Genomic DNA, 72,089 nt, shown 5'->3' on the forward strand with positions numbered 1-72,089 from the left:
TTGAATCAATTAAACAACATGATTAATATCTCCTCTTTCCTGGGTAAAACAGTGATTTTAAAATTTCAATGACTTGAGATGATTTTATAAATAATTTTGTTTATAAAATTAAAGACAAGAGTTACATGCATCACAGCAGAACATCAGAAAAAAGTTTTGCAGCAAGTATTAGACTCAATTTCTCCTAAATTAAATTACCTAAATATGAATCCCTTACTATTTATCTACAGTCTCTGCATTTTCTCTAGTAATCAAACAGTAAGAGATAGTTGATTATTAGCTGAAGTGTAGAACAGAGGAGTAGAGCAGAAGACATTATTCAGTTTGATACCATACATATATACCAACAAAAACCAAAGGACTTTCATGTTGATACTGAGAAAATAATTTTTTAAAAGATAAATTATATAATATTTTAAAATTCTCTGCTAACATAGAATGAATCTAAAATTCTACAAAATGGTCTATAACTATTAATACAACACATCTTATCCTCTATTCTACATTAAACATCAGTAAGGGCTTCCCTGGTGGCTCAGAAGGTAAAGAATCTGCCTGCAATACAGGAGCCCCAGGTTCAGTCACTGGGTTGGGAAGGTACCTTGGAGAATGGAATGACTACCCACTCCCTTATTCTTGGCTAGAGTGAGCCTTCCATGGATAGAGGAGCCTGTGGGTTATAGTTCATGGGGTCGCAAAGAGTTGGATAGGACTGAGCAATTAACATTTTCACTTAATAAAGTTACAATAGCAGCTGTTTAAAATAAAGCAGAAATTAGATTAAATTCTCTATAGTTCAGAATGCATAACTGGGCTTAATGTCAGCTTCCATCTTTATGTGGCATAGGTGGGATGGTTATAAATTTCACTCTTGGGTTCACCTCAGATATGTGAACAACATCCATTGATATATATGATGAATAGCAGCTGGGGGCTGTGACCTGCTACAACAGGCTAATGACATCTTAGTTGTGGTGACTTGGCTAGCTGGCCCCCTACTACATTTGCAGATTTGTGATCATCTTCTGGTAAGTGTAACATTTCAAACCTTTTTATAGAAAATAAATCCTCAGATGAATCTTTCAGGGATACTCAGATTAGCTTTGTAATCAGCTGAAAAGAGGCATACATAAGGGGTTGAGGGAAGAGAAGTCTACAGAGTTGCTTCTCATTTTATCTGTAGGAAAAGAAATGATTATTAATTTCCATGTGAAATATATAATATACTCTAAAGACTTCATTTTAAACCATCATTAATGTGCTGAATTTCCTCATTTTGAAATGTGAGGATCATTATAAAAAATATAGTAAATTTCAAAAAAAATGTCTTAAATGTAGAGGATTCATTACCTTAAATTATCTACAGGCTGGATACTGATGTCTCAGTGAATGAAGAGATGGAGCCAAAGCGAAAACAGTGCCTAGTTGTGGATGTGACTGGTGATGGATGTAAAGTCCGGTGCTGTAAAGATCAATACTGCAGAGGAACCTGGCTCAGTTCAGTTCAGTTCAGATCAGTCACTCAGTTGTGTCTGACTCTTTGCAACCCCATGAACCACAGCAGGCCTCCCTGTCCATCACCAACTCCCAGAGTCTACCCAAACCCGTGTCCATTGAGTCGGTGATGCCATCCAACCATTTCATCCTCTATCGTCCCCTTCTCCTCCTGACCTCAATCTTTCCCAGCATCAGGGTCTTTTCAAATGAGTCAACTCTTCTCATCAGGTGGCCAAAGTATTGGAGTTTCAGCTTCAACATCAGTCCTTCCACTGAACAGCCAGGACTGATCTCCTTTAGGATGGACTGGTTGGATCTCCTTGCAGTCCAAGGGACTCTCAAGAGTCTTCTCCAACACCACAGTTCAAAGGCATCAATTCTTAGGCACTCAGCTTTCTTTATAGTCCAACTCTCACATCCATACATGACCACTGGAAAAACCATAGCCTTGACTAGATGGACCTTTGTTGACAAGTAATGTCTCTGCTGTTCAATATGCTGTCTAGGTTGGTCATAACTTTCCTTCCAAGGAGTAAGCATCTTTTAATTTCATGGCTGCAATCACCATCTGCAGTGATTTTGGAGCCCAGAAAAATAAAGTCATTCATCGTTTTCCCATCTATTTGCCATGAAGTGATGGGACCGGATGCCATGATCTTCGTTTTCTGAATGTGGAGTTTAAGCCAAGTTTTTCACTCTCCTCTTTGACATTCAAGAGGCTCTTTAGTTCTTCTTCACTTTCTGCCACAAAAGTGGTGTCATCTGCATATCTGAGGTTGTTGATATTTCTCCCGGCAATCTTGATTCTAGCTTGTGATTCCTCCAGCACAAGGTTTCTCATGATGTGCTCTGCATATAAATTAAATAAACAGGGTGACAATATACAGCGTTGACATACTCCTTTCCCTATTTGGAACCACTCTGTTGTTCCATGTCCAGTTCTAACTGTTGCTTCCTGGCCTGCATACAGGTTTCTCAAGAGGCGGGTCAGATGGTCTGATATTTCCATCTTTTCAGAATTTTCCACAGTTTATTGTGATCCACACAGTCAAAGGCTTTGGCATAGTCAATAAAGCAGAAATAGATGTTTTTCTGGAACTCTCTTGCTTTTTCAATGATACAGTGCATGTTGGCAATTTGATCTCTGGTTTCTTCCTTTTCTAAAACCAGCTTGGATATCTGGAAGTTCATGGTTCACGTATTGCTAAAGCCTGGCTTGGAGAATTTTACGCATTACTTTACTAGCATGTGAAATGAGTGCAATTGTGTTGTAGTTTGAGCATTCTTTAGCATTGCCTTTCTTTGGGATTGGAATGAAAACTGACCTTTTCCAGTCCTGTGGCCACTGCTGAGTTTTCCAGATTTGCTGGCATATTGAGTGCAGCGCTTTCACAGCATCATCTTTTAGGATTTGAAATAGCTCAACTGGAATTCCATTACCTCCCCTAGCTTTGTTCGTAGTGATGCTTCCTAAGACTCACTTGACTTCACATTCCAGGATGTCTGGCTCTAGGTGAGTGATCACACCATCGTGATTATCTGGGTTGTGAAGATCTTTTTTTGTACAGGGATTAGATCTGATAGATAGAGTGCCTGAAGAACTATGCGTGGAGGTTCGTGACATTGTACAGTAGACAGGAATCAAGACCATCCCCAAGAAAAATAAAAACAAAAAGGCAAAATGGCTATCTGAGCAGGCCTTACAAATAGGTGAGAAAAGAAGAGAAGCTAAAGGCAAAGGAGAAAAGGAAAGATATATCCATTTGAATGTAAAGTTCCAAAGAATAGCAAGGAGAGATAAGAAAGCCTTCCTCACTGATAAATGAGAAGACATAGAGGAAAACAATAGAATGGGAAAGATTAAAGATCTCTTCAAGAAAATTAGAGATCCCAAGGGAACATTTCATGCAAACATGGGCACAATAAAGGACAGAAGTGGTATGGACCTAACACAGCAGGATTAAGGATTGAGTGTTATTTAAGGAGGGCTTCCCAGGTGGCTCAGCTGGTAAAGAATCTGCCTGCAATGTGGGAGACCTTGGTTCAATCCCTAAATTGGGAAGATCTCCTGGAGAAAGGAAAGGCTACCCACTCCAGTATTCTAGCCTGGAGAATTCCATGGACCGTATAGTCTATGTCTATGGGGTCACAGTGAGTCCAGCATGACTGAGGGACTTTCACTTTCACTTTCTCAGGTGCCACTATCAGTAAAGAACTGTCCTAACCATCAGTACAGTAGACATAAGAGAATCGGGTTCGATCATTGGGTCAGGAAGATCCGGTGGAGGAGGGCATGGCAACCTACTCCAGTATCCTTGCTTGGAGAATCCCATGGACAGAGGAGCCCGATTGGCTACAGTCCTTAGGATCGCACAGAGTTGGACCTCCCTGAAGAGATTTAGCATACGCATTGTTTGAGAAATATGCAAAGTTGATTTTGTTATTCTGTTTTTGTCGCCCCACGCACAACACCTTCTCTCTTCCTTTCCCACTCATGCACACTTCCTTGTACTATGATATTACAGATCATTCTTCATTGTTAATTTCAATGAACCTGCACAATATTTAACCCAATTTAAATAAAGTTAATTGAGTTAAAAGTTAGCTATTAAATGTGACTTTTTTTAAGGTATTTTTTGACTGCGGTAAAAAGTCAATGCTACAATACATGTATAATTCCAGGCTATATTACAAAATCTCAAACTTCAGGTTATCACTTCTTTTAATACCTGGATAACACAGGTAGGTCCTCACACAAAGCCTTCTTTCTACTTTTTTGTAGGAAATCCATTCTTCCCTCCTTTCCTTCTTCCTTCCTTCAGTGTATCTTATTTACTATTGCTGCTGCTGCTGCTAAGTCACGTCAGTCATGTCCGACTCTGTGCAACCCCATAGATGGCAGCCCACCAGGCTCCCCCATCCCTGGGATTTTCCAGGCAAGAACACTGGAGTGGGTTGCCATTTCCTTCTCCAATGCGTGAAAGTGAAGTCACTCAGTCGTTTCTGACTCTCAGTGACCCCATGGACTGCAGCCTACCAGGCTCCTCCATCTATGGGATTTTCCAGGCAAGAGTACTGGAGTGGGGTGCCATTGCCTTCTCCATTTACTATTGCTAAACACCCTCAAAGAATTCTTATCAACTTAGATGGATTGCTATGACCTTTTGGGAATTGCTGCCCCAGGCATTTATTTTGTCAGCTATTACAGTTTCACATCTACTTTCCCTTGCCACTACAGGTCTCACTGGTTTACTTTTCTCCAAACATAACAAAGTAAACCTAATACACCTTCCCAAAATCCTAATGGAAGTGAAAATTTTACAATATAGGAAAGGAATAGGAATAAAAGATATTACAACTTGAAGGTTAGCAGTATGGCCCATATTTGCCATGTCTCTCTTTGACTCCTTGGTCTGTCATGATTGTCAAGGATCTTGCTACTACTCACAGTGCCCTGTACTCAGGGCCTTATTCTCAGGCCCCCTTTATTCTTACCCAAGGCCTACTGTTACAGCCAGAGGAATACTAAAAAATTACTTGCACTAACCTTTATAAATATTGAATTGTATCCCCAGCACCAATAGAGATTTAATTTTTAGATTAAAGTTGCTTCAATTTATTAACTCACAGGTAAAGCTTCTAAGAGTTGCGTACCTCCATTAAGTTTGCATGACCCTACCTATCCCAACTCCTACCTGTCAGTCCAGAACTAGGACAAAGGTCAAATTTCCCAGCACAAATTTTAAGTCTGCAAAGACTTATGACCTGCACATGGCAATTCTTTTGTCAACTAATTTAGATATGACTCTCATAATAGAAATATTATAGCTCTTTCTCTGCAATAAACCTTCATCCTATACACAGGAAACAATTTTTGTGTACATAAAATGAAAAACAATGCATTACCAATGTATACTCAAATTTTAAAGTCATATTTTATTGTAATATTGTTGCTTATTGCCTACATGGTTTTAAGGCATAAAAATACACGCTCACACGCACACATATATATGATGTAAACGGAATGCTGTGATTCCATTAACTTTTCCCATAATTTGTAATTAAAATGATCAATGTATTTAGACAAAAGGGAAGATGTTCACATTTCTTTCTTTGGTAGATGGAAATTATTTTGTTTTAATTTGTGCTTGAGCATCTAATTATGTTGTTTTGGGAACTCTGGGGACTTTATAATTACCTCTTCAAATGAAAATTGATCAAGGTTGAATATCAAAGGAACTAGAGAAAACGTTTTAAATACATTTGATTTCAGAAATTTCAAAAGTATACTCTAAAAGGTACTATTTCTAGTTAAATCTTAGTGTCTATTTCTTAGTCTTTGGTATTAGACTATGTAATCAACCTAAAATTTGTTGGCTTCTATTAGGAATATCAGCTGATAAATATTTTGTATAAAATGTAAGTAGAACCCTGAACCTGAATATAATTTATTTATTAATTCTACAAATTCAGTGTTTACTTATGTTTTCATTTTTTATTGAATTTTATGTACAGTTTGTTTCCCTCTGTGTTTTTTTGTTTGTTTGTTTGTTTGTTTAAGAGCTAAGGGATATTTTTATTATAGACTGCTACTTGTGTGGATTGGTATTTAGAGCAATAACACATAAATATTTATGTACAATTGCTGATTAAAGTTTTTTAAAGTAAAATTGAATCTTTAATCAGATAACTTTGCACTACAACTTGTTTGCATTCTGTAGTTGCTGAGCATTAATTTTTTTTTTTTCTTCCTCTGTGTTAACCTATAAGACATGACTATATCACAATGCCTCCATGGCTTGGAGAACGTTCCTTTCTCACTGTGTCTAAAGATTAAGCTATGAATGCTATTTATTAAAATCAAATGTTTTTTCATGTATATGTAAAACTATCATCATTAGTAATTATACATTCATGCCCCAGACCAAACAGAAAAAGAACTCATAGAATTATATTCAAACTGTAGAAAGAAGAGATAATAATTGAATTAAGTTAGTCAAATGTGCCATCATAGGCATAGAATAACTGATGATTCTGCAGTAGACCCACAAATTGATTTCTTTCCTACATTTCTACAATAGAATGCCAGATTTGGGTAAAAACTATTATACATAATATTTTTAGGCATACATATTTGTGAAAAAGCCATGTAGTCATGAATGAGCATTTCTCTTCTTATTTCTATAAATGTGATTTGTAAATTTTGTCGAGACAGTGTTATTTTGGAAACATGAATAGCAGGGCTTTTACTTTCATTTGCAAACAGTATCTAACCTGAACTGCTTTAAAATCTTTTTTAGTTTGTGGGTAAAATACATTTAGACTACCAATAATATTTGCTCTGTTAGAAATAGTCACAGAATGTTTGCTTACTAATTTGTTCAAATAGGTCAGCTGTGACCTGCTACATGACAGCTAGAACCCTACACATAAGTGCTATGTCTGACCAAGTTACTCAAGAAATGATATTGTAATCACCTCTAATACCACATGTATAAAAACAGACTTAGGCTGTTCTCCTAACACATCCTGTTAGATTTGTATATCGGCACTATAGGAGATATTGGCACTCTTTTGAAAGAAAAAAGAAAAGAAATCCACAGGGCTTTACCCATTAAATCCCATTTTGGTAATTACACAAGTTATTTGTATCCCAGGCGAAAAATATTGAAGTTGGTGCATGTTCTGAGTCTTGTGCAAAGTTATGCTCTTAATGTCTGTAGAACTAATTACATCAGATCAGATCAGATCAGTCGCTCAGTCGTGTCCGACTCTTTGCGACCCCATGAATCGCAGCACGCCAGGCCTCCCTGTCCATCACCAACTCCCGGAGTTCACTCAGACTCACGTCCATCGAGTCCATGATGCCATCCAGCCATCTCATCCTCTGTCATCCCCTTCTCCTCCTGCCCCCAATCCCTCCCAGCATCAGAGTCTTTTCCAATGAGTCAACTCTTCACATGAGGTGGCCAAAGTACTGGAGTTTCAGCTTTAGCATCATTCCTTCCAAAGAAATCCCAGGGCTGATCTCCTTCAGAATGGACTGGTTGGATCTCCTTGCAGTCCAAGGGACTCTCAAGAGTCTTCTCCAACACCACAGTTCAAAAGCATCAATTCTTCGGCGCTCAGCCTTCTTCACAGTCCAACTCTCACATCCATACATGACCACAGGAAAAACCATAGCCTTGACTAGATGAGCCTTTGTTGGCAAAGTAATATCTCTGCTTTTGAATATGCTATCTAGGTTGGTCATAACTTTCCTTCCAAGGAGTAAGCATCTTTTAATTTCATGGCTGCAGTCACCATCTGTAGTGATTTTGGAGCCCAGAAAAATAAAGTCTGACAGTGTTTCCACTGTTTCCCCATCTATTTCCCATGAAGTGGTGGGACTGGATGCCATGATCTTCGTTTTCTGAATGTTGAGCTTTAAGCTAACTTTTTCACTAATTACATCAGTTCAGGTCACTTCAGTCACTCATACCTGTCCAACTCTTCAGGACGCCATAGACCACAGAAAGCCAGGCCTCCCTGTCCATCACCAACTCCTGGAGTCTGCTCAAACTCATCTTCATTGAGTCAGTGATGCTATCTAACCATATCCTTCTCTCTTGTCCCCTTCTCCTCTTGCCTTCAATCTTTTCTGGTATCAGGGTCTTTTCCAATGAGTCAGCTCTTCCCATCAGGTGGTGAAAGTATTGGAATTTCAGCTTCAGCATCAGTCCTTCCAATGAACACTCAGGACTGATCTCCTTTAGGATGGACTGGTTGGATCTCCTTGCTGTCCAAGGGACTCTCAAGAGTCTTCTCCAATACCACAGTTCAAAAGCAACAAATCTTCAATGCTCAGTTTTCTTTATAGTTCAACTCTCACATCCATACATGACTACTGGAATAACCATAGCCTTTACTAGACGGACATTTGTTGGCAAAGTAATGTCTCTGCTTTTTAATACGCTGTCTATGTTGGTCATAACTTTCTTTCCAAGGAGTAAGCATTTTTTTAATTTCATGGCTGCAGTCATCATCACAGTGATTTTGGAGCCCCCAAAAATGAATTCAGCAATTGTTTCCACTGTTTTCCCATCTATTTGACATGAAGTGATGGGACCAGATGCCATGATCTTAATTTTCTGAATGTTGAGCTTTAAGCCAACTTTTTCACTCTCCTCTTTCACTTTCATCAAGACGCTCTTTAGTTCTTCTTCACTTTCTGCCATAATGGTGGTGTCATCTGCATATCTGAGGTTATTGATATTTCTCCCGGCAATCTTAATTCCAGCTTGTGCTTCATCCAGCCTGGCGTTTCTCATAATGTACTCTGCATATAATTTAAATAAGCAGGGTGACAATATACAACCTTGACATATTCCTTTTCCTATTTGGGACCAGTCTGTTGTTCCATGTCCAGTTCTAACTCTTGCTTCCTGGCCTGCATAAAGATTTCTCAGGAGGCAGGTCAGGTGGTCTGGTATTCCCATCTCTTTCAGAATTTTCCACAGTTTATTGTGATCCACACAGTCAAAGGCTTTGGCATAGTCAATAAAGCAGAAATAGATGTTTTTCTGGAACTCTCTTGCTTTTTTGATGACCCATTGGATGTTGGCAATTTGATCTCTGGTTCCTCTGCCTTTTCTAAATCCAGCTTGAACATCTGAAAGTTCTCGGTTCACATATTGCTGAAGCCTGGCTTGGAGAATTTTTAGCATTTCTTTTTTAACGTGTGAAATGAGTGCAATTTTGCTGTAATTTGAGCATTCTTTGGCATTGCCTTTCTTTGGAGTTTGGAATGAAAACCGACCTTTTCCAGTCCTGTGGCCACTGCTGAGTTTTTTATTTTTTTAATTTGCTGGCATATTGAGTGCAGCATTTTCACAGCATCATCTTTTATTGAAATTGCTCAACTGGAATTCCATCACCTCCACTAGCTTTGTTTGTAGTGATGCTTCCTAAGGCCCACTTGACTTCATATTCCAAGATGTCTGGCTCTAGGTGAATGATCACATGTGAATGTGATTATCTGGGTCATGAGGATTTTTTTTTGTACAGTTCTTCAGTGTGTTCTTGCCACCTCTTCTTAATATCTTCTGCTTCTGTTAAGACTATACCATTTCTGTCCCTTGTTGAGCCCATCTTTGCATGAAATGTTCCCTTGGTATCTCTGATTTTCTTGAAGAGATCTCTAGTCTTTCCCATTTTATTTTTTTCCTCTATGTCTTTGCATTGATCACTGAGGAAGGCTTTTTTACCTCTCCTTGCTCTTTTTTGGAACTCTGCATTCAAATGGGTATATCTCTCCTTTTCTCCTTTGCCTTTGGCATCTCTTCTTTTCACAGCTACATGTAAGGCCTCCTCAGAGAGCCATTTTGCTTTTTTGCATTTCTTTTTTGGGGGATGGTCTTGATCCCTGTCTCCTGTACAATGTCACAAACCTCCATCCATAGTGATCTATCAGGCATTCTGTCTATCAGATCTAGTCCCTTAAATTTATTTGTTACTTCCACTGTATAATCATAAGGAATTTGATTTAGGTCATACCTGAATGGTTTAGTGGTTTTCCCTACTTTCTTCCATTTAAGTCTGAATTTTGCAATAAGGAGCTCATGATCAGAGCCACAATCAGCTCCCAGTCTTGTTTTTGCTGACTGGTTAGAGCTTCTCTATCTTTGGTTGCAAATAATAGAATCAATGATTTTGGTGTTGGCCATCTGGTGATGGCCATGTGTAGAATCTTCTCTTGTGTTGTTAGAAGAGGCTGTTTGCTATGACAGTGTGTTCTTTTGGCAATACTCTATTAGCCTTTGCCCTGCTTTAATCTGTACTCCAAGGCCAAATTTGGAGTAGTTTGGAGTGACTATTTACATGCAATTTACAAAATGATAAGTCTTAAGGTATTACCTCTCCTAATATTCCCAGTATTTAAAAAAATTTTTTTATTGGTGTATTGACAATTAACAATGTTGTGATTGTTTCAGGTGAACAATAAAGGGATTAAACCATAAATATACATGTATCTATTCTCCCCCAAATGCCCCTCTTGTCCAGGCTGCCACATAACATCAAACAGTGTTCCCTGTGCTATAAATATACAATAGGACCTTGTTGGTTATCCATTTCAAATATGGCAGTGTGTACATATCCATCCCAAACTCTGTAACTATCCCTTTACCCCATTCTTCCCCCTGGCAACCATAAGTTCATTCTTATAAAAGACTAAAAAAACTAAAATCATTATGAGTTTTTGTGTATCTTAGTAAATGGTGTCACTACCTACTCAGTTGCCTGAGACAACAGATGAACATCAAGTCCTGTTGGTTCTCTATCCTGATGATGCCTTAAATTCCTCCTTCTCTTCTTTACACTTACTGCCAGTATTTCAGTTCCAGTATTATAGTATCCTATGGGACTATTGTAATATCAACCTCTGCCCTATCTTTACATTTAGTAATTTTCTTATTTTAATCTATCACATACCATTCCTCAAGAGCTGCCTCTCTAAAACACAAATATGAGTTTGTTTTTCCATTTTATTTCAGTAAATAGCTTCTTACACTTACACAAAATTTATTTGATTATCAGGTCTAAGTTTTCCTCTATTTAGCCCATTCAGCTCAATAATTAAACTAGGATTACCCAGATAAAATGTGCTTTTTAATATTTCACTGCCTTTTGTTTGTTTGCTTGCTTGTTTGTTTCTTATGTTATTTTCTCTGCCTAAACTTCCCCCTGCTCCTCTCCTATCTCCTTTCCTAATTGAAACAAATCAAATATAAAATCCTCTGTAGACTCTACATGATGGATCACCAGCAATTGTGTTTCACACATTGAATGAATGAAAGATGGATAAGTTGAAACAAATCAGAAAAGTATTTGAATGGTGCATAAGTAGCGGGAACCTTTCTAAACCCCATCTTGACATTGTCCAAGCACCACAACATTATAGTGAGTGGTGTTGTGATTCATGGTGGTACATTAAAAAAAAATTGTTGTAAGCCATAAGTAAACATGCTTCTAGATGGTTGAAAATGTGCTTTTGTGCCTCTATTGCATATACTTGTGTTTGTGTCCCACACTATAAGTCATTAAAAACTGAGATGAAATATACTGAATGTGGATAAGTGAGCCAGAGAATGTGACTAGTTTATCCTCTGCATATTTCAATGTTAGTGGACAGAGGAGTCTGTATCCTAATTTTAAAATGGGGACATTTGAATAGACATTTTTCCAAGGACACATATTGATGGCCAACAAAGACATAAAAGATGCTGAACATCACTGATCATTAGGGGAATGCAAATCAAACCCACAGTGAGGGTATCACCTCACATCTATTCTATTGGTTGTCAGAAAGACATAAAACAGGAAATATTGGTGAGGATGTGGAGAAAACAAAATCCTTTATGCACTGTTGGTGGGTATATAAATGGATATAAACTCTATCGAAAAACGTATGGAGTTTCCTGAAAAAAATTTAAAAATAGAACTACTATAACATCTAACAGTTCTACTTCTTGTTATTTATATGAAGAAATTGAAAACACTAATTTGAAAAGGTGTATGTATCTCTATGTTCATTGCAACACTATTTACACGACCCAAGGTATGGAAGCAAACTAAGTATCCAAGAACAGATAAGTAGATAGAGATGTGATATGTATATATATATATATATAATATATATAATAGAATATTAGCCATAAAAAAGGATGAAATATTGTCATTTGCTGCAGCATGGGTGGACATAGAGGCTACTATGCTAAGAAATGTCAGACAAGGAAAAACAAACATCATATTTTTCCATTTATATGTGGAATATAAAACTCAATATAAATGAACAAACAAAACAGAGACAGACTCAAAGATAAAGAGAGCAAACTAGTGGTTGTCAGAAGATAGATGGGTATAAGGATGAATGGCATAGATGAAATTGTGTATATTCATCGGGTATTCTTGTATACTTTTCAAGTTTTCTTTTTGGTCACTTTATTCATCAAGTTCTTAACTTTTTCTTAATAATTTGAATTATATCTGCAAATGTAGGTATGTGACAATTTGTTATATTCTACTATTTTCAAATTTTAATTTGCATTTAGTTAAATATGCTGGAATACAGGTAATTTTACATTTAAGACACAATCTTTTAAAATTTATTACTTCTAAAGTTACTGCTAAGTTTTAAAAGTACTCACACATTAAAAATTTTGATTAAATTAATTTCTATTCTAGCTTTTAATATTTAAGTTCTTTATATTAAATTATCAGCCAACTATAATTTCAAGTAAGCTACTTAAACATTAAGAATTCAACATTTCAAACATATGATTATCATTCCTTGACCCTTCAGAATTTTAGGGGATTTATTAGCTTATCAAAAGTGATTTTCTAATTCAAACTTGGCTCAGCTTGTAAAATCTAAAGATGATAACCAAATAAAAGGTATTTTTCACAGACACTGAAAAGATATAGAAAACATTTTTGATCAAGGGCCACCTTAAATAAGGGCCTTCCGGGTGCCTCAGTAGATAAAGAATCTTTCTGCAATGCAGGAGACCTGGGTGTGATCCCTGGTTGGGGAAGATCCCCTGGAGAAGGAAATGACAACCTACTCCAGTATCCTTGTCTGGGAAATCCCATGGTCAGTGGAGCCTAGTAGGCTACAGTCCATGGAGTCGCAAAGAGTCAGACACAATTTGGCAACTAAACCACCAGCCACCACCACAGATGGCTCAGTGGTAAAGAATCTGCCTGCCAATGCAGAAGACACAAGAGGCACAGGTTTGATCCCTGGATTGGGATGGTCTCCTGAAGTAGAAAATGGCAGCTCACTCCAGTATTTTTGCCGGAAAATTCCATGGACAGAAGAGCCTGAGTGGCTACAGTCCATGGAATCAGAAGGAGTTGGACAGGACGGAGCTGCTGAGCATGCATGCACCACCTTATATAGTCTAGCTCAGCATAAGAATCCTACCCTTAGATCTGCTTCCATTATTCTCCATAATTTTAGTTTTATTCTCTCCTTTTAATTTTGAATTCACGGATTTTCTCAAAACTCTGAGCCAGTAGTTGCAAGATCATGTTTAGCTTAATGGAAGAAAAGTGAGCAGAGGACAACCTCTGGGTTTTTATAGTCAAGTAGTTTACATATTGTTCAGATTTATTTACGTCTGTGTGTAGTCGCTCAGTCGTGTCTGACTCTTTGTGACCACATGGACTGTAGCACACCAGATTCTTCCATCCATGGAATTCTTTAGGCAAGAATACTGGAGTAGATTGCCATTTCCTTCTCCAAGAGTTATCTGTAGTTGATTTATGATCACCTTTTAATGGCAGTTCATATGATTATTTAATAAGGAATCTACTCTTTTGGTGACAAAGAAAGTAAGCTTTAAAACAATTTGGAATTAGCACACTATCAGTCATTAAAAACTGAGATGCAATATAGTGAATGTGGATAAGTGAGCCGGAGAATGTGACTAGTTTACCCCCTACATATTTCAGTGTTAGTGGACAGAGGAATCTATATTTTCTTTTCTGTAATAAGAGAGTCTTACATTTCCTATCGTTGCCAGGAAGTGAATTCTAGCAATAGAATCTTTGTCTTAGTAGGCCAATCATGTCTGATTTTGCCATTGCCCTCATTGCATACACCTGCTAATGGAAATTTAATATACTAAGCAACATGCCTCCTTTTTCCTGTTGCTTCCAGTTGGATCGCATACATTTGCATTGAACTCAGAAGGCTGTCAAATTATGTGCAACAGTTTAGATTGAGCATAGTTTAATCACATCCAGAGATGATTAAAAGAAAATGTTATCATCTATTTCCTTAGTTTGACTTAATTTCTTATTAAGTTGGTACTTTGTCTTACATTTCATTTTTACTCATTTTTACTGAATATTCTATATAACTTTAACATTTTCTACTTAAGAGAATGGAACATTCTTTAGAAATATGTTAATGTGATGGCAATAGGGATGCAGTTACAAGAGCTTTGCAATCATTCTTATTCTTTCTTTAGACTGCACTGTTCGTAACAACCCCTTTGACCTCATAAGATTCAACAAGTTTCCTTCAAGTATGTTTCTTTCCCCCTCTCATTTCCAGAATGCTAAGTTGAGACCATTAACATCTGGCTCAGATGCCCCTGAAGTTCTACAAACATAAATTTTCCCTCAAAGCTAATAGTATAGGTGTAATAACAAAGGCAGTTTTTTAAAATATATAGAATTTATTGTTTTCTGGTTTTCTCTCCTGACATGATACCATTTTATAAGAGATTATTTTACATGATTTTTTTTTCCAAGTGAGATTCCACTTATGAAGTTGTTTTTAATTGTATGGTTTTCAAAACTAAGATTTGTTTAAGACAGTTTAATTTCCATTAAATTAAGTCCATTAGTAGTTTACCCCATATTTTCGAACAGTATTGAGTAATTGCTTTTTTCATGCCATGGACATAAAAATGGAAGTTTATATAAAAAAAGTGTATGATTGAAAATTCATAAAAGAAATTAAACTGTGGTAGAAACAAAACAAAGTCACTCTCAAAAATTAGATATACCTATTCCTGATAATTTGACAAATATTTAAGCAAGAGAAAGAGGGAAAAACATTCTTCCTTTCTCCTTTACACATTGGCTTTTTGCTGAGACTCTTCATCACTTGGCCAGGCCATTTTCACCTCTGCCTTCACTCCTTATTTGCATTGTGTCTAGAGATCACCCAAAGCTTAGAGTTGGTTTCAGATATTTTTTTCTGAGTGCAAATGCATGCATGTGTCTCTATACTCTTTGGTATACAGGGACACTTTTAAATGCCTTAATTCCCCCAAATTTTCTGCCCAGCTCTTCTGAGTAGGCTCTCCAAGCTCTTTGTATCCTCAAGGATGTAATCTTTTGACTCAGGCTGCTGTGGGTTATTCATTTATCTTCCAACTGTGTTTTTGAGAAACACAGTTCACTCATCTTGAGTAGGTTCTTAGTTAGGCTAAACAAAGACAAGTGCTTTGCATTGTCTTTCAGGTAACACCCAGACTGGCTGGAAATGAAAAATACAATTGCTTGTAAATAAGGTCTTCTCTATTCCCTTCAGATAACTGCAGCACCAGGGTGGGGGTAGAGAAAGGGCAAATCAATCACAGAGCTTTCCCACTCTTTAAGTTGGTTTTCCTTGATTCAACATTTGCTAGTTTGCTATAAACCTTTGCCTATTTTTTCCAGAGTTCTTAGAAAGTTGATTCTGTCAGTTTTTATTTGATTTTTTAGGCATGTTTCTCAGAGAGACATATAGTTTAGAGCTTCTTACTTCATTTTCACTCATTACTCCCTACTTCTTTATATTCTACATTTTAAGTTGTATGCTAAATATTGTGGATGATCCACTCACTGTGTTGAGCTTTGTTCTGACGAGGAGTTATATTAGTGGAAAATTCTCTTGACCCTGTTTTTGTGTGTTTTTTCCTGTGATGAGTCTATTTTTATTTTTGTCTTTAGTTTTGGGTCATATTCCCTAAAGCATGGTGATGCCTAAAATGTTGCCTCTCTGAGTCTCACCCAAATGTCTGAGTTACTGTGCTTTTATTCCTACAACTTCTGAGTCTCTGCTCAGCGTTTGTTCCAAGCAGTCTCTCCTTATAAGCCTTTGCAGAGTCCTGCTGCACATATTCACAGCCCTGTCTTTGGTAGAGGACTTAGAGAGATTTCCCACATAGGCTTCTGAGTTATTTTCACCTACCTACCATGAGTCTTGCTCATGTCCAATGTTCCTCCCTGAAAATTCCAGCCATTACAGTCAACAAAAATACATCTGTTCCTCTTTAACTCAGAAAAGAATGTTCTCTCTTTGGACACTATCTCGCTGCATGGTAATCTGAAAGTATTTGCAAGTGGAAACCTATGATAATTGTGGAGCTCATATTTCCCTTCCTTCCAGTATTCCACCTAGTTCTCTTATTTAATTCCTGGAAATAGTTGCTTTATAGATTTTGTCTATTCTTACATGACACACATTCTGTCTTGAAGGGAAGTAAATGTCAAAGACACTCATTTTTTTGTCTTCCAATACAGTAATCTTGTAGGAAATATACAGAAATTTTCATGATGTTATGTGCTCAGATCAATTCACTACAGTTGTTAATGTTTTAAAATTTAAAGCAACCTATGTTATGTATGGGCTTCCCAGGTGGTGATAGTGGTAAATAATCTGCCTGCCAATGCAGGAGACATTGAGACACGGGTTCAATCCCTGGGTCAGGAAGATCCCCTGGAGGAGGGCATGGCCACCCACTCCTGTATTCTGGCCTGGGGAGTCCCATGGACAGAGGAACCTGGCGAGCTATAGTCCATAGGGTCGCAAAGAGTTGAACATGACTGAAGCAACTTAACACATGTGTTATATGTCAAATATATGATGTTAGTAAATGGCCCTTATTCCTTTGATTATTTACTTCTACACTATCATTTTCACTGAAAATCATTAGTAGTGTAGAAAATATCCATGTTATGTTAAAGATCAATATGTATGCAGTATGAGCCAATATTATTAAAATGTTTGTCTTGGGATGTATGTGTCTATATTTACATGCATAAAATTTATTCATGTGTACCACCTTTTTGTCATAACAAGTATAATCAGATGAGTTATTTAAACATTTTTAATTCTTCCCTGTTATTTACTATAAAATTAACTGTCTAAATATATAAACTTCTTTCCTTAGCATTTCAAAGTCTCATTTTGTTTTTTCTTTGCTTCTGATGACTCGCCTAAAAGCAAACTGCATCTCTTCAATAAAATTGATCAGTTTTACTAGGATATTCAATATTTTCCATTAGTATTTTTGTCACTTATGGCTGAATTATCCCCTAAATCTTGGTCTACAAAAATCCTGCCTATTCTTTAATTACTATTTCAAAGACACTACTTTAATAAACTCAATAACTCTATTTTTTTCCATACCTGCTAAACTTATGAAGTATTTTTGGTTTTTGTTTGCAGCATTTACTACATTCTACCTTGTACTGTAGCTGTTAATCTGCTATGTTTTATTTCTTTGCTAGTTTATAAGCTTTATAAGAAAGGAAGCAACATCTTATTTTTCCCCAAGGTCCTCACAATAGTAGGTCACTGAGTAAATACTGAATGTGTTTTATATCTTTATCTTACATTCTGAACCATTATATCTATGGTCTCTTGACCAGTCCTCTTTTTTTGTCTCCCTTACTAATTTGTACCTATTTTTCAACACTCAAGTAAATTATTTTCTTCTTCAAGTATTCTCTAAACACCTAGTAGTGTAATTTTAGTGGTTAATGCCATGCAGTTGTGCTCATCTCACACACTAGCAAAGTAAATCTCAAAATTCTCACAGCCAGGCTTCAACAGTACCTGAACGGTGAAATTCCACACATTCAAGCCGGATTTAGAAAAGGCAGAGGAACCAGAGATCAAATTGCCAACATCCACTGGATCATCAAAAAAGCAAGACAGTTCCAGAAAAACATCTACTTCTGCTTTTTTGAGTACACCAAAGCCTTTGGCTGTGTGGATCACAATAAACTGTGGAAAATTCAGAAAGAGATGTGAATAACAGACCACCTGACCTGCCTCCTGAGAAATCTTTATGCAGGTCAAGAAGCAACAGTTAGAACTGGACATGGAACAACAGACTGGTTCCAAATAGGGAAAGGAGTACATCAAGGTTACATATTGTCACCCTGCTTATTTGACTTATATGCAGAGTACATCATGCAGAATGTTGGGCTAGACGAAAGACAATCTGGAATCAAGATTGCTGGGAGAAATATCAATAACCTCAAATGCCGGGAGCCGGCATATAACATATTGAGTGCATATTGCATATTGAGTGCAGCACTTTCCACAGCCTCATCTTTCAGGATCTGGAATAGCTCAACTGGAATTCTATCACTGCCGGGAGCCAGCATGAGGAACTCCGCCCATGACAAAGGTCATGAGGAAGGAGGCTCAGCATACACAAAGGCGGGATCGAGTCTCAGGAGTCCCCCTGGAAATTCTCGAGCATCTATTCCCAAAACCAGAGTCTGCCTACTTTCTGCTTTGTGCTTTCACCTACACCTCTGACTTTACGGGGGGCTGTCTGAAAAAGAGGCTGTCCCACTACCTCTGTCTGAAAAAAGAGTTAGCTTACAGCTCCAGTTAATAATTCCTGGGTGTGACAGTGTTTCAACCTACAAACTCCTTTGGAAATCCTCTAGCCTGCCTGAATAGGTTTTTCCAGCCACATGTGATTGTTCAGAGCCTCCCAACTGTGAGAGGCAGGAGATGTTCTAAACTGTCTAAACACAGATTCTTTTGAGTAGTTAAAAGATTGATTAGAAATTGTATTGGTGAAGGGTTTTTCACTTATTGGGCCAATGTTTGCTGCTAAGTCTCCATACTCCTTACCTACTGTGTCCTTGGCAGTGTATTGATTGATATAATGGGTGTATAGAAATGTAGGTAGTAGCCTCAATGTTTGTAACCTTGGACCCTTGAGTTAATTCTTTTCTTGATTGAGCCCACCTCACCTTTGCCCTATAGGAATGTAGCTTTGTCCAATGCTTTTTTGGAGGCTGGTGCCTGACTTTGGAATAATCACCTTTAGAGAAAGATTAGTTTCTTAAAATGTTAACAGGCCTCCTGGCCAGAAGATGATGTAATTCACCTGAACTTTTGCATATGATAAGTTTGAAAGCCTGGCTTCAACTAGGACCAGAAACTGCTGTCCCTGCATGACTCCACCCCTTCCCCCATTATCCTCTATGCACAACTTAAGGTATAAAAACTACTTTGGAAAATAAAGTGTGGGCCTTGTTCACTGAAACTTGGTCTCCCCATGTCGCTCTCTCTCCCAAATTCTGGCTGAGTCTCCATCTGGAGCGCGGAACCCTCCATGCTTGCTAATTATGCCTGGGCTTCTAAGATCCGACCGGGGAGGCTTCAGTGTCTCCTCTCCTTCGGGAGAATGGAAGGACGCCTGCGGCCTACGTAAGTGGTGCAAACTTCTTGTCTTGAAGTTTTATTTATCTCCCGCGTAAACCAAGCTACTCAGCCTCTTTTCTCCACTGAATTTTCCTACTGAGCTATCCTCATTCTATTACTCTTTATATCTTTGATAAATATTTAAATAAATAGGTCGCCTATGCCGTCTCTCCTTCGAATACCCTGGATCAGCCGGGGCTGGACTGCGGCACTCAAATACATAGATGACACCACCCTTATGGCAGAAAGCAAAGAAGAACTAAAGAGCCTCTTGATGAAAAGTGAAAGAGGAGAGTGGAAAAAGTTGGCATAAAGCTCAACATTCAGAAAACTAAGATCATGGCATCTGGTCCCATCACTTCATGGCAAATAGATGGGGAAACAGTGGAAACAGTGTCAGATTTTATTTTTTGGTGCTCCAAAATCACTGCAGATGGTGACTTCAGCCATGAAATTAAAAAATGCTTACTCTTTGGAAGGAAAGCTATGACCAACCTAGGTAGCATATTAAAAAGCAGAGACATTACTTTGCCAACAAAGGTCTGTCTAGTCAAAACTATGTTTTTTTCAGTAGTCATGTTTGGATGTGAGAGTTGGACCATAAAGAAAGCTGAGCACTGAGAAATTGATGCTTCTGAACTGTGGTGATGGAGAAGACTCTTGAGAGTCCCTTGGACTGCAAGGAGATCCAATCAGTCCATCCTAAAGGAAATCAGTCTTGAATATTAATTGGAAGGACTGATGCTGAAGCTGAAACTCCAATATTTTGGCCATCTGATGGGAAGAACTGACTCATTGGAAAAGCCCCTAATGCTGGGAAAGATTGAAGGCAGGAAGAGAAGGGGACGATAGTGGATAAGATGGTTGGATGGCATTATCAACTTGCTAGACATGAGTTTGAGCAAGCTCTGGGAGTTGGTGAAGGACAGGGAAGCTTGGTGTGTTGCAGTCCACAGGGCCACAAAGAATCGGACATGACTGAGGGACTGAACTGAACTGAGTCTAATTTTGAATCATACCTCTATCACACTTTAGGAAACTTTGATGAATTTTTTTTCTTCTTCTTTCTTTGTTTTTAGATAGTAATCTCCTTCAGAGAAGGGGCTAAGTTTATTTGATATAGTTGCATGGTACAATTCCTGACACACAGTAGGTACCATTATTTATAGAAAGGAGAAAATTATGGGAAGGAAAAACTACTGAGTTTTGTGCACTAAAAATTTATTCTTAATCATTTCCTGTTTGTGTGAAGTTAGAAAAATATAAAGAAAATACTAGCAAGAACTAGCAAGAACTGGAGAAGGCAATGGCACCCCACTCCTGGAAAATCCCATGGATGGAGGAGCCTGGTAGGCTGCAGTCCATGGGGTACCTAAGAGTCGGGCACAGCTGAGTGACTTTACTTTCACTTTCCTGCATTGGAGAAGGAAATGGCAACCCACTCCAGTGTTCTTGCCTGGAGAATCCCAGGGATGGGGGAGCCTGGTGGTCTGCTGTCTCTGGAGTTGCACAGAGTCGGACACAACTGAAGGGACTTAGCAGCAGCAGCAGCAGCAGCAAGAACTATCCTTTACTTTCTCTATTTGAAAGTGAAAGTGAAAGTCACTCAGTCCTGTCCTACTCTTTTTGTGGCCCCATGGACTATACAGTCAATGGAATTCTGGAAGTCAGAATACTGGAGTGGGTAGCCTTTCCCTTCTCCAGGGGATCTTCCCAACGTAGGGATTGAACCCAGGTCTCCCACATTGCAGGCAGATTGTTTACCAACTGAGCCTCAAGGGAAGCCCAAGAATACAGTAGTGGGCAGCCTATCCCTTCTCTAGCACTCCAACTTTTAGAATACTATTAACTTTGGATATATATTGTCATAAAAATGGGGAAGGCAGGGTTATGGATTCTGATTAAAAATAACATTTATTTATGCAAAAATTTTGACATACATATCTATATAATACACCAGCATGAATTTTTTAACTTTTGTGGGTCATTTAGTTTACCTTTCTTTGATTTTTAGCTACATTTCTGCTGTTCATAATATATACATCTTACTTTTAAAGTTTAACTTTTTATAATATTGAAAATATTCATCAGATAATCATGAGTCTATGATTATCAGTACAATAGATTCTAAAGTGTTTTTTATAGTCGTGCAATAGCATTTACCAACTGATGGAGTCAGTTTTCATACTTAAAAGTTAACTATGTCAATCTGAGTTATTTTTAGAAAGAAAAAAATTACAATAAAAAGTAGGTTAGATTTTTTTAAAGTTGATTCCAATGTATAATTCTAAAACATGTATCTGCTTGGGTATCTGATATTTAATTGCCTGGACTGACAGCAGCACTGAAGGAGGACCATTTATCATTGAGACTGAGAACAGAAAGATCCTGAAAAGAAGTCAAAGAGATGTCCCTCATAGGTCTGCCACCATGTCTCCCTACTGTGATCCACCATATATTTCTTAATAACTGAAATGGCATTGTACCTGCAACTCATCACCAAGTTAATTATCTTTTCACTCTTATCTAGCCAGGCCAGGAATAGAATAAGAAAATAAATGACAATCTTTGTTGTTAATGATATTTAAGCAAATTTCCTAGATGACAGTTTCTCCTGAAGGAAAGAAATCATATTGAACCTCTGTCACATGAAGGCTCAGAGGAAAACTCAGGTTTGAGTCTCACTTGTGTGCTTGCAAATAATTGCATCCCTTTTCAGCTAGGAGGCTTAAAAGCATGCATATTTCTTTTATACCTCTTTTAACATGATGGTGGTAAATCAACATAAACATTTCTTTATAAACTTTATAAACATTTCTTTATAAACTTTATAAACTTTATTTATAAAGAAATACCTTTAATTGAACAACCCAAAGTGGGAAGATAGGGATCTAATGAGTGAAGGGAAAAAGGTGAGAGTTGCTCTGAAGAGAAAGTGAGCAAGGGAGAAAGTCCATATTCCTTTTCAGGTGTATCCTCATCAAAATCAATGAGCATTTTTAAGACCTTGATCAATGAATGCATAACTGCGGTTCACTATAAGTTGGCTATAATTATTAATTTTATTTTAAGCCTTAAGCTTTTATATTTATTTCTGTATTTTAAAAAGTCAGAAATCATGGGAAATCAATGTCAATGAGAAATTATTTTATTTGGGAATAATAATTATTGTTCTCTTAGAAATATGATTTACGGACCCAGTATAGGATGTCTTCCCTTTACAGGGTAATACAAACAGCAGTAATGACCTGTGCTGAAACTGTGCAAAGCAATCTTAATAATCAATGGTAAAAATGAAAATTATTCTGTGACTTTTAAAAATTTTATCAAAATATTAAAATTTATTTTATTGTCAGTTATGTGTATAGGAAAACAAAAAAAGAGTAAAACTAATATTTATTAAATTGTATTTAAAACATTAGTAATATTTTAAATTAGAGGGTTATTTATTTGCATAAAACGATCAAAAGTTTTTTGAAAAATACTTGCTATCTTCATCTTATCATATAACTTATAATATGGAGTGAAAATCTGTGCCTTGGCACATTGTCACAGTCCTTTGTAAGTCTGAGTCATCTCTCGAAATTTTATACATTGCACTTTCAATGTCATGAAATATCTTTGATACTTTGTTTAATGCAAAGTATTTTTGCAGGGCTACTTCCTCTCAAATATTTTTTTCCTTTTTTATTACAACTATTTTCCTCATTTATGGGCACTCAAAAAAATACAACAGATTTAGTGGAAAACAATACTGTTTTGTTACTTAAAGAATGAACACATCTCATAAATAATTTATTATAGGGATTAGAAGAAAAAAAATTAAAGCTTCCTTAGTCTCAAAAGGACAATAGTAAATATTGTATCTGAGAAATTGGAGCATATATCAAGTTTCTATGGAAACAGAAATACTAGAAAAGTAAATATGTAAAACAAAAAATTTAAATAAAACAAATGTAAAACATTTGATGCAAATTAATGAAGAAAAAAATTAACACTGAGGAAAATCAAGTCAGTAATTTTGAGAAAAAATCCTGAAGTAAATCTCACAAAGAATGAGACAGAAATAGAGGAAAGAATCAAAAATTATCTGATATAATGATTTGAATGGAAACAAGAGAGACATGAAGACAACTTTCTAGAGCTGATAAAGTCTTAAATATATGGATTGAATACCATATTTTAGAAAAAAAGCCACACAAATAGTAAACTCAACATCAGAAAATATTTGGATATAAGAAAATGAGCATAAATTATGAACATATATTTTCTCTCATTTAGAAAAGATTCAAATAAAACAAAGTCATAATAAAGCAAAATATGATAGTATTTGCAGTGAAACTGAAACCAACCTGGCCTCAGGTACTCTGCAGCACTCAATGCCAGAAGACAATAAGTAATATTTATATATTCTTGAGGGCAAATATTATGCCATAATTTTTAAGAACTATATTAAATTTCACATTTGAAGGTCAAGAAAGAGAATCTCACTTATAAAACTAATACAATCATAAATAATCTATCTGATTTTTTAATTGCTTAAATGTATGATCGATCTAGTGAATCAACAGGTTAAATAAGTCACAAATTCAGAATTGATTATCTGAGGTATGAATAATAAGAAAGTCAATTCCAAAAATCGTTGTCAATTGTGTTGCAATTTGACTGGATCATTTAGCTCTTTGGACATCACTGTGTGCCCGCAATTAGTCGCTTAGTCGTGTCTGACTCCTTGCAACACTGTGGACTGTAGCCTGCCAGGCTCTTCTGTCTATGGGGTTTCCCAGGCAAGAATACTGGAGTGGGTTGCCATTTCCTCCTCCATGGGATGTTTCCGATCCAGGAATCCAACCCAGGTCTCCTGCATTGCATGCTTATTCTTTACTCTCTGAGCCACCAGGTAAGCCCTTGGGCAATGTTGCTGCTGCTGCTGCTAAGTCGCTTCAGTCGTGTCCGACTCTGTGCGACCCCACTGATGGCAGCCCACCAGGCTCCCCTGACTCTGGGATTCTCCAGGCAAGAACACTGGAGTGGGTTGCCATTTCCTTCTCCAATGCATGAAAGTGAAAAGTGAAAGTGAAGATGCTCAGTCGTGTCCGACCCTTCACAACCCCATGGACTGCAGCCCACCAGGCTCCTGCATCCATGGGATTTTCCAGGCAAGAGTACTGGAGTGGGGTGCCATTGCCTTCTCCTGGGCAATGTTAGAGTCTAGCAATAGTATAGTGGTATATTTACTCACAGGAGTGCTTGGGCTTTGTTACTCCTATATTTGTGCCTTAACATATGCTATATGACATTGAAGAAAACTATAAAATAATGGTGACAATATGTAATTTGAGTGTGACATAGATAATGCAATTACATAAACAAAAATGAGTGATAGGATAAGTGGTCCCCTTCCCTATATCCCTGTTGTTATATATAGAAGCTGTTGCCCCAGAATGACTCACACTTGAGACTGACCAATACTGTGGACTAGGGCTGGCACAATCTATATGCTCATCTTCTTTTGTTCTCGTCCTTCAACATTGCCTTTTTGCCTCAAGATGTCTCTTAAATATATCCTCTTTGATGAATCTCTGCTGTTGTTTTAGTTGTTCAGTCACCTAGTTGTGGATGACTCTTTGCGACCCCATCGACTGCAGCACACCAGGCTTCCCTGTCCATCACCATCTCTACATACTAACATAAGATCTCTTACTTGGACTTCAGTAGCCAAGCACCTACTCCATCCATCAATTATGGCATGAAAGATCCACATTTCCATTCCATTCAGCCCTAATCTTCATACTGATATATAGAGCCTTCCTTTAAGAATTAAAATATGATGGTCTATACTTGCTTACTTCTTCTTCTTTTCTGGCAAATTGTATACTTTATGAAGTATATAAAATACATTCTATTACTTTTCTTCTGATGTATGAGGATTTTTAAGCCATGATCATAGCGGCTTATAAAAGTGTAAATGTATTATTTCATTGTTTCCACTGGTCAAGAATCCAGCTCAACATGGTTCGTTCTCTTTAGATTTAAAATCAAGGTGACATCAGAATATCCCTTCATCTAGAAGCTCAACTAAGGCCACTTACAAGCTATCTCAGCTTGTTGACAGCATTTATTTCTGTATGATTGCATTGCTGAGGTCCCTGTTTGCTCACTGGCTGTTGGTCAGGCCAAGCTTTCAGCTAGCTCCTAGATGTCACTCTCAAGTCTTTGCGATGTGTATGCTTCTATTGGCCCTCATAATTCCATTCTGTTTTATGTTGACTGAACTTAAATGCCCCCTCTTGTCAAGAAAGGTCCAGTCCCTTTTGGAGTCCCTTGATTAGGTAAGGCTCATCTTTTTTAAAAACAAACTGAGCAGTATAACATAACATAACCATGAGGGTGATTATTTTTGCTGTTCAGTCACTAAGTCGTGCCTGACTCTGTGACCATATGGACTGTAGCACACTAGGATACTCTGTCCTTCGCTATCTCCTGGAGTTTTCTCAGATTCATGTCCATTGAGTTGATGATGGTATCTAACTATCTCTTCCTCCACTACCCTCCTCCTCTTTTGCCTTCAATCTTTCCCACTCTTCTAATGAGTCAGCTCTTTGCATCAAGTGGTCACAATATTGGAGCTTCAGCTTAAGCAACAGTCCTTCCAGTGAATATTCAGGGTTGATTTCTTTAGGACTAACTGTTTTGATCTCTTTGCAGTCCAAAGGACTCTCAAGAGTCTTCTCCAGCACCACAATTAGAATCAATTCTTTGACATTCAGCCTTCTTTATGGTCCAACTCTCACATCCGTATGTGATTCCCGGGGGTTATATCCATCATATTTATAGATACCACCACATTCAAAAGAAGGAGATTATACAGGATATATAGATTGTGGGATAAGGATCTTCATGGCCTTTTTAGAATTTTGCCTACCATGAACATACTATTTCTCACCATTTTATTACCAGCAGTCATCATAGTGCCTGGCCTAACGTAAGTTTTTAATACAGATATTTTTACCTCAAATCTCTTTACTGAGTTCCAACTTGTATACCCATCTGCTAGGTTCACTTCTGGGAGATGGTGAAGGACAGGGAAGCCTGGTGTGCTGCAGCCCATAGGGTCACAAAGAACTGGAGACAGCTGAGCAACTGAACAACAACTACTACTTCACTTCTCCATGTGGATGCCTTGTAGTCATGTATCATTATTAGGACCAAATTAGAATGTTTAATTACGTCCCTTCTTAAGTCTTGCACAGGCCAGGACATTGTATTACTATTCAGTTGCTTCTCAAGTCAAAACTTCAGCCTCATTTCTAGTTCCTTCCTTCCATTTCATCTCATATCAATTCATTCACAAATTCTGTAAACTTTATTTCTAAAATTTATGCTAAATCTGACACTTCATTGTTTCCCCCTTGTTGTTATCCTAATCCAGTTTATGTTGCTCTCTGAAAACAAGCGATTTCACTGTTTCCATGCTCTACCCCCACACCTCCTTTCCATCTGTTTTCTAGTGAGATCTTTTTAAATGAAGATGCAATCATTTTTTTCCAATCTCATTCTAGTCCTCTTGTCCTATTTTCTTATGATCCAGGCTCTATGGTTTTTATTCTTTCTCTCAGACACCAGGTGCGTTCCTGCTTTAGCAGCTTTTTCCTTCATGATACCTATTTATATGTTTGTCTCCTTTTTGCTGATATTCCAGTTCAAGTGTTTCTTGTGCAGAATCACTTCTCCTGATTTCTTAAACTGAAGTTCTTTACAACTTTGTCATTCTCTATCAAATTACCCATTTAGTTTTCTTTTGATCACTCATTGCTCTCTGAAATGATCTTGGTTATATGCCACAGGACTGGAAAAGGTCATTTTCATTCCCAGTCTCAAAGAAGGGCAATGCCAAAGAATGGTCAGACTTACCATACAGTTTTGCTCATTTCACATGCTAGTAATGTTATGCTCAATATCTATCAAGCTAGGCTTCAGGAGTATATGAACCAGGAACTTCCAGATGCACAAGCTGTGTTTAGAAAAAAAGGAGAGGAACCAGAGAGCAAATTGCCAATGTTCCTTGGATCATAGAGAAAGCAAAGGGATTCCAGAAAAACATCTAGTTCCTTCATTATCTACACTAAAGCCTTTGACTGTGTAGATCACAACAAACTGTGTAGAATGCTTAGAGAGATAAGAACACTAGACCACCTTACCTGTGTCCTGAGAAATCTGTATGCAAGTCAAGAAGAAACAGTGAGAACCAGACATGGAACAACTGACATGTTCCAAATTGAGAAAAAAAGTACAACAAGGCTGTATATTATCACCCTGCTTATTTAACTTACATGCAAAGTATATCATGCAAAATGCTGGGCTGGATGAAGCTGGAATCAAGATTGCCAGAAGAAATATCAATAACTTCAGATATGCAGATGATACCACTTTAATGGCAGAAAGTGAAGAGGAACTAAAGAGCTTTTTGATAAGAGTGAAAGAGGAGAGTGAAAAAGCTGGCTTAAAACTCAACACTAAAAAACTAAGATCATGGCATTCAGTCCCATAACTTCATGGCAAATTGAAGGGAAAAAAGTGGAAGCAGTGGCAGATTTTATTTCTTGGGCTGCAGAATCACTGTGGATGGTGACTGCAGCCATGAAATTAAGACTCTTCTTCCTTGGAAGGAAAACTATGACAAACCTAGAAAGCATATTAAAAAGCAGAAACACCACTTTGCTCACAAAGGTGTATATTGTCAAAGCTATGGTTTTTCCAGTAGTCATGTATAGATGTGAAAGTTGGACCATAAAGAAGGCTGAGCACCAAAGAATCAATGCTTTCGAATTGTGGTGCTGGAAGAGACTCTTGAGAGTCTCTTGGACTTCAAGAAGTTCAAACCAGTCAGTCCTAAAGGAAATCAATCTTTAATATTCATTGGAAGGACTGATGCTGAAGCTGAAGCTTCAGTACTTTGGCCACCTGATGTGAAGAGCCACTCATTGGAAAAGCCCCTGATGCTGGGAAAGATTGAAAGCAAAAGGAGAAGGGGACTGCAGAGGAAAAGATAGTTAGATTACCATCTCAGTGGACATGAATTTGAGCAAACTCCAGGAGATAGTGAAGGACAGAGGAACCTGGTGTGCTGCAGTCCGTGGAGTCATAGTCAGACAAGACTTAGCAACTGAACAACAATATTTGTATTTATGAGTTGACTTTCTGATTTTAGTTACAACATTGACCTATACATAATAAGTGTGCAATAAAAATAGGTTGAATAAATTGATACTACCACGATAGGACTTCAATAGATTTTAAAGGGCCTTCTGCTTATCATTCTGTATAGGCTTGACCTTTCTAATATTAGACTGCCATATGCCTTAACTAACAATGGAAGAAGGGAAGCACCATCCCTTGGAGAGCGCTGTGAAAATACTAACTGGTACAGTGCGCAGTCTGGCTGCATGGTTTCAATAGAATGGACTAATTCCTGAAACAACCTACTCAATTACTAAAAGTAACTGTGTATTAAATTTGAGGGTCAGTTTGGGGACTCATGACAATAATCATTCCTAAAAAGTTCTCCAATATGTAGAATATCCAGGATAAAGCAAATTGTGCCATTTAACATAAACATAAAATGCTATGCTGATATAGGAGAAATGATGTACTTCCGATGCAAAAGTTTTGGGAAAGTGAGTAGCAGTTATTAGAGCTGACCACTTTATGCACATTATTTCATATATAATGTACTATTATTTTTCCTCATTTTGCTGTGGAGAAAACTGAGTTAGAAAAGGGGTAAAGACTTGGCCAAGGTCCTACAACAAGTAATTAGTGGAGCTGGTATTTGAACCCAGGAAGTAAAATCCAGAGCCAGAGCATTCTTAACTATCATATTACACTCAGTGTGGAAACAACAGGAAGTAAACATTTTTTCCTACAGTAGGTTCCGTTATTATAATAGCATGCTTAATGCAGAAATGCAATTAAATCAGAATTTCCCAAAATGTGCTTCATAAAACACTAATAACTCTAGATAGTCTGTGAGGGGAAAAATATTTTAAAGTAAGATCATTTAAAAAAAAAAGTCCATATAATTGTAATGCTTTTCTCTGGAAATTCTTATCAGTCTTATGAGAGCTCATCTGGTACTGAAGACTCAAAAGTACTGAAAGAGAACATCCCCACATTATTTTTACAAAGGAATGAGTCCCCCCCATTTTTTTTTTTTTTAACTTTATATTTATTGATATCCCAAGAGATAAAACACATATTTGGGAACCTTTTTTAAGATGAATTCTTTGGACGCTCCAAACATTTGGCAGAACTGGCAGCAGAATATCAGAAAAGAGAATGGGGGTGGTTTTGTTGCACTTTCATCTATTAAAGGCTATCAGCATTAGCTGACTGAAAATGCTTAGTCCCCACTTTACTGATAGGCTATTAATGTACAAAGAAACAGATCTACTTGTGGTGTGCTCGGGTGAAGTCAGTCAGCCACACTTAGGAACACAGATCTCTGTGTGGGTGTGCATATGGGCTGTGAGGAGGGAGAAGCAGGGCAGCTGAGAGGAAAAAAAGAAGCTTAGTTACATACATATATAAAAGTCAAGAGGATGTGGTGCTTAATTTTTTTTCTTGGATTCATTACATCTCTAATCCCTGACTTTGTTACCTTTAATTTTGTTGATTAAAAGATGTTATGCGAGTAGGTGAGCACTGTGGTCTTACTGAACGAGTAGGCAGTAGCTACAGTCCTTTTTTTTTTTTTTTGCAACAAGAGAATTAAAAATGTAATCAGCTTTGAAAAGTGATGGGTAAAAAGAGAGACCATGAATAGATATAGATCTAAATAACTGCCTGACTAGCAGACAGTCATTGCACATCTCTAGAATTTGGATAAATTCTTTTTAAAGTTTAGAGAAGAGTCAGATTAGGAAAGAGATAATTTTTCTGATTGATCATTGCATCCAAAAAGGCTTGACTTATGCATTTTGAAACAGAACACAATGTAAAAGCTGAAAAATAAACCATAAAATACAATGCTGAAAATTTCCATATCACAGCTGCCCAGAGTGCATAACAAGAAGGATATTCGTAATGTCCAGATGTACATAAGTCTATAGGGATGCCTCTTGCCAACAGCAAAATGAAAGGAATGACAATGTCAATCACATCCAATAGACTATGTTAATGTTTTTCAAACAGTTCTTTCACACTCAGAAATAGTACTCATTAATAATGGATAGTACTGTATGAAGGAGAGGGAATGTTGCCTACAAAACTGATGGAATTCATTGTTCATTACTCATCTCCTCTCAACAATGAACTACATTTCTGCAGGATGATTTTTCTTTTGTCTTTAAAACTATGTCAAAATAAGTTTCAAACCTTTTAAGCTAATTGATCTCTTTCTTTTCTGAACATTTCACATGTGGCACTAATGCATTGCCCGTTCTCACACTTCCCTCTTCATCCCTACCTGTCCCTATTTCACATCACTCCTTTTTAATCATAGTTTTTGACTAGTACAGTTGAAATGTGCAGGAAAGTTCTCAAGTTTCAAAACTGCCTTGAAATCCTGATGGTAAAATCAATATTGAATTTTTTTTTTTTTAATTCTACTGTTCCCTTCCTCTGCTTGCTTGTTCAAGCAGCTATCAGTAGGGCCTGTGGATTTGCTGATATATTTGAAGGTTTCCAGATTATATAATCAAATATAAGAACTGAAAAACCACTGATTCCAGAAAGGTTACCAGTTCCATGGAGATTAATTTCCTAATATGTCACTTTCTTTTGGGAAGCACCTAATTATCTCTCTTAGACTAAGAAGCCATTTGGAGTTATTTTTGTATAATGACCTCCACTTTTAATATGTTTTAAGCAAATGCTTTTTTGAAATAACTTTGAATATCAGACCAACGGCCTAGTACGCTGTTCACATTAAAAGCTACCTTTTAGCAATATATTGGAAAGCTCATGTATAGAAATATTCACAAGATACAAATTGGAGCTATGCTGCTGCTGCTGCTGCTAAGTCACATCAGTCGTGTCTGACTCTGTGCGACCTCATAGACAGCAGCCCACCAGGCTCCCCTGTCCCTGGGATTCCACCAGGCAAGAATACTGGAGTGGGTTGCCATTTCCTTCTCCAATGCATGAAAGTGAAAATTGAAAGTGAAGTCACTCAGTCATGTCCGACTCTTCGAGACCCCATGGACTGCAGCCTACCAGGCACCTCCGTCCATGGGATTTTCCAGGCAAGAGTACTGGAGTGGGGTTCCATTGCCTTCTCCAAATTGGAGCTATAGAAAAATCATACTAAACCCCACTTAATGATAACGCCTTCATATAAAACAGTGCATGTCAGATGAAAATGACAATTTATATTAACATATATAGCAATAAAAATATAAATTCTATCTTTGTTCATAGATCCAACTGCCACTTAGTTGAGAAATTCAAATTTGATTAAGTTCTTCCCATTTCTATAATTTAATTACAAGGGTGATTTCTTGTCAGTTGAGATTCATTTGCCTCAGTTATATCTTATCAAAGGAAAGAATATTTAATTATCCCATATCCAAATAATAAAGAACACATATGGGGTAGACAAAATAATTATCAAACCTCCCTCCCCTGCCAAAGTTGTCAAAATTCAAATTCACACTACCTGTGACTGTGCTATGTTGCATAACAAAGGGAGATTAAGGATGTAGAGGGAATAAAGGGTGCTAATCACCTGCCCTTAAAATAAAAAAAAAAAATATTATCTTGCATTATCTGGTCCAACACAATCACAAGAGCCGTACAAGTGAAAGAGGAAAGCAGAAGAGAAAGTCATACCTTATAAGAAGGACTTTGCATGCCATTGCTAGCTTTGAAGATGAACGAAGGGGACCAAGAGCCAAGGAATGCAGTGGCCTGTAAAAGCTGAAATAGGCAAAGAAAAGGATTCTCCTCTAGAGCCTCCAGGAAGGAACTGATTTCAGTTATTACCTTGATTTTAGCACAGTGAAAACTGTGTTGTACTTCTAATACACAGAACTGTAAAATAATAAATTTGTGTTGTTTTAAGTCACTATGTTTGTAGTAATTTGTTATAGCAGTCATATAAAAGTAATATAATATATATGAAATTTAGGGGATAGTCATGTCTGTCTTTGCCTTTCCTTGCTAAGTAGCTCTGATTAGTATTCCTTATATTTATCAAGGTTCATCCAAAGGGACAGAAAAAATACATGATATATGGATATATGGACTATACAAGGATTTGGCTTATCCAGTTGTGGGGGCTGGCTAAACAAGTTCAAAGTTTACAGGGCAGGCAATCAAGAAGGAAGGATTACAAACAGATTGAAATCCCATAAATAAAAGCCAATCCCTGTTGCTCACTAATGGCCCTTTTTTTTTCTCAGGAAAAGTGTGTGTCCTGTTTTAAAGGAGTCACAACTGATTGAGTCAGACATACCCAAGATAAACTATTAAATTAAATTGATTAGGAATTGCATCTGCAAAATCTCTTCAAAGCTACAACTAAAGATGCTTGGTGTTTGATTTGTGTTTGGTTAAAAAGCTGGGAGAAGTGTGTGTGTGTGTGTGTGTGTGTGTGTGTGTGTGCATTGTTACTTTCTTTCCTCAGACAATTGGAAGAGAGTATCTTTTGAACTGTTCTTTATCCCCTATCCAGACATATACTAGAAAGGGAATTCTTGGGAGCATAGTTTAGCCTAGATAAATTAACACACTAGAAAGTGATTACTGACCCTCAGTTTGGGATGCGTCTCTCCTAATTATTCTGCATCTATCAGTCTCCTTTCAATTTCTGTTCCTAGGAGAATATACAATGTCTTACTACCATGTATATTTTGCTCCATTTAGAATATCAGTAATAGAAAGAGTATCATGAATCTGAAGGATAACTAGTGGTCTAGGATAGTGAGGACTTTACTGTGCATAGTTCTTAATGATAAACAAAAACAGATAATGTTTAACATTTCACTTTGAGTGGGATCTTATATCTTCTTTAAATTTATCCCTTTGAGAGAGTCAATTCCTAGGTGGGTTGATAAGAAGTCCAGGGGGCCCCCGAGGAGAGAAGGGTCTGGGGTTCTCAAGCAGGAAGAAGGGACAATGTTTATTTCTCTACATTCCTTAGTCTTAGTCACACAAAACGGTTTTTTTACTTTAAGCCTGGAACTGATTATTACACAATTCAGTTTAAATTCTGTACTAGGGATTATATAACAATAATGTATCCTGCTTGAGGGCAGTTTCTCCTTCCTAAAAACCGTCTGACTAATCCTGATATTTTAGAGTATATATTATGGGAGTGGGTCTGGTAGGGTCTTTCTATTGTTAAATTCTAATCCTGTTATCCTAAAATGTAAATTGTGGGAGTGGGTCTGGTTAAATTTTTACAACCTTGAGACACTCTTGAGTTATTGTAATAACTAATTACAAAAGTATATAATTCCCTTGCTAACACTAGCGAGGGGTGCATTCTGCATACCCCTTCTAATGTCTATGTCAGAAGCTTTCTCTGTCCCTTTCATACTTTAATAAAACTCTGCTATACAAAAGCTCTTGAGTGATCAATCCTGGTCCCTGGCCCCGAAGCTAAATCTTTTTCAGAGATCACGAATCTGACACCGTTCACCATAAGCTACCACCTTTCCATGGTTATTGCTTACTGAATGTCTTGCTGCCAAACTGAAAACATTTGTCTGTTTCCCACCTTTGCCCATTCCATTCCCCTAATCCAGGGTGTTAGCTTCAGAATTTCACAGGACTTTCTTCACTGATTCAATCAGATGGGCCCTTTGATCACATCCATGTTGTTCACTCTTTATACCTTCATGCTGCTGCTGCTAAGTCGCTTCAGTCGTGTCTGACTCTGTGCGACCCCATACACGGCAGCCCACCAGACTCCTCCGTCCCTGGGATTCTCCAGGCAAGAACACTGGAGTGGGTTGACATTTCCTTCTCCAAAGCATGAAAGTGAAAAGTAAAAGTGAAGTCATTCAGTCGTGTCCGACTCTTTTCGACCCCTTGGACTGCAGCCTACCAGGCACCTCCGTCCATGGGATTTTCCAGGCAAGAGTACTAGAGTGGGTTGCCATTGCCTTCTCCATTATACCTTCATACTATGTTCTTATTCCTAGAACCAATTACTATCTTAAATTTCATTATACATTGGCTTAGTTCATTATTTTCTGCTCTCCCTGTGCAATTAAATTTCCTTGAAAGTGGGAGCTGTCTCTCTGTAGTTCAACATAGTATGTCTAGCAATCAGAACAGTACTTAGCACTGTCAATAGAATTTGTTTCATTCTGAGGTTTAGCTTAAATGAATGTGTAATAAAAAATAATGGAAGAATTCCTGGGCATTTATATATCTTAATATGGAACAGATAACTTAAAATTTTTCAATGAATAAATATGTCACTAATGCTCCTAAGACAACTGAAGGCAGTTTTTTTTTTTAATATTAAAAAGATAAAGTTCACAATGATTCATGTTTTGTAAAGTCTTTTGTTTTGAAAAGTCTTTTGAGTATAGAATGAGGGTTTATTTGTCGTTTTTTTTTTTTTTTTTTTTATAGAACAGTCTTTTGGACTCTGGGAATTTTCAATATGCTAAATAATAACTCTGAGATGGACAAATTCATAGACTCAGGTTGGATTGTAGTTCAATCACATCTCAGCTGTGTGGCTGTGGACAAAATTAGGTTTTTATTGTCTTTCAAGTGAGGATAATATTGGATCCACGGATTTTAATGAGGATTTCACGAGGTCCACATAAAGGAAATCCTTAAAAAAATGCTATCTACCTATTCAATTCTTACCAGTGATAACATAGATTTTTCCATGGACAATACATATAGTCTTATTTAATAATCAGTATTTGGGGTAGAGCTGCCATGATCAAAAACAAAAATTCTTGCATCTATGCATGCGGGATCATTTTGGTTGTGTCCAACTCTGTGACCCTATGGACTGTGTCCTACCAGGCTTTTCTGTCAGGGGATTCTCCAAGCAAGAATGCTGGAGTGGGTTGACACACCTTTCTAGAGCACTGTTTCCTGCTACCCTAGCGGTCAACTCCCCTGAGCAGCTGGTGCTGCCAGGGCCACAGCAACCTATGCAGCTGCACCACCTCCACACCTGGCACTCACTGGGGAAGACCCAAGTCCTCCAGGGCAGCCTCAAGAACAAACCCCAGTGGATGACCCACATGCAGAGGTGGGGATAAAACCACAATTGAAACTCAGGGGCAGTGTGGCTGCCCCAAAACCTTCCCATCAGCTGTATAAGCTGCAGATTAAATCCACATGGTCAGCTAGGCAGACTCTGTGTTAATGGAATATATAAAAAGGCATTGAGCGCTCCCACAAAAGAAAACACACTAGTTCTGGCAGCTACGGACATTGGAGGCAAGAACACACAGGAGGAGGACCAGATTAGAGTCTGAGCTGGCCCCACAACAGGTCCAGAGACTAGCGCAGTATTGGAGGGCATCCTAGGGAGGTGAAGTGGACCGTGACTCCCTGGAAAGGGAAAAGGATGCTGACAGCAGAGACTGAAGAAAAGCATTTATTATTCTTATATTTTGACTTGTTCTGTAGTTTCATTTGGATTTTGTTGTTGTTGCTGTTGTTATTTTTTCCTTTTCTGCCCACCTCTGTTGTAGTTATCGATTTTATTAGCACTATGAAATCTATTTAAGCTTTTGAATTTTTATTTAAACCACACTTTTTGTTTCTGTTACAAACTTCTGCCTCTATGTTAGCCTTATGTAGTTCTATAGAATTTCCTTTCTCTCTCTCTCTTTTTAATTTTAATTTTTTAAATCTTAAAATGTATTATTATTTTTCTACATTTATTCCTTTGTTTTCCTACTGTTCTTTTCCCCTTGCAATTAATCTTTAACATACAGAAATTTTCTTTACCTCTATTTAACTTTTCACTTCTGTTCTTTCTCTCCTTTCTTTTTCTCACCATATTTGTTAGTTTTGTTTTTATTGCTTTATCCCCCAGTTGGTAACTTGCTTTAGTTTTGTTTTCCAGTTTGTGCTTTAGTTAGTTTTGTTCTTAATTGGTGGATATCATTTTTGGTTTCCTTTGCTCACTGAGTCAATCTATTGTACTTTACTTTTATTGGATGTTTTTGATTTTGCTTATGGGTATATATGTATGTGTGTATATTCCATTATTTTGATTGTTATTTACATGATTTTTAATTGTCATTTGTCTGGGTTTTTTCATTTTTGGGTATTTGTTTTAATCCATTTAATGCCATAACAAACCACCTGTGGAATCTGTGTTCCTGGCCAGAGAACAAGCTCTGAACCTTTGGAGTGAGAGCACTGATTCCAAGACCCTAGACTACCAGAGAACTCCTAACCCTAGAGAGTATCAAATAGTGAGAACTCCCAGGCAACCACTTATATGTAAGACCTGGCATCACCTAACTACCTGTACCAATCATCCTGTGTAGGACGCCTCATCTAAACAACAAACAAGACAAAAATACAAACCCAATCATCAGCAGACAGGATTACCAACTCACTCAGCCTTGCCCATCCAGGGTAGGGGGGGATTTCACCTCCTCCCACCGAATGCAAGCACAAGTGACACTCTACACAAAACTTACACAAACCACTGAATCAACCTTATGAGGGCAATGACCAAAAGAAAGAAAGAATTCAACTTTGAAGCCTGGAAAAAGGAGACCTCAAACACCATATACCAATAATAATAATAACAATAATGAAAATGAAGAGAAATACTGCACAAAAAAAGGAACAAACTAGAGACACAAGAGTCCAAATAAATGAAGAGGAAATAGGCAAAGTACCTGAAGAAGAATTCAGAATAATGATAGTAAAGATGATCCAAAACCTTGAAAATAAAATGAAGAAAATGCAAGATTCAATCAACAAAGACATAGAAGAATTAAAAAATAAACATACAGAGATAAACAACAAAAATACTGAAATTGAAAATATGCTAGAAGGAATCAATAGCAGAATATCTGAAGCAAAAGAACAGATTAGTAGGCTGGAAGATAGAATGGTGGAAATAACTGCTAAAGAGCAGAATAAAGTAAAAAGAATGAAAAGAACTAAAGATAGTCTCAGAGATCTCTGGAACAATATTAAATGCACCAACATTAGAATTATAGGGGTCCCAGAAGAAGAAGAGAAAAAGAAAGGCTATGAGAACATTTTTGAAAATTATAGCTAAAAATTTTCCAAACATGGAAAAGAAAATAATCAAGTAAGTCCAAAAGGTGCAGAGTCCCATACAAGATAAACTTAAGGAGAAACATGTCAGAACACATACTAATCAAACTAATAAAGATTAAACACAAAGAAAGAATATTAAAAGGAGCAAGGGAAAAGCAACAAGTAGCATACAAGTAAAATCCCATACATTGAACAGCTGATCTTTCAGCTGAAATTCTGCAGGCCAGAAGGGAATGGAAGGATATATTTTAAGTACTGAAATGCCAAAATCTACAACCAAGATTGCTCTAACTGGCAAGGAGCTTATTCAAAATTGATGGAGAAGTCAAAAGCCTTGCAGACAGGCAAAAGTTAAGAGAATTCAGGACCACCAAACCAGCTTGACAACAAATGTTAAAAGTCAAGAAATACAAGAGAAGAAAAAGATCTACAAAAACAAACCCCAAACAATTAAGAAAATGGCAATAGGAACATATATATTAATAATTACGTTATATGTAAATGGATTAAGCACCCCAAGCAAAAGACACAGACTGGCTGAAAGGATACAAAACAAGACCCATATATATGCTGTCTACAAGAAAGCCATTTGAGACCTAAAGACACATATAGACTGAAAGTGAGAGGATGGAAAAATATATTCCATGCAAATGGAAATCAAAAGAAAGTTGGAGTAGAATTCCCCATATCAGACAAAATAGACCTTAAAATAAAGAATATTACAAGAGAAAAGGAAGGATACTACATAATGATCAAGGGATCAATCCAAGAGGAAGATATAACAATTGTAAATATCTATCCACCCAAAATAGGAGCTCTTCAATACATAAGACAAATAGTAACAGACATAAATGGAGAAACTGACAGGAACACAATCATAGTAGAAGACTTTAACACCCCACTTACACCAATGGACAGATCATCAAAACAGAAAATTAATAAGGAAACAGTCTTAAATGATACATTAGAAGAGATGGAGCTCACTGATATTTTCAGATCATTTTATCCAAATGCAGAAGAATACACCTTCTTCTCAATTGCAGATGGAACATTCACCAGGAAAGACCACATCTTGGGTTACAAATCAAACCTCAGTAAATATAAGAAAATTGAAATCATATCAAGCATCTTTTCTGACCACAACACTATGAGACTAGATATCAATTACAAGAAAAAAACTGTAAAAAACACAAACAAATGAAGATTAAGCAATACATTTCTAAATAATGAACAAGTTACCAAAGAAATCAAAAGAGAAATCAGAAAATTCCTAGAAACAAATGACAATGAAAACATGACAACTCAAAACCTATGGGATGCAGCAAAAGCAGTTCTAACAGCAAAGTTTATAGCAACACAATCCTACCTCAAGAAACAAGAAAAACATTGAGCAGACAACCTAACTTTGCACCTAAAACAACTGGAAAAAGAAGAACAAAAACACTGAAAATTAGCAGAAGGAAAGAAATCATAAAGATCAGAGCAGAAATAAATGAGAAAGAAATGAAAGAAACAATGGTAAAGATTAATAAAATTAAAATCTGGTTATTTGAGAAGATAAACAAAATTGACAAATCTTTAGCCAGACTCATCAAGAGAAAGAGTGAAGAATCAAATCAACAAAATTAGAAATGAAAAAGGAGAGGGTATAACAGACAATGCAAAAACACAAAGGACTATAAGAGAGTATTATGAGCAACTGTATAGCAATAAAATGGATAACCTGGAAGAAATGGACAGATTCTTACAAAAGTTCAATCCTCCAAGACTGAACCAGGAAGAAATAGAAATTATGAACAACCCAGTTACAAGCACTGACATCAAAACTGTGATCAGAAATCTCCCAAAAAACAAAAGCCCAGGACCAGATGGCTTCACAGGTGAATTCTATCAAACATTTAGAGAAGAACTAATGCCTAGCCTTCATGGAAGGAGCATTCCAAACTCATTCTACGAAGCCACCATCACCCTGATACCAAAACCAGACAAAGACAAGAGGAAAAAGAAAACTACAGGCCATATCACTGATCAACATAGATACAAAGAACCTCAACCAAATTCTAGCAAAAAAAATTCAACAACACATCAAAAAGCTCATACACCATGATTGAGTTTGGTTTATTCCAAGAGGCAAGGATTCTTCAGTATATGCAAATAAAACAATGTGATACAGCATATTAATAAATTGAAACACAAAAGCCATATGACAATCTCAATACAAAATTCAGCACCTATTTATGATTAAAGCTCTTCATAAAATGGGCATAGAAGGAACCTACCTCAATATAATAAGGGCCATATATGATAAGCCCATAGGAAACATTATTCTCACTGGTAAAAAACTGAAAACATTCCTCCTAAGATCAGAAACAAGACAATGGTGTCCACTCTCACCATTATTATTCAACATAGTTTTGGAAGTCATAGCTACAGCAATCAGAGAAGAAAAAGAAATAAAAGGAATCCATAAAAAGTAAAGCTCTTACTGTTTGCAGATGACGTGATATAGTACATAGAAAACCCTAAAAATACTATCAAAAAATTACTACAGCTAATCACTGAATTTAGCAAAGTCACAGGAAACAAAATCAATACACAGAAATCACTTGCATCCCTTATACTAACAATGGAAAATCAGAAAGAGAAATTAAGGAATCGATCCCATTTACCATTGCAACAAAAAGAATAAAATATCTAGCAATAAACCTAAGGAGACAAAAGAACTGTATACAGAAAATGATAAAACCCTGATAAAAGATCAAAGATGATATAAACACATGGAGAGATATGCTATGTTCCTGGGCAGGAAAAATCAATATTGTGAAAATGGCTATACTACCAGATGTAATCTACAGATTCAATGTGATCCCTATCAAATTACCGATGGCATTTTTCACAGAATTAAAACAAAAAATTTTACAATTCCTTTGGAAACACAGAAGATCCCATATAGCCAAAACAATCTTGAGAAAGAAGAATGGAGCTGGAGGAATCAACCTTCCTGACTTCAGATCATATTACAAAGATACAGTCATCAAGATAGTATGATGCTGGCACAAAAACATAAATATAGACCAATGGAAAAAGACAGAAAGCCCAGAAATAAACCCATGTAACTATAGGTACCTTATTTTTGACAGAGAAGGCAAGAATATACAATGGGGCTAAGTTAACCTCTTCAATAAGTGGTTCTGGGAAGCCTGGACAGTTACATGTAAACGAATGAAGTTAAAACACTTTCTAACATCCTACACAGAGATAAAGTCAAAAGGCCTAAATGTAAGACTAGAAACTATAAAACTCAGAGGAAAACATAGGCAGAACACTCGAAGACATAAAGCAAGATCCTTTATGACACACCTCCTAGAGTAAAGGAAATAAAAACAAAAATAAACAAGTGGGACCTAGTTAAACTTAAAATCTTTTGCACAGAAAGGGAACTATAAGCAAGGTGAAGAGACAACCCTCAGAATAGGAGAAAATGAAACCAACTGAAACACCTGACAAAGGATTAATTTCCGAATATACAAGCAGCTCATACAACTCAATACCAGGAAAACAAACAATCCAATCAAAAAATGGGCAAAAGACCTAAACAAACATTTTTCCAAATAAGACATACAGGTGGCTAACAAACACATGAAAATATGCTCAACATTGCTCGTTATTAGAGAAATGCAAATCAGAACTACAGTGAGATATCACTTCACACTGGTCTGAATGGCCAACATCAAAAAGTCTATAAACAATAAATGCTGGATAGGCTGTGGAGAAAAGGGAGCACTCTTGCACTGTTGGTGGGAATGTAAATTGATACATCCACTCTGGGAGACGGTATGGAGATTCCTTAAAAAACTAGGAATAAAATCACCATATGACCCAGCAATCCCACTCCTAGGCATATGCCCTGAGGAAACCAAAATTGAAAAAGACATGCATACCCCACTATTAATTGAAGCATTATGTACAATGGCTAGAACATGGAAGCAACCTAGATGTCCATCAACAGATGAATGGATAAAGAAGAAAGAAGTTGTGGTACATATACACAATGGAATATTGTTGTGAAGTCGCTCAGTTGTGTCCGACTCTTTGTGACTCCATGGACTGTTGCCCACCAGGCTCCTCCATCCATGGAATCTTCTAGGCAAGAGTACTGGAGTGGGTTGCCATTTCCTTCTCCAAGTGGAATATTACTCAGCCATAAAATGGAATGCATTTGAATCAGTTCTAATGAGATGGATGAACCTAGAACCTATTATGCAGGGTGGAGTAAGTCAGAAAGAGAAAGATAAATATCGTATGCTAATAGATATATTTGGAATCTAGAAAGATGGTACTGATGAATTTATTTGCAAAGAAGCAGTGGAGAAACATACAACACAGACTTAATGGACACTGGGAGAGAAAAGGAGAGGGTGAGATGTATGGGGAGAATAACATGGAAACTTAATTATCATATGTAAACTAGATAGCCTATGGGAATTTGCTGTATGTCTCAGGGAACTCAAACAGGGGCTCTGTATCAACCTAGAGGGGTGGGATGGGGAGGCAGATTCAAGAGGGGAGGCAGGTTCAAGAGGGAGGGGACATATGTACACCTAAGGCTGATTCATATTGATGTTTGACAGAAAACAACAAAATTCTGTAAAGCAATCATCCTTCAGTTAAAAAATAAATAAAAATAATAATCAGTATTTAGCACTGACTTTTTTAAAAATAGGAATAACAGCATCCTCTCATTGCATTAAATATTTAGTTTTCAACAATATGCTTTGTTTGATTTTTTACTAAAACATATTTTTATAACACAACCATAAAAACGGTAAATTAAAAGAAATATTAGAAAAAACATGTCACTGCTAAATGACAAGAATATGAAGCTAACTAGATATTCACCCAAAGGCCTTATATGCCATAGTGCTGTGATACTCTAGGGTGACACCTGTTGTTATGGTGTAAGCAATAGCATCCCCTTTCATTCTCAAAGGTCTATTATGAATTTTATTGTTGACCTAATTGAAATAAACAATATGAAGGAGTTGAAGAGAGACTTAACTACAGATATTTCAGAATTTAAAAGAGAGAAAAGAGTATTGTGTACAATTGACTACCTGTGTATTAGAGAACTTAGATGAAACAGATATATTCATTTAAAGACAATGTATTAAAATTGGCAACTATATATATAAAATTCTATAAATGTAAAACATAACTGTATACTTATATATATAATATATAGCATGTACATACATACCTAATATATATAGTATACATATACAATTTGAATAGTACTAAAAGCCTTTAGAGAAGTTGAATGTGTTAAACATCTTCTGACAAATAAAACACACCTGACTTAGATGGTAGCATCAAAGAATAAATAATCCAATTTTAATATATCTCTCATAGAGAGAAAAGTAATCTTAATGAAGCAAATATAATTTTAAAAGCAACATTAGATACTGTGTTCCTGTGTTAGTCACTCAGTCGTGTCTGACTCTTTGTGACCCCACAGACAGTAGCCCGCCAGGCTTCTCTGTCCATGGAATTCTCCAGGCAAGAATAAGTGGATTGCCATTCCCTTCTCCAGAGGACTTCCCAACCCAGGGATTGAACCCTGGTCTCCTGCCTCACAGGCAGATTCTTTACCATTTGAGCTACAGGGAAATCTAACATTAGATAAGTATAACATGTTATATAGATAGGTAGATAGATAGATAGATAAGTATAATATGTTTTTTTATATATATATATATATAAACATTACATAAATATTACACTAAAACAACAAAAGAAGAGAAACTAAAGAAAAACACTCTTACTTGAGAACATAGTTACAAAACCCTAAACAAAATATTGGCAAAGCAAATATAAATGATTTTCTTCATAAAAAATCAAAGGGATGGACTAATGGACGTATACAACGCGCGTGTGTGTGTGCATGCACGTGCACGTGCTCAGTCACTCAGTCAAGTCTGACTCTTTGAGATCCCATGGACTGTAGCCCTCCAGTCTCCTCTGTCCATGGAATTTTCTAGGCAAGAATACTGGAGCAGGTTGCCATTTCCTATGCCAGGGGATTTTCCTGACCCAGGGATCAAACCTGAATCTTTTGAGTCTCCTGCATTGACAGGCAGATTCTTTACCATTGTATCACCTGAGAAGCCCATATAACACGTAACTCCTTCCAAATCAATAACTAATTGCTTATCACTAGTGTAAGTCTTACCTTTTTGTCTTTCCATACTGTTAAAAAAGGTAAGACTTTTCATTTCATACAAAGATGAGCACAATAAAGGACAGAAAACATATGGACCTAACAGAAGCTAAAGATATTAACAAGAGGTGGCAAGAACACACAAAAGAACTATATTAAAATTATCTTCATGACCCAGATAACCATGATGGTATGATCACTCACCTAGAGCCAGACATCCTGGAATGCAAAGTCAAGTAGGCCTTAGGAAGCATCAGTATGAACAAACTAGTGGAAGTGATGGAATTCCAGTTGAGCGATTTCAAATCCTAAAAGATGATGCTGTGAAAGTGCTGCACTCAATATGCCAGCAAATTTGGAAAACTCGGCAATGGCCTCAGGCCTGGAAAAGGTCAGTTTTCATTTCAATCCCAAAGAAAGGCAATGCCAAAGAATGCTCAAACTACTGCACAATTGCACTCATCTCACAGGCTAGCAAATAATGCTCAAAATTCTCCAAGCCAGGCTTCAACAGTATGTGAACCATGAACTTCCAGATACTCAAGCTAGATTTAGAAAAGACAGAGGAACCAGAGATAAAACTGCCAACATCTGCTGGATCATCAAAAAGCAAGAGTTCCAGATAAACATCTACTTCTGCTTTATTGACTATGCCAAAGCCTTTGACTGTGTGGATCACAACAAACTGTGCAAAATTCTGAAAGAGATGGGAATACCAGATCACCTGACCTGCGTTCTGAGAAATCTGTATTCAGGTCAAGAAACAACAGTTTGAACCGGACATGGAACAACAGACTGGTTCCAAATAGGGAAAGGAATATATCAAGGCTGTATATTGTCACTCTGCTTATTTAACTTATATGCAGAGTACATCATGAGAAACGGTGGACTGAAAGAACCACAAGCTGGAATCAAGATTGCCAGGAGAAATATCAATAACCTCAGATATGCAGATTACAGCACCCTTATGGCAGAAAGAGAAGAAGAACTAAAGAGCTTCTTGATGACTGTGAAATAGGAGAGTGGGAAAAGTTGGCTTAAAACTCAACATTTAGAAAATGAAGATCAATGGCATCTGGTCCCATCACCTAGTGGCAAATAGATGGGGAAACAATGGAAACAGTGACAGTCTTTATTTTTGGGGGCTCCCCAAATCACTGCAGATGGTGACTGAAGCCATGAAGTTAAAAGGCTCAGAAGAAAAGCTCAGAAGAAAAGCTATGACCAACCTGGACAGCATATTAAAAAGCAGAGACATTACTTTGCCAGCAAAGGTCCATCCAGTCAAAGCTATGGTTTTTCCAGTAGTCATGTATGGATGTGAAAGTTGGACTATAAAGAAAGCTGAGCACCGAAGAATTGATGCTTTTGACCTGTGGTGTTGGAGAAGACTCTTGAGAATCCCTTGGACTGCAAGGAGATCCAACCAGTCCATCCTGAAGGAAATCAGTCCTGAATATTCATTGGAAGGACTGAAGCTGAAGCTCCAATACTTTGGCCACCTAATGGGAAGAACCCACTCATTGGAAAAGACCTTGATGTTGGGAAAGATTTAAGGCAGTAGGAGAAGGGGACGACAGAGGATGAGACGGTTCGATGGCATCACCGACACGATGGACATGAGTTTGAGTAGGCTCCGGGAGTTGGTGAAGGACAGGGAAGCCTGGTGTGCTGGAATCCCTGCAGTCTCAAAGAGACAGATACTACTGAGAGACTGAACTGAACTGAGAATAAGTCTTTCCTCTTACATAAAATCCACATATTAAATTCTTCACTATAGTGATCTAACTGGATAAACCCATAGACCCATCATATCAGAATTTCCCAAACTTCATTTATATGATGATATTTATTAAATCTTTCTCACTTCCTCTTTTTCCTATCAATACATTAATCAGTTCACCAAGCAAGAACTCTTGAAGTCATCATAAACTATTTTTATCCCTGAACTAAAAGCTTACAGTTGATTACTGAGTCCTGCCAGTTCTGTTGTTGACAGGGCTCCATCTTCAGTGATAATCACCATGTAGAGAACTGCAGCCACCTTTGATGTCATCGTATTCTTACCCATCTTACCCAGTTTCAGTGATACTGCAGATTTATCTCTTTAACATGTGAATCTGATCATTGCTATCTACTTAAAACTTTGTTGTGTTTTTCTATCCACTTCAGTATTAAAATCTAATGTCGACATAATATCTGTGTTTCTGGCCCCTGACTTCTAGATCTTACCATATTCCTATACACTATGCTCTATTAATACTAAATTACTTGCAGCACTTACATAACACCTTATTATGTTTCTTTGCCTTTACAAATATTTCTTCTTTTGCTTGTAACATTTTTTTTTCTTTCTTAAATGGTTGATCCATACTTTCTTCAAAGAAGACAATCACATAAGACATCTACTTTGAGATTCTTCCCACCTACTTTTTACCTTTCTCATGAAACCTCCTCTCCCCCTTTACCATTTCTACTGTACTTATTACACTGTAGTTTAATTTTCATTTTATTTATTTTTTCCTACCTAGACTGAAAATTCCTTGAAAGAAGGATCACGGCTTGATCTCTGTCATAGTGCCTAGCATATGCACTCAGTGAAGCTTTTTTAAAGAAGTGACAAACGAATGTATGGAAGTAGAATGTAAAAGCATATGTACTAGTATGCATATGTACACTCAAAATTTTGAAAGTGATTCTTTTTGTTTTGACTAAATGTGAGATAATTTTTCCTTGTAGTACCCTTCTTAGTTTATATTTTGAGAAATAATGTGCACATGCAGTTCCTAAGGTGGACAAATCATTAATATAAAGATTCACTGTTGAATGAGTTAAAAATATGTGTTTGGACTTTTTGTGTTCTTTTGGGTTGCTAAAAAACTTTAATACTTATTCAGACACTTGAAACAAAAAGAAACAGTAATCTGTAGAAACTACACCACACTTTGGCATGTGGTATGCATTTGCTGAAGCAGAGGCCTGCCATATGCCATATGTGATGTGCCACCCAACTTTGCCATCATGTCAGTGAATTCATTGTATCCTGCAGCCAAGCCACATGGGTACGACATGCCTTACACTTCAGTATTTCTATGAACATTTTTCCACTTAATTCTGTCACACATGGTATCCATAATCTGTTAGGATGAATTCTGCCCATTTTGTCACCTTTAACATCTGAAAGCTCTTATGAGGGTGCCAATTGATTGTTCTTCTGATTTGACTCAGATGTGAGTCATTCTGGGCAAAATTTTTAAAAGGATTTCCAGTAGTCACTTTTCCATGAAAATTGAAACAAGAATGGGTAATGACACATACAAGAGATCACTTGGAGTGTGGTTAATTACATAAGAGATTATTGTTTACTCACATATACATGACCAAATATTTCTTGAACCTCCATGATGTGCCAAGCACTGTGCTATAGGCTGAGGAAGAAAAATAAGAAAAAGTACTAAACCGGGATTCTCCTCCTCAAGAAAGTTGTGGGAAAATGAAAAAATAAAATAAATTATAGTGAAGTTTTTCTTTTATTCAATTCATATTATCTTGTTATTTAAAAGTGATCTTTAAATAAATGTCCACTCACATTTTCTTCTTGCCAATTCAACAAAGGCAAAATACAACCTATAATAGAGCTATTTATTTTTTCAAGACAGAATAACATACAGTAATTTAGAATTGTAGAGAAGAATCAGGAAAATTTTGTGTGCAAATAAAGCAAACAAAAACTGTGTACCCATTTTTGTGCATATATTTTCTATAGAAGTCATTTGGGGACTTTGACAAAAAAGACTGCATGCAAAACATCTACTAACAAGGCTTTATGTATGTTATTTGGAAGAAAAGAGGGTTTTTTAAACCTTTTTTTAAAAAAACATTTGTTTTGGTGGCCATATTAAGAAAAAGTACTGTCCTCAAAACAAACATAAACACTGAAGACATTTGCCTTTTTCAAAGAATATCATAATTAGTAAGGAAATGAGTATAGCCTGAAATAATGGCATAGGCAATTTCTTAAACTAATTTTTAAATTAAGATGGGAATGTGTGTGAGCTAGTTAAAATTTGTGAATAACCATTGCTTATGAATGGAAAAGACTAATTTTCGCAGACCTTGACATTGCATGCCAATCAGAATTGAATTTCTGAACATAGGAACTTTGCTTACTATTCCCTGTATATTTCCATAGGCATTTATTCAATTTTGACTGTATGACACTTATGAAACTGTTAGCATATTTTTATCATAATGAGAATTGCTTTAAAGTTGAAGGTAGATTTTTGGTTTGAATGATTATTTGTCCTATCAAAAATATTAGCAAACATGATTATTTAATTTTTTATCAATCATCTAGAGTTATAATGTAATAAAAATATTTGACAATAAACTGATTACCCATTAATTGGTTCCTAATGGTTAGTTAATCTTATATTAAGAGCATGGCATATAAGCAAAAATTAGAAAAGATGGACCTTCCTGGATTAAAGTGAGAAAGCTATTGAATTCAATAAGACATAAAGTGAAAGTCGTGTCTGACTCTTTGTGACCGCATGGACGATAGAATCCACTGAATTCTCCAGGCCAGAATACTGGAGTGGGTAGCCTTTCTCTTCTTCAGGGGATCTTCCCAACCCAGGGATCGAACCAAAGTCTCCTGTATTGTGGGCAGATTCTTTACCAACTGAGGTATCAGGGAAGCCCATAATGAAATCATAAAAGAAATGTTAGGATTTGAAGGGCATGGTTAATATTTTATATAAAAAGCAAATTGAGAGTTAATGAATTAACATTTGTTGAATTCTTTCAAGTTCTCAATGGTATTATTGACATCATACATTTAACCTGAGTCTCCTTCACACATACTCAGAAATAATTTCACAAGTTAAATAAGGGAAAATTAATAGTATAATTTTTTGAGGAGAGAATATTTATATCCTAGTTTTAATTAATGTAAGACACCTCAGTTCAGTTCAGTTCAGTCGCTTAGTCATGTCTGACTCTTGGTGACCCCATAAATTGCAGCATGCCAGGCCTCCATGTCCATCACCAGCTCCCTGAGTTCACTCAAACTCACGTCCATCAGGTCCGTGATGCCATCCAGCCATCTCATCCTCTGTCATCCGCTTCTTCTCCTGCCCCCAATCCCTCCCAGCATCAGAGTCTTTTCCAATGAGTCAACTCTTTGCATGAGGTGGCCAAAGTATTGGAGTTCCAGCTTTAGCATCAGTCCTTCCAAAGAACACCCAGGACTGATCTCCTTTAGAATGGACTGGTTGGATCTCCTTGCAGTCCAAGGGACTCTCAAAAGTCTTCTCCAACACCATAGTTCAAAGGCATCAATTCTTCAGCACTCAGTTTTCTTCACAGTCCAACTCTCACATCCATACGTGACCACTGGAAAAACCATAGCCTTGACTAGACAGACCTTTGTTGGCAGAGTAATGTCTCTGCTTTTGAATACGCTATCTAGGTTGCCTTCAGAGAAGGCAATGGCACCCCACTCCAGTACTCTTGCCTGGAAAATCCCATGGACGGAGGAGCCTGGTAGGCTCCAGTCCATGGGGTCACTAAGAGTTGGGCAGGACTGAGTGACTTCACTTTCACTTTCACTTTCTTTGGTCATAACTTTTCTTCCAAGGAGTAAGCGTCTTTTAATTTCATGGCTGCAATCACCATCTGCAGTGATTTGGGAGCCCAGAAAAACAAAGTCAGCCACTGTTTCCACTGTTTCCCCGTCTGTTTCCTATAAAGTGATGGGACCAGATGCCATGATCTTCGTTTTCTGAATGTTGAGCTTTAAGCCAACTTTTTCACTCTCCACTTTCACTTTCATCAAGAGGCTTTTGAGTTCCTCTTCACTTTCTGCCATAAGGGTGGTGTCATCTGCATATCTAAGGTTATGGATATTTCTCCTGGCAATCTTGATTCCAGCTTGTGCTTCCTCCAGCCCAGCATTTCTCATGATGTACTCTGCATATAAGTTAAATGAGCAGGGTGACAATGTGCAGCTTTGATATACTCCTTTTCCTATTTGGAACCAGTCTGTTGTTCCATGACCAGTTCTAACTGTTGCTTCCTGACCTGCATACAGATTTCTCAAGAGGCAGGTCAGGTGGTCTGGTATCCCCATCTCTTTCAGAATTTTCCACAGTTTATTGTGATCCACACACTCAAAGGCTTTGGCATAGTCAATAAAGCAGAAATAGATGTTTTTCTGGAACTCTCTTGCTTTTTCGATGATCCAATGGATGTTGGCAATTTGATCTCTGGTTCCTCTACCTTTTCTAAAACCAGCTTGAACATCTGGAAGTTCACGGTTCACGTATTGCTGAAGCCTGGCTTGGAGAATTTTGAGCATTACCTTACTAGCATGTGAGATGAGTGCAATTGTGCGGTAGTTTGAGCATTCTTTGCCATTCTCACTTCCACTGTATAATCATAGGGATTTGAATGAAAAATGACCTTTTCCAGTCCTGTGGCCAGTCCTGTGACTAGATCTATCAGATCTAGTCCCTTAAATCTATTTCTCACTTCCACTGTATAATCATAGGGATTTGAATGAAAAATGACCTTTCCAGTCCTGTGGCCACTGCCGAGTTTTCCAAATTTGCTGGCATATTGAGTGCAGCACTTTCACAGTATTTCAGGATTTGAAATAGCTCAACTGGAATTCCATAACCTCCACTAGCTTTGTTTGTAGTGATGCTTCCTAAGGCCCACTTGACTTCACATTCCAGGATGTCTGGCTCTAGGTGAGTGATCACACCATCGTGATTATCTTGGTCATGAAGATCTTTTTTGTACAGTTTTTCTGTGTATTCTTGCCACCTCTTCTTAATCTTCTGCTTCTGTTAGGTCCATACCATTTCTGCCCTTTATCGAGCCCATCTTTGCATGAAATATTCCCTTGGTATCTCTTAATTTTCTTGAAGAGCTCTCTAGTCTTTCCCATTCTGTTGTTTTCCTCTATTTCTTTGCACTGATTGCTGAGGAAGGCTTTCATATCTCTCCTTGCTATTTGGAACTTTGCATTCAGATGCTTATATTTTTCCTTTTCTCCTTTGCTTTTTGCTTCCCTTATTTTCACAGGTATTTGTAAGGCCTCTCCAGACAGCCATTTTGCTTTTTTGCATTTCTTTTCCATGGGGATGGTCTTGATCCCTGTCTCCTGTACAATGTTACAAACCTCTGTCCATAGTTCATTAGGCACTCTATCTATCAGATCTAGTCCCTTAAATCTATTTCTCACTTCCACTGTAGAATCATAAGGGATTTGATTTAGGTCATACCTGAATGGTCTAGTGGTTTTCCCTACTTTCTTCAATTTCAGTCTGAATTTGGCAATAAGGAGTTCATGATCTGAGCCACAGTCAGCTCCTGGTCTTGTTTTTGCTGCCTGTATAGAGCTTCTCCATCTTCGGCTGCAAAGAATATAATCAATCTGATTTTGGTGTTGACCATCTGGTGATGTCCACGTGTAGAGTGTTCTCTTGTGTTGTTGGAAGAGGGTGTTTGCTATGACCAGTGCGTTCTCTTGGCAAAACTTAATAAACATGATATACATGCTTAAAAAATAAAAACAATTGTCCAATGCCATTTTGATAAAACCAAATACCAAATATTCTCTAGACTCTCACAACTCTAGGAAACTTATTTTTAGATGAATATTTATAATAAGATAACTTTTTTAACCAAAATATATAATTTCTACCTGTCCCTGGTACCTCTAGTCAATTTTATGCATAACATAATCAGCACACTAATTGAATTGGCAATAATACAGGAGCAATAGTAAAATTCAGGCAGCTATAGACACAGAAAATATTTCAATCTATTTAATAAAGATAGAAACAGTAATGGGTTCATAAAGCAATTTGTAATAGCTAGGGCTGTGAAACTGGCTAAATCAAACCTCTGTCACACAATCTCACCAATGGCCGTACTGAGTTTTCATTTCTGTCAAAATGAGCAAGACAAACATTTACAAATTCATTATTGTCTATTATTGTCTTCCTTCAGAAATACTGCTTCAATTTCATATATCTCTATAGATATTTTAGTGATCCCTGAATAAACTGATGTAGTAGAAAGATCACTGGCTTGGGAATTGTGAGACTTGGGTCGTTGACATTAAATATATCTAGGATCTTGGAAAAGTTAGCATCTTGGTATGTTAATTTCCTATTCTGCAACAGGAGAAACTTTGTAGATGACACTTATGATAGTCTATATGTCTAACATTTATAACTATATCAATGATCAGAAAGCACTTTATAGTAGTATTACTATTTATAATTATGTATAATAGCTTTAGATATATGCATGTAGGCAGAGCTGAAACCTAAGCACTGAGAGCCTCATCCTTAGTATCCACTGTGCTCACCTTCACAGTTTCTTTCCTTCCTTTGTTCCTTTTCATCTTTCCTTCCAGTTCTGTAGAGTAGAACAAAATGTAGGAATTTAATTTTTTATTTTGGTATATTGGTATGTGTGTGTGTGTACATGTGTGAGGGAACTGACCATAGACATTTGCATCAGCTTCCCTAGTGATGATGGTGGAAAATTTCAACCACATAAAAATTCCTTCTGAGTTTTCTTTAACGCATGCAGTCTCGGTTTTTTTGTTTCCTATTCTCATGTCACACCTAGATGTTATTTTTTTTCTATTCTTTCCTAAATTTTAAATTAGATACCTCCTGCTGGTTGGGTATAGAATTCATCTGATGTACGGAAAAGGAAAGATTCTGGTGATACTAGGGAACTTAAATGATTAACACTGTAATCATGGTTTCCTGCCTTACCAGAAGTAAAATTATTAAAACTTTGAAGAGGTAACTACTTTTGGATAACTCATCAATGATTTTAAGTTTTGGGGATTAAAAAAAGAACAACAACTCATAGAAAGTGAAAGTGAAGTCGCTCAGTCGTGTCCAACTCTTTGCGACCCCATGGATTATAGTTTACCAGCCTCCTCCATCCGTAGGATTTTCCAGGCAAGAGTACTAGAGTGGGTTGCCATTTCCTTCTCCAGGGGACCTTCCAGACCCACGGATTGAACCCAGCTCTCCTGTATTGTGGGCAGACGCTTTGCCATCTGAGCCACCAGGGAAGTGTAAACATCTCATAGACCTTAGCTGAATTACTTGGGTAAGTATTTGCTCATCCACATTTTTAATATTTTAGACAAAAGATTAAATTTACTTCTTGAAACTGAGAAATCTCTTTTCTGCAAGTATAGCTCTGTTTTGAAAACAGAAAATAAGGAAATGTTATCCTGATGTGTCCTCATATCTTCTCCCTTTTTCCTCCAATGAAACCAGGCTCATCTTTTTTAAGGTAAATATTTACAGACTTATCAAGAATAGCCATTTTCTATATGATCACACTTACCAGAGTTCATAGTTAAATCATCAAAAAGCCAAGAGTTTGTCGTCAAGAGGTTTCAGATGGGTTTCGAGTTGTAGGGCAGTAACCGGCATTTAGAAATCTTTAGTAGACTCCATTCACATAATTAAACTCAAATAAGGATCCACCTATGGTATCATGCATAAATTTCTATTTATTGTAACACATTTTGATGTGAAATTGACTATCAGCAAAATCCTTTTTGGAGAGGTTGATAAGTCAGCAATGAATACTATTGTGGTCCTTATTTATAGCAGACCTTAACAGCATATTAAAAAGCAGAGACATTACTTTGCCAACAAAGGTCCATCTAGTCAAGGTTATGGGTTTTCCAGTGGTCATGTATGGATGTGAGAGTTGGACTGTAAAGAAAGCTGAGCACGGAAGAATTGATGCCTTTGAACTGTGGTGTTGGAGAAGACTCTTGAGAGTGCCTTGGACTGCAAGGAAATCCAACCAGTCCATTCTAAAGGAGATCAGTCCTGGGTGTTCTTTGGAAGGACTGATGCTAAAGCTGGAACTCCAATACTTGGGCCACCTCATGCGAAGAGTTGACTCATTGGAAAAGACCCTGATGCTGGGAGGGATTGGGGGCAGGAGGAGAAGGGGATGACAGAGGATGAGATGGCTGGATGGCATCACTGACTCAATGGACGTGCGTCTGAGTGAACTCCGGGAGTTGGTGATGGACAGGGAGGCCTGGCGTGCTGTGATTCATGGGGTTGCAAAGAGTCAGACACGACTGAGCAACTGAACTGAACTGAACTGAAGGTACTGTGAGTTCGCTTCCAGACCACCACAATAAAGTAAATATCACAATAAAGCTAACCTCACAAACTTAGTTTCCCAGTGCATATAGAAGTTATTTTTACACTATGGCATGACACATTAATTATGCAATAGCATTAAATCTAAAAAAAGTGTGCATACCTTAATTTAGGATAACTGTTATCTGAGACTTTAGCAAATCATAACATTTACACTGATGGTTAGTCTTACCCTGGAGAAGGCAGTGGCACCCCACTCCAGTACTCTTACCTGGAAAATCCCATGGGTGGAGGAGCCTGGTAGGCTGCAGACCATGGGGTCGCGAAAAGTCGAACATGACTGAGCGACTTCACTTTCACTTTTCACTTTTCACTTTCATGCATTGGAGAAGGAAATGGCAACCCACTCCAGTGTTCTTGCCTGGAGAATCCCAGGGACGGGGGAGCCTGGTGGGCTGCCGTGTATGGGGTCACACAGAGTCGGACACGACTGAAGCGACTTAGCAGCAGCAGCAGCAGCAGTCTTACATTAGATGCTTCCCAGGTGGTGCAGTGGTAAAGAATCTGCTTGCTGCAGGTGACAGGTTTGATCCCTGGATCAGGAAGATTCTCTGGAGTAGGAGATGGCAATGCACTCCAGTATTCTGGAGTACTCTCCACTCCAGAACCTGACGGGTTACAGTTCATGGAGTCACAGAGTTGAACACAACTGAACATGCACGTACAAGCCTTACCTTAAGGTCAATGTGCTAAGTAACTTCCGTAGTGTCCACCTCTGTACTACCCTGTTGGGCTATAGCCTGCCAGGTTCCTTTGTCCATGGGATTCTCCTAGCAAGGATACTGGAGTGGGTTGCCATTTCCTCCTCCAGGGGATCTTTCCAACCCAGGGATCGAACCTGCGACTCTGTTTCCTGTATTGGCAGGCGGGGTTCTTTACCACTAGCACCACCTGGGAAGTCCAGGTCAGTGCCTGAGGGTTATTCAGGATAATAGTTGCTGAATGTTAGGTTGACTGTGAATTTTTAAAATAAAACAACAATGAAGTCTGCCACATTGATTGAGTCTTTCTTTAGTAAGTGATTTCTCTGTGGCATGCACTGCCGTTTGATGATAGCACTTACCTACAGAAAATTTCTTTCAAAACTGGAGTCAATCCTCTTGAAGCCTGCAGCTGCTTTATCAACTAAATTTCGTCTACTGTCCCCGTCAATCTTTTTATTATACTTACATTAGTTATATATTTATATATAATATATAATTATATTTTTAATATATGCAATATATAGTTATATATAATATATGCTGCTGCTGCTGCTGCTAAGTCGCTTCAGTCGTGTCCGTCTCTGTGCGACCCCAGAGATGACAGCCCACCAGGCTCTGCTGTCCCTGGGATTCTCCAGGCAAGAACACTGGAGTGGGTTGCCATTTCCTTCTCCAATACATGAAAGTAAAAAGTGAAAGTGAAGTCGCTCAGTCATGTCTGACTCTAGCGATCCCATGGACTGTAGCCTACCAGGCTCCTCTGTCCAGTGGGGTGCCATTGCCTTCTCTGATATATAATATATAGTTATGTATAATATATATAATATATATACAGTTATATATATAATATAGTTATATATATAATATAGTTATATAAATATATTATATAATATATAGTTATACATATAAATATATTAGTTATATGTAATATATAGTTATATATATATTATTATATGTAATTATATTATATATATATTAGTTATATATAGTTATATATTTAAATATATAATATATAATATTAGTTATATATTTAAATATATTAGTTATATATAATATATAGTTATATATATAATATACATATTAGTTATATATTTACAACTAATATTTTCACCTGGCTATTTATAAATCAGTTCATTATTCTCTTTGAAATTTGTATTTGCTAACATAACTCATTTTTAAAATTTTAGTCTGAGTATCCTCGCAAAGAGTCAGACACGACTGAGCGACTGATCTGATCTGATCTGATCCTAGTATTTCTGCTTCAGATGTATATAATGTCCAGTCTTTTTTCTTTGGAGGGGAACAATTCTCTAAGTGTTTAGGTTTTCTTTTTATTCCAGGAGTTCTTATTTTCCTGACTCTATCATGTATTCTTGTAATATGTTTTAAGAGATTGAAAGCTAGAAATTAGTTCAAGTGAGGTCAAAGAGGCCATGGAAATAAGTCCATAGGTGGAAAGCTCCAGCCCATAAAACCATTATTAATTGCCTATGTTTCTTATCATTTCCATAAGATCGAGTTTAGGTTGCAGAGAGTCAGACATGACTGAGTGAGTGAACTGACTGATTGACTATGCATACCAATGTATAGGAAGTGAAACTTATTTACTTACAAAAAGATAAATAATTTAAAGTGATCAATCATATTTGTGAGAAAGCATCAGTTCAGTTCAGTTCAGTCACTCAGTTGTGTCTGACTCTTTGCAACCCCATGAACCACAGCAGGCCTCCCTGTCCATCACCAACTCCCAGAGTCTACCCAAACCCATGTCCACTGAGTCGGTGATGCCATCCAACCATTTCATCCTCTATCGTCCCCTTCTCCTCCTGACCTCAATCTTTCCCAGCATCAGGGTCTTTTCAAATGAGTCAGCTCTTCGCATCAGGTGGCCAAAGTATTGGATTTTCAGTTTCAACATCAGTCCTTCCACTGAACAGCCAAGACTGATCTCCTTTAGGATGGACCAGTTGGATCTCCTTGCAGTCCAAGGGACTCTCAAGAGTCTTCTCCAACACCACAGTTCAAAGGCATCAATTCTTCGGCACTCAGCTTTCTTTATAGTCCAACTCTCACATCCATACATGACCACTGGAAAAACCATAGCCTTGGCTAGATGGACCTTTGTTGGCGAAGTAATGTCTCTGCTTTTTAATATGCTATCCAGGTTGGTCATAACTTCCCTTCAAAGGAGTAAGTGTCTTTTAATTTTATGGCTGTAATCACCATCTGTAGTGATTTTGGAGCCCAGAAAATAAAGTCAGCCACTGTTTCCCCATCTACTTGACATGAAGTGATGGGACTGGATGCCATGATCTTCGTTTTCTGAATGTTGAGCTTTAAGCCAACTTTTTCACTCTCCTCTTTCACTTTCATCAAGAGGCTCTTTAGTTCACTTTCTGCCATGAGGGTGGTGTCATCTGCATATCTGAGGTTATTGATATTTCTCCCGACAATCTTGATTCCAGCTTGTGCTTCCTCCAGCCCAGCATTTCTCATGATGTACTCTGGTATAAGTTAAATAAGCAGGATGACAATATACAGCCTTGACAACTCCTTTTCCTATTTGGAACCAGTATGCTGTTCCACGTCCAATTCTAACTGTTGCTTCCTGACCTGCATACAGGTTTCTCAAGAGGCAGGTCAGATGGTATCTGGAGCTTTGGAGAAAAGAAAAAAGAACAAAACAGTATCTGGTCATTTGTATTTTTCAAAAAATTTCAAGATAATTCTGATATGATCTGGATATTAAAAAGTGATTACAGGTTTTTCCATTTAATGGTAATTTTGGTGATTTAGAACTTTATTTTCTATTGACCAATCATGATACAATGTTATTAAGTAATAGTTGCATAATCATAATAGTAAAAGATGTTTATTAGTTTTCACAATCAGTAGTCAGACAAAAAAGAAAAGATAATTACAATTTCAAGTCATAATGGGAACACGATCAACCTAACAATATAAAATAATTACATACAGTTTGGTCTATGTCTTTTGATTGGTGCATTTAATCCATTTACATTTAAGGCAATTATTGATATCTATGATCTTATTACCATTTTCTTAATTGTTATGAGTTCTTTTTCTTTAGGTCTTTTCCTTGTCTTGTTTTCTGTCTAGAGAAGTTCCTTCAGCATTTGTTGTAAAGCTGGTTTGGTGGTGCTGAATTCCCTTAGTTGTTGCTTATTGGAAAAGCTTTTAATTTCTCCATCAAATCTGAATGAGAGTCTTGCTGGGTAGGTATTCTTGGTTGCAGGTTCTTCCCTTTTGTTACTTTAAATATAGCATGCCATTCCCTTCTGGCTTGTAGTGTTTCTGTGGAGAGAAATCAGCTGATAATCTGGTAGGAGTTCCCTTGTAATGTCATTTTTCCCTTGTTGCTCTTAATATTTTATTTTTGTCTTTAATTTTTGTCAGTTCGATTACTATGTGTCTCATTGTATTCCTCCTTGGGTTTATCCTGTCTGGTACTTTCTGTGCTTCCTGGACTTGGTTGACTATTTCCTTTCCCATGTTAGGGAAATTTTCAGCTATTATCTCTTCAAATATTTTCTCAGGTCCTTTCTCTCTCTCTTCTCCTTCTGGGATCTCTAAAATGTGAACATTGGTGCATTTAATGTTGTCCAAGAGGTCTCTTAGGCTGTCTTCATTTCTTTTCATTCTTTTTTCTGTATTCTGTTCTGCAGCAGTGATTTCCACCATTTTGTCCTGCAGGTCATGTATTTGTTCTTCTGCCTCAGTAATTCTGCTATAGATTCCTTCTAGTGTATTGTTCATCTCTGTTTGTTTGTTCTTTAGCTCTTCTAGGTATTTGATAAACATTTATTGCATCTTCTTCTCCATTTTTTCCCCCAGATTCTGGGTCATCTTCACTATCATTATTCAGAATTCTTTTTCTGGAAGGTTGCTTATCTCCATTACATTTAGTTTTTTTTTTTTTTTTTTGGGGGGGGGGTTGTTTATCTTTCCCCTTCATCTGGGACATTGCTTTCTTCTTTTTCATCCTGATTAACTTTTTGTAATGTGGTTTTTTTTCTAGCCACTGTGGGATTGTGGTTTTTCTTGCTTCTTCTGTCTGCCCTCTGATGGAGGAGGCTAAGGAGCTTGTGTAAGTTCCTGATGGGAGGAACTTGCAATGGGGATGGCTGGGTCTTAGTCTGGTGGGCAGGGCCTTGCTCAGTAAAGCTTTAATCCAATTATCTACTGATTTGTGGGGTTACATTCCTTCTCTGTTAGTTATTTGGCCTGAGGTGACCCAGCCCTGTGGTGTATGGGCTCTATGGTAGGGTTAATGGTGATTTCCAAGAAAGCTTATATCAAGGGGGATCTTCCAAGATTGGTGCTGCTAGTGTTCCCATGCTGGTTGTAAGCCCCTGCCAAATACCAAAGATAAATCAGAAAGAACTAATGTATTTGAAAATTAAGAAATATACTTAGAAAGAGTTAATATTATACAATAAAATGCTTATTAAATATTTATTCAGGCGTCCTTGTTGGCTCAGACAGTAAGGAATCTGTCAGCAATGCAGAAGACCTGGATTTAATCCCTAGCATATGATGTTAAATTTTGAAATTTGTTATTTTATTTTATAGAATACAACTCTGGATTTTGTACTTTAAAGTTAAATAATATATTCATTAGGTCTGCATCAACATTGCCTTATTCTGTACACTTTTAAATTCTCATTTCCATTAGTTGGAATCATTCTCAGGAAGTTTTCTGATTCGTGTAACATGTCCATTGCCTGGAACCAGGCTTTTCCTCCTAACCTCTCAACAACCCATTAACTTATTTAGCATTTATGTTCTTTAGCTATTTAGTTCGCTGTTCAAAAAAACTTAAAAAAAATAAATTGAAGTATAACTTAGTACAGAAAAGTGTGAAAGCTTAGATATACCTCTATGTGTGCAGATCAGTGTATAGTGAGTACAGACTATATAACCATCACCTGGCCAAGAATTGGAACATGGACAGCATCATGAAGCCCTTAATAGCTCCTATGGGTCAAAGGAGCAATCAAGGTGGATATTAGGAGATACTGATCATAATACAAATCAAATTTTGCATAATTAACTTAAACACTATGATTAAAAGACAAACAATCTTGGACATAGCCTGGAAACTCATCAGTGGGATATTATCTAAAATTTTGAGCCATAACCTTGTACGGTAACCTTGCATGGTATTTAAAGAAGCTTAAATAGGCATTAAGGAACTGCAGTCAATAAATTCAAATATAAAATTATTTTAGTAGCTTAGAAGTGAGGCTTTTATATACAGATAGAGAGACACAGTGAAAGATGGAAAGGAGATGGTCTCAAAAGATGTAAAGAAATTGTTAACTGTAATATGTCAATTACTTGGCTGATGGTGAAGGAGTGAAAAGGTAGCATTACGACTTTGTTCCTGAGTGGCAGCGACATTTGAGAGAAATAAAGAAGCAGAAAAATGAGTTTAGATAGATGGGCATTAACTACTTACTTTGTCTCAACCTCTTGGTTATAATAATTTATTTTTGTCATTAAAACAACAAAATAAATTTGTGTCTGATAATAAATTAGCATCATATAGAAATCTTTAAAAAATATTTTTTAAAAGTGGTTTGGTCTTTCTGTACAAAGAAGAAAGTCTGCAGTACACACTGAGTGACTGTATTTAGATCATCCACCCTCAACCCAATTAGAATGTACAGTGTAATAGTTTACACAAATATCAGAAATGTTTAAACTCAAAACCACTTATGACAATTGACTGAGGTAATTCTTAAACTGGAATCACATTCACATTTCCTACGTATATTTCTTTGGTTACTTACCAACTCGAATGCAATCCTGAGAAAAAGTGAGTGGCAGTTTTCAGAGAGGCTTTAAATATATATGGTCCACAGGAGTTGTTAGAGGAGCAGTCTTCTAATTTGTATCTCTCTGTAGTTGCTATTTGAGATGTGAAAATGATAGGGTCATTTTTGTAGATCTTAATACCCTGGAAACTTCTCTCTGTACTTGGAAAAGCATCAGACGATTACATTAGGAGACAACTTAGGGAGAACAGTTTCAGGCCTGTTATTTGTATGCTGCTTCTGAACAGGATCAGGTTTTGCTACTTTTGAAAATAAGGGTCAATTGATACATTGATGGAATGTGCTTGGTCTTCTGACTGTTTAAGATCACTTTCTTCTACTTCACATGAGACTTCTGTTTGGCACTAACATTGATTTAATTATTTGGATACCCCTCTCCTTTTTTTGTTCTTAATTAGTTGTTGTTGTTGTTCAGTCACCAAGTCTTATTGGACTCTTCATGACCGTATAGACTGCAGCATGCCAGGCTTCCCTGTCCTTCACCATCTCCCAGTTTGCCCAAGTTCATGTCCATTGAATCAGTGATGCCATCCAACTATCTCATCCTCTGTTGCCCCCTTCTCCTTCTGCCTTCACTCTTTCCCAGCATCAGGGTCTTTTCCAATGAGTTGGGTCTTCCCATCAGGTAGCCAAAGTATTGGAGCTTCAGCATCAGTCCTTCCAATGAATATTCAGGGTTGATTTTCTTTAAGATTGAATAGTTTGATCTTCTTGCTCTCCAAAGGACTCTCAAGAGTCTTCTCCAGCACCACAGTTCTTCGGCACTCAGCCTTCTTTATTGTCCAGCTGTCATATCTGTACATGACTACTGGAAAGGCCATAGCCTTGACTATATGGACCTTTGTCAGCAAAGTTATTTATTTGCTTTTTAACACACTGTCTAGGTCTGTCATAGCTTTTCTTCCAAGAAGCAATCAGCTTCTAGTTTCATGTCTGTAGTCACCATCTGCAGTGATTGTAGAGCACAAGAAGAGGAAATCTGTCACTGCATTCACCTTTGCCCCTTCTACTTGTAACCTTGTTTTCTAATTTTGTTTTTCAAATTCTACAACTTCCATTTCAGTATCATGTGTGTACAAAGATCTTATGTGTGAGAAAAATGTGGCTTGGGTACATAGGATAGAGGAGTTGATGGTTAAATTGTCAATCTTGCAACTCTGATACTTTTTCTTCAAAATAGGAAATTGTTTTATTTTGAATAAATTCAGTTAAGTTAATAAGGAATTTAAATATAAATATATTGATTAAAATTATTTTAAGTTAAAAATTTATGAAAATGTACCTAAATTGCTTTGAGTGACTAGAGTTTTTATTTCCATGAAAGTATACAAAGCAATTCTTCTAAAATTGATAATGTTAATATAACATAATATATAATATATAATTGGTATAAATGTATTATCTTTAGTTATAAATAATAGGAAAGATTATAGATCTTGGTCTGCATTATCACAGAGTTCAAATTAATAATTTTAATTCACGAGTTCTTGCTGTGTAATTCTTTAAAAAATAAAGTTTGAATTTTGAGGAACTTCATTTTATACAGTAACCAGTGGGTAATTGTATACTCTGATTTTCTCACAGAGTACTTTAATACACGCAGCCCTGTAGAAGACACTCTCAAAATCAGTGAGGTCACCACACATGAAGGTGTGTTTCTGCTGTTGAATCAGTCAGAAGGTAAGAACTCTATCAAGCAAGTCACCAGGGGCTGTGTCACAAGTTTTCCAAGCTGCCACTTTCTCTGTCCGTGTTACAAATGTATCTGACACTAACTGTGACTCTTATAACTTAGCATTCATTTCTTCTGATACTTTGACACTAAAGTGAAACATGGCAGCCTGGGACAAAGAGATTTGGTGTTCTCATCATGAATCACCCCATATGGGCTACTGATAAACACTGCAGCGAATCATGGATAGCTGGCAAGGTCCTCTGCCCTAATTTGTTTTTTAAATTTTCATTCAGGCAGTGTAACTTCATTACAACCCTGCAAGCAAGACCCCAGGCATTTTTTGAGGCAGATTTATAGCCAAGTAAGGCAACCATTTCAGACTACAGAGAAATCCCTTTATTTGCACTGTATTTGAACTTTTCTTCTTAGTTGGGGAAAGTTGATTTCATATAATATTACTCTTTTCATTTTTAAAGACAGTTGTTTTTTTTTTTTTTCCCCATATGTCTGATTGAGGGAAATTACAGCTGGATGTGAAGAAGCAACCAGCATTCATTATCATCTCTAGTTAAAGTTTCATTGCAAATCAATGTATAAAAACTCTCTTTAATATCTTTTACTGTTATTCTTTTACACAATTTCCCTTTCCCTGTTAAAAGGTAAAAAGAGTTCAGCAGATTGACTCCAGGTGAGGATATGCATTCTGACAAAAGGCTGGAAGTAAGATGGAGAAAGAACGTATCATGTCAGACACCTTCAGTTATACTGTTGATAAACCAAATCTTGTCGAGTACTAGACAGATACTTTCCCACCACACTGCCTCTCCTGTTCAAACTACAGCATTTTAACCCGGCAGATCAACTTTTAACACTGACAGAAATGTTGCCTACTTAATATTGCTTGGAGAGTAAACAGTCCAACCGGACTGTTAAGAAACTTTGACACATATAGACAATTTATAAAAACTTATATTTGACACAGTGAAAACAACTCGACTGAAAGATTTTGAGCAAGAGCATATTGGAAAGAAAACCTATTTCCTAGGAAAGGATAACTGAGGAGCCCTTTAAAAAGCCTGTGGTTTATTTGTTAGTGGTAATCAAAAAATCTTACCCCTTCTTTTCCATTGAATTTTTGTTAATGATAAAGAATGTCTAGGTTACTTTAAAAAAAGAATTAATTTTTATGCCATACTGATGTCAAATTTTTATAGAAATTATATTATGCTTTGATTTAGAACAATAATTCTATTTTGAAACCTTAATTTGATTTACTCTAAAGCTGAAATATAGTTGTTTAAAAAGATAAACTAAGAACAAGGCCTGCTGCTGCTGCTGCTGCTAAGTTATGCTGGACATAACTTCAGTTGTGTCCAACTCTGTGCGACCCCATAAACGGCAGCCCACCAAACTCCCCTGTCCCTGGGATTCTCCAGGCAAGAACACTGGAGTGGGTTGCCATTTCCTTATCCAAAGCAGGAAAGTGAAAAGTGAAAGAAGTTGCTCAGTCGTGTCCAACTCTTAGCGACCACATGGACTGCAGCCTACCAGGCTCCTCTGCCCATGGGATTTTCCAGGCAAGAGTACTGAAGTGGGTTGCCATTGCCTTCTCCAGAACAAGGCCTACCTAGGAGTAAATGCAATCATATATAAAAGTAATTAAAACTTCACTGAAAGTTTCTTAATATTCAGATGTTTGTTTTGAAATCATTTAGAGTTGAATCTAGATAAATAATCTAGATTCTAAATAAATAATCTAAATAAATAATCCAAATAAATCTATTTAGTCTCATGTGTTTCTCATTCCCTTGAGGAAAAGACTTTCTCTGAATTGAACCTGGAGTTCAGTTTCAGGCTACAAGTGAAAGTGAAAGTGAAGTCGCTCAGTTGTGTCCGACCCTCAGCGACCCCATGGACTGCAGCCTACCAGGCTCCTCCATCCATGGGATTTTCCAGGCAAGAGTACTGGAGTGGGGTGCCATTGCCTTCTCCGCAGGCTACAAGAGTGAGTCTAAATATAATGCAGAAAACTGCTTATTATAACTTCAGTGAATGTTTCATTCATATACCTCTCAAAAGCTTTCAACAGGGTGATTAATAAATATTTAATTCTCAAATTGTAGCTCAGCAATTCTGGGTGGCATCAGGAGACATGCTAATGGCAGTTAGGCGGGCAGCATCTGCCCTGCAGGCCCTCAGCCTGACATACCCAGGAGTGGTGAACTTTGATTATTTTTAGAATTATTTTTTATATTAATACAATAAATCCAAACCATATCAGTTTGAGATGTTGGCAACATGTTTTTATATTCCCAGCAGTGAGGGGCATTGTGTTCTGTCACATATACCGGACAAATAAAAATATTAAATTAGAAAATTTAATAGAATAGAAATCAATATTTTTGTTAACTCTATTTGAGCAAAATCATTTTTTTTTCTTTCCAGTAAAAATTATGACTACAGCATTGTTACTTTTGGGTTATTATACATACTTATTGTAATAACTATGCCTTTGAAGCCTATTCATTAGAATTCTGAATATCCTGTTAAAATGTTTAAACTAATGTTTCTGTTAAAATTAGAAATAAGACATACTAATAAATAATAGAGTTGACTTCTAGACAGCAATAAAAAGCTAGATCACATTAAGAAAAATGACACAATTTTGTTTTACTTTATAGTAGAATACGCACATGTTTTCTTTCTGCCTTTTTTTTTTCCCCCTGTTCAGTAAAGGGTAGTGCAGTAATCTGAAGGTGCTCTGCTTTCTTCTAAAGGGTAAATCTATTTATTTCCTTATTTGATAGCATGGAGTATAGCAAAATGCTTCAGATAAAACACAACCCTTACAATTGTTTGAATTTTAACTGGCTACTGTGTTTAGATTTTCAATTTTCCTTCCTTTCTCCCTGCCAGTTTTGAAGAGTGTTCATATGCCTCACAATATGCTGAGCCGAAGATGATCAGCCAAGTCTTGGCTTCTTTGAGAGCTTAAACCCTTTAAACTCAGTGCTCTTTCCAGCTGGCAGGTCAGCAGCACTGAGCAGACACTGCAGGTTTCTGCTTAGTTAAGTTTCCACAAATGCGCCTCTGCTTATTCTTAGTGAGAAAGGGGAAAGAGTATCTGCCCCGTGAACAATTCTATCCATCTTCCTTTTCCTAGCTCACTGTGTCTAATCTGTTTGGCATTGCAAGATTTTTATTTTCCTTTTCTCAAGTTTTTGACTGACAGATATTATTAAAAACAAACAAACAAACCATACGATGTTAATGTTTTTAATTCCTGAAAGCATATATTTATTTTCATTAAGTCTGCAAAAGTTTCACTCATTTTTCCATATTACATTAATAGACATGTTTGGCAAAATAATGCTCTCTAAATTTACTCTTCAGATGTTAGCTTTTATAGAAAGATTAAGATTACAAAAAGCAATATAGACTTTCTTTGATCTCATTCCATTCTTCAGACATTTATTACTTAACCCTTTAACTCTTGTTCAAATACTGACAGTTTTTCTTGGGTTACAAAGTGACTTAAACCAGCTAAACAAAGTTTCAATGTCTGCTTGTTCTGGGCATTTTCTTTAACTCATTACTAAAAACTTAACACAAAAATAAATGGATTTAGGATAGCCTTAAATCATGAATGTAACTTGTGAATGAAAAAAATTCAGAATGAGTGAAGTCAGCTTAAATATATTAGAATTAAAATGCAACATTGCATTGCTACATGTTCTTGATCTTTATATGTATCTGCACATGAAATGGAGAAGGAAATGGCAAGCCAGTATTCTTGCCTGGAAAATCACATGGACAGAGGAGCCTGATGACCTACAGTCCATAGGGTCACAAAGAGTCAGACAGGACTGAAGCAACTTCACACACACATGAAATTACTGGTTTACACTGGTTTTGGTTTGATTGTTTTATTTTTCTATGGTAGAATTCTGTAAATAGTTGAACTCAGAGAGCAATGCAATAATGCCATTTATTATGTACTGTTAGTTTAGTTGTAGTCTAAATAATAATTACTACTGATTTTGATCTTATATGTTAAAATAGCCCATACCAATGACTTTATTTTAAACTGATTATTCTGAACTTTAAATACCTCCTTCAATTGTCATTTATTTTCTTTTTTTAATTTTTAGCAGAGATATCATATTTTACACTTGTTTTTCTAAAGTTTAAGGGAAAACCAAATCATTTCCTCGACTTCTTACCTATACATTCTAGCCATCTGATTTATATAATTTGTCCTACATATCTTATGTTCTTAATTAATTAGGGATTTCTGACCCAGGCATTTTAAAATGTCTTTGAACAAGAAAATGGTCTACTTGTATGAAATTACTCTATAATTCAAATTTTATTTAGTAGTATGGCAAAATGTTAGGAGTTGGAGGAAGGTAGAAACAATGGAATGCTATTGCTGAGATGGAAAACTAGGTTTATAGTTCTTAAAAACTTCTGTTTAAAGCAACATGTAATAATGATAAGGATGAAATGTTTAATGTGTTGTCTTTTAAAGTATGAGAAATTATCAAAATCTATTTTGGCCTAATCTATCAAAATTAAAATTGTTGCTTGATATCCACTCTTCATTTTTGTTTCTGCTAAATCCCAAAATCATAATGTAGAAAATATTTTATTTTTGACAATTCCAACAAGAAACCAATACCTGAGAATCTGAAATACAAAACTCAGGTGCTAGAAAGTCAGTCCCCAAGATTTTGTAAAAAAGTGACTTTGAGCAAAAATTTTATGGATAACCCAACCTAGTTATCACTTAGACTGAAGGAAATAAACACATGGCACACTCAGAAGGGTTGATTCAAGAGATTAATATTGGGATTTTTTTTGTTACAAAGCTGTTGGTATGGTTAAGAAAAAAATAAGGGATGGTAAAGCACCCTATACTTTTAGCAGAGGGCTGCCTGACCCTTAGAGAGAAGGTCTGCACCACAGCCAACTCATAGCCAAACAGTGAGGGATCTGGCCTTATAAATATCTTAACTTGGATTTTTTTTTTTTTATATTAACCACTAACACACTGCTAGTAATTCCCACTGACCAACCCAACTGGAAGCCTTGGAGCAAGAGATTCTAACTGATGTTGTTTGGGAAAAAGAGCAAAGTAGAAGAGTAGAGAACAGATCTGAGTAAGCAGAGCAGAAGTAAGAAAATAATGTTTGGTACAACTAACAAACTGAAATGTACACAGTATTGAAGTCATTGGCTAAATGATACATTTCAGGTAAAGGGATAGTATACTTAATATAGAACAGTATATATCCTAAATCATCCATCTCCACTGACAATGAAAAGTGACTCATTCCCATTTCACCAAATCATCAGAAAATATTATTTCATTATATATTATGAATGAGTTTCACATTTGTTTACAGAAAGGAGGTGATGCCTTTTTAATTAGAAAAGTCTAATACTATAAAACTCTGCTGCTGCTGCTGCTGCTAAGTCGCTTCAGTCGTGTCCAACTCTGTGCGACCCCATAGACAGCAGCCTACCAGGCTCCCCCATCCCTGGGATTCTCCAGGCAAGAACACTGGAGTGGGTTGCCATTTCCTTCTCCAATGCATGAAAGTGAAAAAAAAATGTGAAGTTGCTCAGTCGTGTCCAACTCCTAGCAACCCCATGGACTCAGCCCACCAGGCCCCTCTGTCCATGGGATTTTCCAGGCAAGAGTATTGGAGTGGGGTGCCATCAGTCAAATGTTTACTATATAGGAGAATAACATCATTTTTCTGATGTGTGTGAGTATGTATTATGTGCTCAGTCATGTCTGACTCTTTATGACCCCATGGACTATAGTCTGCCAGGATCCTCTGTCCATGGAATTCTCCAGGCAAAAATACTGATGTCAGTATCCATTCCCTTCTCCAGGGGATTTTCCTGACTTAGGGATGGAACCCCAGTTGGTCTCATGAATTGCAGGCAGAGCCCCATTCTGATAGCCTATACAAAGCAAATGGTAATTTGTTAGTAAAGAGTAACTAGTTTGTGACTTTAGAATATATGTTGTGCAGATGCATGAAAAAGAATAAGTTGATGAGACATAGAAATAAAGGGAAAAAAGGGGGAAAACCATTTGGTTGCCAATATTCTGTTCAATTCAGTCTCAATACTTTTAGTATTAAGACTTTTAGACCATTGATCAAGGTACCATGTTTTTCTCCTTCCCCATTTTTTTATTTTTTTTTTTTGGTCTGGGGTTATGTGCATTATTTAATAAAATCATGCTTTTTATAGTCTTACAGAGAACACATACAAATAAAACCACTTATGGACACACATATACACACATGTGGGCACACAAGTGCTTTGAAGAGGAAGATGCATACTATGATGTTCACGAAGTCTAAATTTAATTTCAAGTGGAATAAAAGATTTGGAGTGAATACTGAAGACAAAATTGTATAGTGATTGAAGCCAGTACAGCCAAAAATTACAGAGTAGAAAGCAGCACTCTTTATCATGGATAGGAAGTAGAAATACAGTTAAGGATGAAAATGAAATTTCATTTTACTCTACATGTTAAATTTGTGAAGAGGGATAGTTATTACTCAAAGAGTAACTGCCACTGCTTGCTGGTGATTAAAATAAGCTTCCTTGTGCTATCTCTTCACATAAATGGTTATTACCTCTCAAATTTACCAGGAGTATTCTAATCCAGAACCTAAACCTGTTGATGATATGCAATAAATTTTCACAATAAAAAATAAGGAACAAAAATAAGGAACCAAGTCATATAACTTAAGATGTACTGGTCTTAAATTCTGCTCTTATAGAGTTTAGTTCAGATAGGTTTATCTTGGCTTTTCTGGGGGTATGTGTGTGTATTTGTGTGTGTGTGTGTCATTAGAAAACAACCAAGACTTGTGTTTCATCAAGAGAAAACTGAATATCATTTAACCAATTGTCTTGTAATGTGATCTTTTAAGTCATTCAGTTCAGTTCAGTTCAGTTGTTCAGTCATGTCTGACTCTTTGCGACCCCATGAATCACAGCACGCCAGGCCTCCCTGTCCATCACCAACTCCCGGAGTTCACTCAAACTCACGTCCATTGAGTCAGTGATGCCATCCAGCCATCTCATCCTCTGGCGTCCCCTTCTCCTCCTGCCCCCAACCCCTCCCAGCATCAGAGTCTTTGCCAATGAGTCAGGTACTTTTAAAATTCTTTCTTGCATTTGTAGAAAAACACAGGAACCAAGAGACCCAGCAGGCCTGTTTGAGTCATGCCAACACTTAATCCTGTTGGTTGCATTTTGTGTTCTATTATGCAAACAGGTCACCAGAAAAAAAAAAGGCAGTATCCCATCTAAAAACATTCTGGAAAAGTCAGTGTATGTTTGTGCTGAATGACAAATCAGGAAGGCTACCTAAATAATGTTTTTGTTCCCTGCTGATTATTGCTCAGGTTGTATATTAATACAGATTTTCTATAATTTGCTTAGCCTACTGGTTTCAGCCAATTTTCTAAACAGTCTATAATAGAGATTGAGAAGGATGACAGATTCAAAGTTCATTTTAAAGAATTATCAGCTAATCTTTCACTTATCTAAAATCCCTTTTTGAAATATCAGAAGGTACAATGGGTTCAGTAATTAGAACACTTGCATTCCTATTTTTGTCAAATGCAGAATACATTTGTCAGATCAAAATACATTTAATCAATTTATTGCATCTTCTTTTCAGATATGCCTTTAGAGGCGCTTTTTTTTTTTTCTGATGATTTACTTGTTTTCATGAGAGGAGTTGAACTACTGTCAGGAATATTTTTAACAAAGCCATGAACATGGTAGCAGTGACAAGAAGCATATTTAAATACTGCCAGTTGTGAAACACAGGCCTAAGCATCTTAGACGGAATTTCTCATTAATTCTTACAGCGGCTTCTTTTGACCAAATTTTTAGTTTTGTCAAATGTTAATGGTCCACAGTGTGGTCTACAGAAGATACTATAAGAATTATTGGTGTTGTCATTGCTACCATAGTTGTAAGGAGAAACTATTTTTGTCTCAGTCTTACATAAGAACAAAAATATCTGGATCTTGGACTCTGCTACTTATTGAAGAGGAAACAATCCTTAATGAATAATCTTGCACAAGAGCCTAAAAAGTGAGAGAAAGTTAAATTGGCAGGCTTGAGTGTTTGCAAAGTAAATTAATCGTGGACATTACGGAGCCTGTATAAACAAACCAAGGAGAGATATGTTAACTTCCTCTTCTGTATTAAATGGTAATAAAGGAAATTTATTCCATAATTTAGAATTTTAGTATTTCATTCCTGTAAAATTAAAAGGGAAGATCTTCTGTATGTCTAGCAACATGTGTTTAATGTTTATTCCCTTACAGTGATACACTTTAAGAAAAGCAAATAATTATATGTCATTCAAACCTGGGTAAATACTGTCATGTTATTATTAATAGTATGCCATAAATGATATAAAAATAAAGACATCTTTAAAATATTCATAGAAGAAGGATGACCCTTCTATTTTTTTAAATTTATTTATACTTGGTCCTTGTCAGAAAGTACTAGATTTTTACAGTGTTTTATTAAGATAATTAAAAAACATACAAATCATGAAGTAGAATGAATTTATTATTTTATGCACTATTTGTAAAAAAAAAATGAAATGTTTATTTGTGTCCCAAATGCGAAGAATAACACACACACACACACACACACATATGTACAGGCTTCCCAGGTGGTGCTAGTCGTAAAGAAACTGCTGTATGTATGAAATTACTTTCCTTAGATTCTTCTAGGGACTGATTACAATATCACAAATATAATAAACGCACAGTTTGAAGAAATTATCATGGATTTTGTTGTGTGCATGGTATGTATAAATAGCATCAAAGAACAAAGCAATCGTGCTTGAAAACTAAAGGAGGGATATCAACAGATATCAACAGAGAGAATATCATAGCTCTCATCTTGTTGGTCAGTGACCCCACATCTAACTGTAAAATTCTCTTTTTATTTAGCCCCTGAGTCTGTGTGATTGCTGTAGGTCACATCTCTCTTTCTAAAAAGAGAATTTAGGAACCATTGATAATTTACACTTCTGACTGATCTTTAGGTGAATGAACATATGGCAAAGAATACCTTAAGGACAGACTTTGAAAAAGTCTTAAGTGTGTAAACTTGGTGCGTTAGTACTTCAGGCAACTTAACTGTCCTCTAAAGATCTATAAATCATGAAAAGATATATTTGATAATAAAATATATTATTTTACAAAGCATATGTATTATAAATTTATATTCTGTATTTCAAATACCTAATTTTTTAATTTTATCTCAGCTAATCATAAAACTCACTCTCTTCCTAAATTGTAGTTTACATGATTGAGATATAGAATAAGAAAACTGTTCCATATTGGCACATTCCATATTACTTAATGGAAACAATTTAGAGTACTGAACTGAGGGAAAAAAATAAATTAACATTTGTTGTTCAGTTACTAAGTCATTCCCAGACCTTTGTGACCCCATGAACTGTAGCATTCCAGGCTTCCCTGTCCTTCACTATCTCCCAGAGTTGGCTCAAACTTATGCCCATTGAGTAAGAGATGCCACACAACCATCTGATCCTCAGTCACCTGGTTCTCCTCTCACCCTCAATCTTTCCCAGCATCAGGTCT

The sequence above is a fragment of the Bos mutus genome, chromosome 9, assembly GCF_027580195.1.
Source record: "Bos mutus isolate GX-2022 chromosome 9, NWIPB_WYAK_1.1, whole genome shotgun sequence".
Lineage (NCBI taxonomy): Eukaryota > Metazoa > Chordata > Mammalia > Artiodactyla > Bovidae > Bos > Bos mutus.